We start from the raw sequence: 60,948 nt of genomic DNA on the forward strand, positions 1-60,948 counted from the left end.
ACCGGGCCCTAGCACAGCCCCCCCTCCCCCGCTGGCTCCTACAAGCTCTGTGTACAGCAGCGCCTCTCTGATGTCCATACCTCGGAGTATCAATCCACGCTCGGCCATCTCTGCCCACGCCGCGCCACAGAGGAAAGGAACCGCGAGGAGTCGGACGAGATGAACCCGAAAGAAAATCAGCTGTAGAGGGTGTCTCTCACATTCCTACTCCCTTCAGAGTGCGTGTCTCTCGCCCTCCCTTGCGCTTCTGAGTCACTGTCAGTCAGCTTCTCAAGAATTCCAGAGAGAGAGAGAGAGAGAGAGAGAGAGAGAGAGAGAGAGAGAGAGAGAGAGAGAGAGAGAGAGAGAGAGAGAGAGAGAGAGAGAGACTCTTCCAGTAGACGTCAAGGAGAGAAGGAAAGTGAGGGGAGAGGTGGGGGGGGGGGGGGGGTCAGGACAGGACAGGACAGAGGTGGGAAGTCGGAATGCATTGTGGGCCAGGAGGCGGAGGAGGTGGTCCACAGGCACACAAACACACTTTGTTCAGCACCATCCCAGCATGCATAGAAGGAAGAAGGGCCTCCCACGATGGAAAGAGAAAACAGACGAGACAAAAAAAAAGACAGAGAAATAATATAATATAGAGGACCTTTCCTCCCTCTTACTGACACACACACACACACACAGATGATCAGATACAAGATGGAGCCAAGGGGTGAGGCAGCATCACAAAACAAACCTGGAAAATGTTCACGCACATAAGCCTGCCCAGAAACAACGCTCCACACTCAGCGTTTAGAAGAGTTCAAGTGGAGGGGAAGGCGCATACCCCAGCTTTAACCTGCAGAAATAAACCCCCACACACACACTTCCTGAGTCCGAGATTGTGTTGACATTCTGTCGTCAAAACTTTTTTCACATGCTGCTCTCGTGGCCACAATGCCGAACCGCAATGGCGTTTAAAGAAAGCGACAACATATGAAAAAGCAGTGGCCAATCATGAGCCCATCACTGACAAGTGATGATTAAGGCAAGGTAGATTTGGATTTCGAGTCGAAAGAAAACAAAATAAGCTAAAATAAATTTTAAAATACAGTGAACCGGCAGTGATGCCTGTGAAGTATGAACCGAGGAGCAGAGTGGCATTGAGGATTTTCAAGTACAAAGGAAACATGAATAGAAAAATGAAACGCCAAGTCCACTCTCAGCTAAAGTGCTCCCCTTGTCAGTGCACTTTTATCTTCCAATTATGAACGTGACTCAGAAGGAGTGCTGCACTCGATAGCCTTATAATAACCAGAATTACATCATCAAGCTTCAATTTGACACAAGGAAACAGACGACTTTAGGTTCAAGAAAGAGATGACTTGCACCATGAGTGGAGACTAGTGTTTTTGGAGTACTCAAAAAGTACTTAAAAAGAGAGAAAGAGAAACTGAATATTATGAATCACTTGGTTGGAAATGGCAATCCTAGTATTAGCGGCAAGCAGGCTTTCAAGAAGTAAAGTAAAAAGGGAAGAAGCTGAAGGTGAAAATGAGAAATAATAAGAGCACAGGGATGGAAAACCAAGACAAATCCAAGAGAATGCAGGACGGTTACTTACATCTGTTCAACTCAAATGTGAGCAGCAGAGGTAGAGGTACTGGAACATTAACACTAGTTCTAGACCAGTGTGTTGGCTCTCTCAACTCACCCTAGCCTAAAAAGAAACCACAGACGTACTCCTGGATAAGCAGATGTTGGCTTTTGCCTGCCATTGCACAAAACAACACCTCCGCCAAACACTATGCGTTGAAATTAAAACACTCACCCAGTGGACCACAAGCCTGCCTTACTTTCCTCTTGAAAAGGGCACGCTTCTTCCAGGGCAGCCATTTACTGGCATTCATGACACCGCTACAACGCTGCTATTTTTGCTATATAACATGAAAAATAAAGAAGTATCAAGAAAGAAAGCAACTAATCCGGAAGCGGAAGAGAAGAGAGTGGTGAAGGTGACGGTAAGAGAGAGAGAGAGAGCGGGGGGGGGGGGGGGAGGTAAAGAGAAGAGGAAGTGGAGGTTAGAGAACGTTTGTAGAGCACGCTGGGTTTGTTTACTTGGGCTGCTGTGGGCTGGCATGACTCCAGTGACATAACACACACACACTTCTGACAGACACACACATTTGGTCTGAGGCACACACACACACACACACACACATGGAAAATCTCTGCCCCAGGACACTCTAGCAGGGGGGCGAGAAAGGGGACCAGGGAAACACCAATTGGCTCACTCAAGTAACAGGTGGCATGTAGAGTGTGTGTGTGTGTGTGTGTGTGTGTGTGTGTGTGTGTGTGTGTGTGTGTGTGTGTGTGTGTGTGTGTGTGTGTGTAAAAGAGCCTGAAACGACCAACTGATGAAACCTTCAAAATAAAGTGAAATTAAAAAGGGAGTGGGGGGAAGTGATGTCACGGGGAGAGGAAAAATGCAGGAGCGAGAAGAGAAGAGAGAGGGAGCAAGGAACATCAAAGGATCAACAGGAAAAAGAGGGAGAGAAAGGAAAAAGAAAGAGAGGGAAAAGAGGGAAGCAGCCCATGGAGATGGAGAGAGAAAGAGGTTGTGTTGCGCTCTCCCTACGCGTTTTGTTTTCATTCTTCTCCTTGTCGTGGTCGAGGTCGCAGGAAGTCCGGCCCGGCTCCGGTCGGACCCTTAACCCAGATTAACCAGCGATTCCCAGGGAATGAAATGCACTTGCACCCTACTGTACTGTAGCGTGAGGCTGGAGCAGGCAGCGGTCAGCCTGCACACACCACTCTCTCTCTCTCTCTCCTGAACATGCATGTCTTCCACACACACACACACACACACACACACACACACACACACACACACACACACACACACAAGTACTTGCAGGCCAACAAAAATACATGCACCAGCCAGAAATGTAATTATAAAGTAATTAATGGCACATATAAGTATTCCAAAGCCCTATAATGGAAGGATGAGTCGTGAAAAATAGGCCCCAAAAAACATTGCTGCTGCTGCAGGTCCCTTAATATACACCGTCAAAGTTTCCATTTAACCATCGTGCCACATAGTAGCAAAACACATCCGCTTTGGTAGCAGGCAAAAGCTTCTGAAAAACGTGTAACCCAAAATATAGGGGACCTGATTATGGGGCCAATTGGCGGAAAACCATGCAGTGGACCAAAGGAATGCCACGGGAGATTTCAAGGGTTAATCTGCGCTTGGGGAATGGAGCTGTTTTTGTTTTAGCAAAGCCGCTTGTGTCGTGCAAAGAGTCAGAAGGTGGATTGAAGCTCTCCTCAGTGAGGCACGGCTGGGGTAGGTGGAGGCTTACTAACGGCAGAAAAGGGGGGAGAGAGAGAGAGCGAGAGCCCATTTTCAGTCACTTTCACTGCATTAAATAGGTCACAGGCGACGGGTTGTAACAACTTTCCCTGGACACATACATATACTCACTTCAAATGGAATAACACAGGAGGCTTGTAAAGTAGTCTGATCATTTTCTACTGATGCCCTCCAAGTTAAAATGTCATGTGTGTTGGGCTGTGTGCTGACACACACGTGCATACACGCACGCACACCCACAGCTAACTATAAGCCTAGGAATCCAAGTCACACACACAAACACTGACCACAGGGAAATGGTTTCTCCCCTACAATTCCAGCCTGCAGTAGAACTCCCTTTCCACCCCCCACCTCCCAGGACTCCATCAGCTCCGAGCAGAGGAGCCACTCCACCCATGCAAAAGTCAGTGAGGCGCGCGCACGCGCACACACACACACACACACACACACACACACACACACACACACACACACACACACACACACACACACACACACACACACACACACACACACACACTTTTGGGCAGTGACAATCAGTGCACATTCCTGTTTTCAAACGCATACAACTCAGTTTGAAAACCTCAATGACAGTTGTAAATGACCCCATATGGTACAAGTTTTATCAGCAAACCAGCAACACCCCACCCCCCCAAAAAAAGGAACAAAATATGAGCACTCTCTGAACAGGCTGACATTCTACGAGAGTTGCGACATACAAGCAACTCCCGCCTGGCCCTCTCTCCCTGCCTAGATGTAACGTGGCCTGCAGTGGAGCAAAGCTAAGGGTGGCGACAAGGCATCCCACGCACCCTGGGGAGACATTTAGATGGGATGGGCACCGCACCCTTCTGGCGGTGGCAATCGGTCGCCTCCCCGTAAACACCCCAGGGTGATGACACGTTCTCCGGGCATCACAAGGTTCAATGTGGGCCTTTTCACTTCTTGTTTTCTGGGTCATGCCCATGTTTTGGAAAGGGTGTGGATGGGTGGGTCTGTGGCTCTGCCAACGCTCATTGAAAAGGAAATGATGCAAATGGTAAAGTAGCTTTTTTTTCATTTTTCACAGAAAAATCTATACACAGAACTTATAAATCCAGGAACAAATAATCAGTATATCAAATAAGGGCCATATACCAAGTTTGTTTAGAAAATTATTTTGTCAATGGGACAGGGGGCTGATTATACATATTTGACAATAAGTTATAGCGCCTCTTGTGGTCAAAGGGGTATCAAACCTTATTTTTGGTGCAAACCTGCTTATGTGCAGTTTCTATGTTACCAACTTTGGGTTGTTGTCCCAGTTGTTCACCTTTGGAGTGATTGATGTCAGAGTTTTTTTACCCATTCCCTTTTCATAATAAATAATAATATTCCAAAAAAGTATGTTAAAAAAAATATACAATATTTTAAGCATAAAAGTAATTGTGCACTGCACTAATATATACCAAATTGTTTGCCATTGGTTTGGTCTGGAAGTATAGGAGGAGATAGCTACGGAAAATAAGGTGGAATAAAAATAACAATAGCCGTTGACACCCAACCCAACCAATGATAAAATAATTAAACAAACTAAATGGTAAACAATGGAGCATTAAGACAAGCACTGACGGAGACAGAGAGACGGCGAGACAGAGAGACAACACAGCCAGGGCAGGTCAGGTAACCAGAGATGCAGACAGACTGTGTGCTTTACATTTTTTCCCATGCCGCCTGTTCTCAAATGACACACACACACACACACACAAGGGGTCAGGTTTATTGTGTGTGTGTGTGGGAAAAAGAGCTAGTGTGTTTAATAATGGTTAAACAACAACCCTGACTGCTCCCCCAGCACTGCCAACTACCTTTGACTCTATTGGGGGTGGGGAGGGGGTCCAAGGGCTGGACAGGTGAATAAACTACCCTAACCACCTGGGAGTAAAACATTGTTGGGAAACACCCCCCAAAACCGGGATTTACCACAATGAATATAATTATCACTTCAAAGACAAGAACTGGTTATCCCAAATAAATTACATGACAATCAAGCTTCTGATCACTTGGAAAAACATGGATATAATGTATGCAATGTATTGTAGTAGCACAGTACAGCAAGTGTAAACCCTCAAAGGTGACTTCCATCAACGTGGGCAAATAATGTGCTGAACATGCTCACCAAATGTACACCTAAGTTGGCTGTAAAGTGAAACTTATACTGTACTAGCACGTTTGTAATAGGCATGGGCAAAATGATTATTTTCCAGGAATCAGTTCTTTCAGTTCCCTTCACTATCACAAAGCCTTCGTTTGATTAGTTTGTTCAGTTCGTTAAGTCAGATGGTCTGTTACATCATTTGTCAGGGAATCTCAGGTGTCTGGCCCCAACACTTTGCTTATAGATATGGGGTACGCCCGCAAATGGAGCCTTTTTTACACCCCTACCATAAGGGTACTGTCAGCAGTGGAAACGCCAGCCGTAATTGAGCTGCGCCAAACCACACCTTTTTGTTTTCTGTTAAAAAAAAAAAGAATCAGTTCTCTTGTTTTGGGAATCCGTTCATGTCGATCACCTACGGGAACGTTTCGTTCTGACCGAATCGTTCGTGAATCGCCCATACCTAGTTTGTATGCGTGCGATCAGGAGCTGATGAAGCCACACACCGACCCCTCTCCACCCCGCCCCCCACGACAGCTTTCAGCTGTAAAAACATCCTTCCACCTGCTCCCACCTCCCTGTCACCACCACACCATCGCCCCCCCTCCCCCTCCCCAGTCCCAGCAACCGCCACCAAAGATAAACACTTTCTCACAAGCCTTCTTTGCAGCACTGACCAATCACCAAGAGCCTGTTCCACACACACACACACACACACACACACACACACACACACACACACACACACACACACACACACACACACACACACACACACACACACACACACACCTATGAGGATAAGCTCGCTACCATGACGAATAAGTCGTCTTTCTGGAGATTTCCTTGTGGGTTCCAGTCTGGTGTCACGTCCACCGCAGCTTCCAGAGTTAATGATTGTTGAGGTTAACTGATTCATGACCAGAGTTCTCTCACACACACACCAAATAAGTGAAAAAGTAAAAGCACAATAATTAAAATAATAAGTAATTTCAACCACATTCACACATCCAGTATGGCTGGAGCGCACGCACGCACACTCTCTTTGAGCCGGTGAACTACTTGATCAGCAGAATAACTTGTCTTAGCCCTTCATTTAGCCATTCCAGCCTTGTCTGCTGTTTTTCCTAGGTAATTTTTTTGTTCTAGTTACTGCACCGAACTAAGCGATGTGGTAAATTTTCCCTCCTTGTGCAATAAAAGTAAACACTGCTTTTTTTTTTTTTTTTTTTAAAGGGGTTGCTAGGCAACGAGAATCCTTGTAAGAAAAAGCAATGTGGTTTGCTGACAAGTGTTGTAAATTACGAACAAAAACGGTTAAATTCACTGCCCCCAGAATCTCTCCGGGCGACCCGTGGCTGGGTTGATGTAAAAAGCTGAGGTTTTTGGAAAACCAAAGGCTTTGAGGAGTGCATGTAGCCAAGAGAAGAGGCTGGGTTGGGGTTGAGGTGGGGGCAGCATGGTCGGCCATATGGGCAGCCTAGTCCTGCCTAACCCAACCAATGCATTGGTGACCTACGACACACACACCAGCTGATTAGCCGCACGCACCATGCTCCTAGTTGGCCTTGGTGGTTTGAGCCTCAAGGCAGACAAGCGCTTGGGAATGAAATCGCTCAGCTGCTTCTGAGGCGTCCATAATACATTAGGCAACCAAATTTAATGTTCTGCTTCTTAAAAAAAACCACAAGGAACAGGGATTTTTTTTCTTTCTCTGATGGGATCGGCAGCCAGACTCCAGACTCCCCTCTTTTTTTACTCCTGGGAAAGTTGTCATGCTCAGGGCCCACTAAAGAGCTTGGGTCTCTCTCTCTCTCTCTCTCTCTCTCTCTCTCTCTCTCTCTCTCTCTCTCTCTCTCTCTCTCTCTCTCTCTCTCTCTCTCTCTCTCTCTCTCTCTCTCTCTCTCTCCCTCTCTCTCTCCCTCTCTCTCCCTCTCTCTCCCTCTCTCTCCCTCTCTCTCTCTCTCTCCCTCTCTCCCTCTCAGCAACGAGGAGAATGCAGCTTTGATACAACTCATTTCGTCAGAATCGATCTAGCCTCAAAGCTCACAAATATCGGCATCCATCCAAACCTAATTTGTGGTCGGCAACAACGCAAAGATGAATATTAACAGAACGTCTCTAAACACAACATCAGCCACAGACAGAAGACCAATCATGGACACAAGGGGAGTAATCCAACCCGCACCTGATCTCCACTTGATGATGTCACTGAACTCCTCGTTAGTGCCACCTTCTGTGATGACACCAGGTGATGCCATGGTAGCGAAATAATCCACCAATGTGATACGATCCACAGGTTTTTGTTACAATCCACTGGTCTCCAGATATCTAAAAGAAACAATAGCAAACGAGTTAGTTATGATTGTATTCCCTCCGTGCGTATACGCGATATGGAATTATGTTCTATCACTGTATGTATGTAGGTAGGTAGGTAGGCCCCGCACTGAGCAATACAAATCTGGCAGAGGAGGTGACGTTATGGATATTGCTGGCCTAAGGACCAAGTGTTATTTGTGGGGCAAACATACATACATATATACATACATACAATATTGTGTTATGGTTGTAAGGTGAATATATAGTCATATGCTCATCTGAAGAATCTTGCTTGCCATGGTCTTCTTGATAATAATCAACTTGTAGTGTAATCGACCGATACCGCATCAGTGTAAGCGATGATGACAACATTTAAAGTAGGTTTGATATGTCTAACGTTAGGCCTTCTCGCGTCTCAGTTCCCCACCAGAAAGTTTACTGAAACCCAGCCGGTTAAAGCAGGCTGTTTTGTTTAGTAGCATTTCGTTTAAACGACATAGGCCTACTTCTCTTTTTAACATTTTCGGGATTATTAGTAACATGTTTAATACAGATCAATGACAATTTGCAGCCAGTTGATCCTGTCATTCGGAATTGGATTCATTTATCGTCCAAGTGTACAATTACCCACGTATCGCTTAGTGACTTTCTGTTCATTATTTCTTAAGGGAGGACCTTTCCTAGATTTAAAACTTAGTTTATCTACAGTTTAATTGTATAGAAACACAGCAACCTATACACTATGAGCCTTCATTTGTAACTTATAGATAATCTATCCAGGGAACTCAGTAGGTCTGATCGATCCTTGCCTGGAGTCTCACTCACCTTCACTTCCTCCACGGAACGGGACGAGTTGGGTCAAAATAAACTCCAAAAAAAAAGTTGTAGTGATGTAGCCCTTATAACAACAGTGCCTCCTAAAAAACAACAGTGGCTTAATCCAAGGACGTTAAGGCATTCTTTGGCGTGTGTGTGGAGCTATTATCTATGCCCAGAAAGCGCCATGCACCATTCGCAATAACAATTTAACAAAAGCTGCAGTATGGGCTTTTGAAACGAAGTCCTATGCCCCGAGAGCACACGGGAGGCTTTAGTTTGCAGACCCAACAGCCAGTTGTTTCCGTTCAAGGGCGAACGCGGCAACGCAAAGGAGGAGTTGCTTCCAAAAGTTAGTCCGTGTTGCCCTGTTTTACTCGCTTTCCTTCGCTTTCCTTCCTTCTGTGACTGCAAACTTCTGACGTGCGGATGGAAACATGGCGCGGCGGGCGTCACGTGACCGCGGACCCGAGTGCCGGAGTTAGGATTCCCGATACTGGAAAACAGTAGGAATAGGGGACTTCTACCGAGGAATCGCTTTTTCTGGCTGCAGAGTAATCACTTATTCTTTTAAATAGCTACTTAGCTTTGGATTTTCATTAAAATGTATATAACGCGTCTATTATAATTCATATAATATCAAATTTACAATTTATAATATTGAATTTACTCATGAGGCTATAGTTTACATATTTAACTAGGCCTACCTGTATTTTGATAACAGTATATAGGAATATGGGTTGAAAACCATTAACATACGTACTTACCTTTTGTATTTCACAATTATTCTTCATTATGTTTTGTTCTGACCCTGTTTAATATCCTACTGTAAAGTTATTGTTTATTTTTTCCAAAAGCATTGATTCTAACAGAGTTACGACTCCAATAAAAGTGTCTGCTAAATGACAACATGTAAAATGAAACAAAACATAAATAGTAAACACAAAACCAATTAAAAAAAACACACAGGCATTTTTAATTGACAAATAGGTATCTATATGTTACAAGTGCACAATGCAGAAAACTACTAATAAGTAGAGTGGCGGTGGTGTTAGGTCAATTGGTGGTATTACAATGTGGTTATGTTATGTAGTATGCTGCCTATTAAAATTGATTTAATCCAGGGATGCATTGAAAACCCCAATGGTGATAGGCAGGTAGGTGTTGCTTAACATGCTCCTCTGCCTGATCAGAAGGTCATGCAGTTGTTAGAATACACTGTCTCCACTCCAGGCTGAAGCCCATGTCTGACCCGAAGCAGACCACAGCTGCTGTTTGTGTCTGGAGGCTTGCGTGACCGCTGCTGCCCAAAGAAGAGGCCACTCAGCACCACCTGCTGGTAGAACACGCTCAGCAATACATGCATGCTTGTTGAGGCCACATTGGGTTAGTTAGCTGGTTTTTCATTGGTTTTGCTTATATAAATGCATGTACTAATCAATGTGGCCTTCATACAATTTCTATATGAAAACTACAAATATTAGATTACGATTTGAAAAAGTATCTCTACGGATCAGAATGACTGATAGAGTAGCGTGACAAAGCTGGACAAAATAAATACAGTGTAGTTATTAATATGGGCTTTGTGCATCGTTGGGGATCATTATTGCTTTAACGTCAGGTGATATCAGCCCAGCTATGCATCAGATGATTTTTCACAGGTCATCATCAGTGGGGCTGTAACAGCAGCACAATGACTTCAGCAGCTCTTCACCTTTCTACCTCTGAAGATCATGAAAAACCTGAATGGACGACTGCCACACCTCTGACTAAACAAGCATAGGGTTAGCATAATGACACTGACTGTGGCCCGATCTGTGTGGACGTCTGCTGCCAGTGTCAAAGCTTCTGAATGATTCAAGATAAACTCTGGTGTTGTCATGTCAGAGGAAGAACTTCAAAGTCACAAACACACACACACACACACACACACACACACACACACACACAGTTCAATCACCCTAACCCTGTGGCTGTTTGGATGAATGTTGTGTTATTTCACAAGAAAACCTAACCTAATAATAAAAGTTGAAAATTTGAAATGTGAGCCAGAGTGGATCTACTCCAATGTCTGTGCTCTTTCACTCCCAGTATTAATGAGTGTTAATCCCACAGCTATTGCGCAAAGACAATCTTTAGCTAAGAGCAATTCAGGGCACTCAGTCAGTAAGTAGCATGTAGCACATACAACGCCCTTCAGAGGAGGCAGTTAAAGGAAAACACTCATTCCACATCATTTGCCTTAACTCCCACGGTCTAAGGTTGGCAGAGCCTGTTCACCTTAGGCTAGCCTCATTACTTATTTAGGTGGATTACTACTCTGGATGAGTTGGCAGACTCCCAAGCATCTAACATCATCAATCGTTGCAGACACCAGTTCAGCCGACATGGTGTAACTTACCCCCACCGTTATCACAGACAATGCCCCCCCCCCACCCATCTCTTGGCTTGACTTTTGTACCTACTCGAATGAATGGGACTTCAAACACCTAAGGTTGTCGCCATAACATTTCATACAATTGGAATATATTTTATAGAAAGAGTAACAACATTCTTTCGTGCAAATATCTTCCTCTTCTTTGGGAAGTCTGGGAAGAGATGCCAGAGAGTTCTGTTGTCCCTCCACCGCCCCTGCGTCTCTTATGCATCTCTCCACTCCACAAAAGCTCTTTGTCATCTAATATATGCATCTGACCCATTCTAGTCGGCTACCAAAGCAATGGCAAGGCTGAGTCGGCCTTCAAATCTGATGGAGAGAGGACCAATGGAGAGCGGTACGTTGATGGACGAGGGACTTGACAGCCCCCCCGCTCAGGGACTCATGTCCTGATGCCCACACACACACCTGCCCTCCAAAGACCTCCTTTCAGCCTTTCATAGTGTAGGTTGTGATCAACAACAATCAAATTAAATGGGTTGAAAACAAACCCCATTATGTTGCAAATGCCCACGACATGCCAGTGATCTTCCGGGACAGACTCAGTCCTTATACACAGTGGGTGGGCACTTGGCATTTACACAGACCAACAGAGTGGCAGGTCGTACGACGCACTGGTGAGTGATAAAACATACAGAGGAAACAGGATCACATCGGTCCAGTGGGAGAAACCCTCAGCCTGCCAACAATGCAGAATCCAGGACTTGGGAGACTGGGATGGAGAGAGAATGAGGAAAGACTGTGATTTGAAGTATAAATCAAATATAAATTCAGAATTATGATGCAATTTATATTTTCTTACTTAATGTGTTGTTATTGAATGGGCAGTGTAATATAAGGCCTGGAATGGAAGTGTGGAAGTTCAGTATTCTGATAAAACTCCTTTTGATTGGTTACGATGTTACAAGAGTTAGCCTGTAGGTGGCACTAACTATCTATGAATGTAGACCTAACTTCAGCTCAGTTGTTGTCCAGTGCTGACGGACCAGACTGCTGTTCCGTGGACGCCTGTGTGCTTTACTACGTTCCCAACAAAGTTCCCTGACAGGCCATTCAATAACACGCAAGTTTAAAGGTCCCATGGCATGAAAATGTCACTTTATGAGGTTTTCTAACATTAAGTTGAGTTCCCCTAGCCTCCCTATGGTCCCCCAGTAGCTAAAAATTGCGTTAGGTGTAACGCATTAGCTATCTTGCTCCATCTTTGAAATAAGGATCGCCGAAACGCTTCGATTTGGCTTCCGGCCCCATATGATGTCATATGGGGCCATGTTACCTCCCCTTTCTCTGCTTGGCCCGCCCAGAGAATTTGGCCCGCCAATGAGACAATGAGCTAGGGCCGTGCGAGCGCCACATATGTGTGTGTGAATACAACAAAGGGGGCGGCCAGCGTTCAGCGGGGCTCCGACACAGTCGCAGACAACCCCGGGCAACAATCGTGGGCAACAATCCCTTTCTCCTCCATTTTGCGGTTCAGTCTGTACTTAATAGTGATGTGGAAGTGGAAGAACCAGAGGCGTCTGAGAACCCGACAGTCGTTTGAGATTCATAATATCATCCGGAGGCGCAAACAGCTTTTGACCATGATAATATATATTATATTTAGGGTTGGGTACCGAGAACCGAGAACCGAGTGGTACCGGGGGCAACATGGTCGGTTCTACCCGGACCGAATGACTACATTTCTTTCGGTGCCTTGTTTCGGTGCCGCAATCCTCTCGCCCTCTTGTGTTCGGAAAAAATGCAGAGCACTTTCCTCTCCTGCTGCCCAGCTGCAGCCATCATGTCCAAAGTAAAACGCTCTAAAATATGGCTTTACTTTACTAAAACAAAAAATGAGCAGCACATGCAAGTGCAATACAACTATTTGGTATACGGGGGAAATACCTCCAATTTGATGAAACAATGAAAAGTTGGCATTTTCAAGGTGGAGATATAAGCACTCAGTGTTTCACACACATGCCAATGTGTGGCACTGCGCCACAGATTGAACAACGAGCGCCACAAATTGATTCCGCTTTTCTTATTTATTTTTACTTGAATGCGATTTTTAAATGTAACTCCGCCAGCCCGTAATCGCCCCCCCCCCCCCCCCAACTTTTGTATAGAAGTCTTTTCGCATTTTAATCTTTATTGTACAGACTAATCTTAAAGACAGATTGAAGATAATGGTCCATAGATGATATGGGCTAAAGGATTTTTGTCAAAGTCCAAAAACCTGGGATCCTTAGGGAATTTAATGTTTTTAACTAAATTCAAGATGGCGGCAAATCTGTTCGCCGGAAGTCATAGGTTCTTGAGGCACATTTGTTCACCATGAGGATATGCATGTGTGAACAAAGTTTCATGACTGTAGGTCAAAGCAGTTACGAGATATGCTTGTTCAAAGTTTGCATTTTTGGACAGTTGGTATAGCGCCACCTTTGGGCCAATCAGTGTAATATTTGCTGTCTGTTAATGTTGAGTCAGCCTCTACAGCTGCAGTAAGTTTCATAAAAGGCGTGCGAGCGGTTTAGGCTGTGTAAGTCAAACGTGGCGGAATAATAATAAAAACACTAACGATTACAATAGGTTGCCTCGCACTTTTTGGCACCTAATAAAAAAAAACCCAGATCTATTCTTCTATCATTCTTCTGTCATTGCGTTTAAGCCCATGAAATAGTATGATATTGTTGATGATTGTTGATTCTTGGTCAAAAACACATGTAGGTTTGGGGTCCTCTGTGTGTCATTTAAGCAACAGATCTACTTCACATTACTTGACACATGCAGATTTGAGTGTGAGTGTGATTAATACATTGAACAGTTTTTCTCTTCTGGTATTGTAGCACATCCATAAATGTTTAATGATAGCAGTTGTGAAGCATTCTGCTTCTACTGATTACTAATCCTCATTATTAAAAACTGCTAATATTTGTAACATCACAATTCATAATTAGTCTGGAAAGTGATCAACCTTTTAGGTACATATTTACATATTTTGATGATTGAGACATGGACTTTGAAGGTAAATAAGGTGCCAGGGTTATGAAAAAGCATGAAAATAGAGCTTGTTTATCAAACACCTTTAGGGGGCAGACCCCAGGGGACCTCCGTACAGAGATCCGGGCTGAGAATATTATTATTGAAAATATGTATCACTGTTCTGTACGTCTGCCGCCACATTTTCCAATGTCCCTGATCTTATTGAATTGACTTAACCTTATCTGCTGCAGGTGGAGCCCAGGAAAGGATCCATGCTCTCTGGGGCCGATATTTAGTGTCATATAAATACACTTTGTTAACACAGGACAGGCCAGGGTGCTGGTGTTTCATGAATTCCGGTTGTCTGATCATTATATTTGAATGAAGAGAAGATGGATGCAGATGATTATGATATATGAGAGAGAGAGAGAGAGAGAGAGAGAGAGAGAGAGAGAGAGAGAGAGAGAGAGAGAGAGAGAGAGAGACTAAGAAGATGGAGAAAGAGCTTTCCTTCAAGGTAGACATTTTAAACATTATAAGTTATCACACAATAATGTTGTTGCAACAGTGGACAGAGACCGTGGACCTCTGCAGGAAACCGGGACAGCTGGATCCACACCACCTGATGCTGCTGACGTAGAGACAACCCCCACATCATCACCTGCCCCGATCCCCACCTCCACTCAGACTCCTTCCATCCTGTCTATTATTTCTGATTGATTCATATATTGTTTTATACTTTGGCACTGAAACTGCAGAGTTTCTACATTCTACATTGCAGGAACATTGCACATTATTGATTAACAGGACAACAGAGGGACCTCGAAACATTAAACGTTCACCATAGCTCTTCATCCCGGTGTGACATAAACTTCACATTCCCTATTGTGTCTGGGACCGATGAGACTTCTAAATGCAAAGAATTTGTTGTATTTGTCAAATAGAACGGCTCAAGTCAAACATGGTCCTGGTCAGGGGCTTGTAGGCCCGATGTCTATGTATTGTTCGGTTCATTCGGTTCAAGAAACGGTTGGCGCCATAATTAAGGTAGGCCTACCCATTAAAACTTGTCAGGCTCGAAGGACATTTGATGGCAACAAATCTGGTTCCACCCATTTTTAACCTTTGTCACGTAGGCTACCAACCAATTATTTAAGATTGAAGAGATTCACTATATCGTAAATTGTAGGTGGTCCTTTTCTTTCCCTTCCACTGCCAGCGTTCGCGACAGCCGTAGTTAAAGAGGTTAGGCGCAGCGCCACTATTTCAATGTTTGGGGGGAACTCTATTAAATATTGTGCCAAACCCCAGAGTTAGCCTGAGCCTTGCGGGTGTGGTCCGGGACCACACCCACACAGCCCAGGTTAAAGCATTTTGCAACTCTTGTGCCCCATACACCGCACGACCCAGAGAGTTGCCTTTATTTCAACACACAAATGACAAGGAAACAAACACACAAACTACCACCATGACTGCCTCACCGATGATGTCGCTCCAGCCGTCTCCACCAGTCACCGAGGAGCAATCCCCCATGCATTGGCCATTGAATAACACACAATGTCCAACTATAGTCCGAACCCTCCCAAGATCCTTTGCCGGAACAGAGCAACTATAACCACGGTCGCCACAATATATACACATTTTGTATAGGCACTTGTGTCATCTTGTCCCTGCTTTACCAAAAACGTACCGTACCGAACCGAAAGCTGTGATCCCAAAACCGTGATTTGAACCGAACCGTGAATTTTGTGAACCTTTCACCTCCTAGTTGTAATGTATGCATACACCAGTCTCCTCTCTAGTAGAGTGAGCCCCAAACACAATATGGAATGATATGTCCTGAGGTCCCTGCGTTCTCGCCATCAGATGAAGGCCTTCACATAGATGAGGAGAAAGATGAAGAAAGACAGAGACACACAGTCTGTTTTCCACTGCCACTGCCCACTTTACCAACGGTACATTAAGTATGCTGACTTATAGTGTTTAAAATATGTACCATGTGGAGAGCTCTTTCTATCTTCAGCGTTTTGCCTTTTTACGACAAATTATAGAGCCTGGCTGCCGCATGGGGGGGCTATATGATCCCCCTTTGATGAGGAAGCCATGCTGCTTGCATCGAATTTCTAGAGACTTGCTCCTCAGTTGTATGTAAGAGACATTTAAAAAATGGTTACCTTTATGAAGGAAGAAAAGAATGGTCGCCACCTGGACCCGTTTTAACCTTGACCATTGGGCAGAGGCCAATAGGATACAATTACCACACATACCATCGATCATACCACCATGTATCTGATCTCTGAGAGTTTTACGAGCATAGGTGCCTATGCTGGTTGTGTGTCCACCAGAAGGAGGCACTATGGCACATAGTTTGCTTGTCTAGGCAGCGTAACCATTATATGGCCTGACTCCTGTAAGCTCCCCGTTCGGTTGTGTGAGCTTCCTCTTCGGTAAAAAAAAAAAATTGACAAGTGAGAGCTAATAAAATCAAAAGAAAAATGGATGTAGGCCTACACACAATACAAAAAAATACAAAATTATTTTTGACACGCTGCTATTGTTATAGACCAGGGGTGTCAAACGTACGGCCCGCGGGCCTAATCCGGCCCACAGTGTAATTTAATCCGGCCCGCCAGATAATATCTAATGTCTATCAGAACTGGCCCGCCGGCATATCGCATTTCAGCGTTAACGCGTTGACACGTGTCTTGGCGCAGTAACCCTGGTGCGTATTAGATACTGCATTAGATAGCGTAACCTGTCAATCAGGGTTGGGGGGTGTTGGCTATATGGTGCGCCTAGGAGGAGGTAAGGTAGCAGCAGGTAAAACGCCTGCTATCATCCAGTAGGGGCTTTCCATCTGGGAGTAGACACCGTACTGATCAATACATGTGTGACAGGCAGACAGTCAGTGCGTTTACATGACACTCAAGAAAGTCGACTTAGTGGCTTACAGGGCCGGTTCTACACTGAATTGCGCCCCAGGCAAGACCCCCTCCAAGCACCCCCCTCTTGGTACGGAATTGCGGACGTGTTTCATTTCGCTACTTCTTCTAATTCTATGATTTGTGGGAATTAAGACAGCCCCTCCGCCTAGGGCGCCAACACATTTTGGCGCCCTAGGCGATCGCTTAGGTCGCCATATACGCCGTATACGGAATGCCATATACGGACGGGCGGCGGAGGGGCTGCTCCAGCGGGAGAAAGATGTTTTCAGTAGACAGCTGTCAACTCACTTCGGATAGGCGATAAGATGTTTTCAGCAGACAGCTGTCAACTCACTTCGGATAGGCGATTTATTTAAAAAGCTGGCGCAGAAGATGGAGGAAGCCGGTGCCAATGTAGTTACCCCCTATAAGGAGTGTATCATCATCAACATGCATTCAGTACACACTACACTTCGATTTCACCCAAGGCTGAATTTAAAGTACATGTACTTTAAATCATCAACGAGGTTGTAAAGTAGCCTAGTAACTAAGATCTTTATTCATTCATTGCGCTGCGGCCGAACTGACAGGGGTTGTAATGGGCATGAGGTTGGACCCAAGAACAGCACAGACTGAGACCAGTGTTGGAACAGTTCAACAGCTTATTGTCCAAACAGGGTTGTAAAATCCACAGCAGGTACACAAGAATAGTAATCCAAGCAACCTGGAGAGAATCAGAATCAGAATCAGAATAGAATCAGAATAGTTTTATTGACCAATTATGCAGAACATAGTAGGAATTTGTCTTGACGTTCGAGTGCGTCGTGGCAGCCATGGACGGCGCCAACTTGAGGGAAAAAAGAAAAAACAGCATAACAACATGAGGAGAGGGGAGGGGGAAAAAAAGGCAACCCCCAGACTATGCTCCTGAGAGAGTCAAGGGGCGAGCAGGCAGTGGGGTCAGGGACAGGCAGGGTCGAAACCAAGGAAGTAATCTGGGAAATAATACTAGAGAGCTTTGCATGCTGCTAAAGACAATCTGGTAGAAACTGAGTGGAAAGAGTGGGTTTAAATCAGGTGAGGGAACACAGGTGAAGGTGGTTGCACTGATGAGGTGGGCGTGGCAGGCAGGTGATCAGGAAAAGTACTGGCAGAGCTGAAAGTAGGACGGAAAGCCAGGATCATGACAGGGGTATTCTCCGATATTATGAATCTTACAGACTGAGTCGGGTTCTCCGACTCTCTGGTAGCCTACTTCCACAACAAGTAAAGACTCCTAATCGGGTTTATCTCGCCCATGAGGGAAGGAATTGTGGGAAATTAACTTTGGCTTTGACTCTCTGAAGTCCAGATTGAAACGAACATGGAGGAGAAAGCGATGTTTCAGCAGACAGCTGTCAGTTCACTTCGGGTCCATATCATTTCTCCGACGCTCCATTGTTTCAACCTCTCGGTCGGATGAGGACTCCTCCACCGGCAGAGCAGCCGGAGGAATCCACATACGATGGAGACAAAATGATATGGACCCGAAGTGAACTGACAGCTGTCTACTGAAAACATCTTTCTCGAATGCCGCCTGAGTTTGTTGTTGCTGGTAACGTAAAGAGGTAAACCGGTGGCTCTATTACCACTAGTTGATGACACGTTTAGGCCAATGGATCGATTTACTCACCGCCATGTATACGCAGACAATTGCAGTTGTCCAATTGAGGAGCATAGTCGAGATATGGCTTTAATCAAATTAAGCTATGCATGTAAACGTACTGAGTGTAATCTATGTATATTGGACTTTGTGACCCAAACAAGCTCAAGATGTAAATGTCCAGGCCTCAGCTGAATGTTTGGGCCACCTGGTGGAAAATACTTGTTATCCGTGTTATGTGCCATCTATGTAAGAGACACCATTTCTAGACACAATACACTTTCAATACAAAAACTAAAACACCCTGAATGAAGGGGAAATCAGAAATCACAAATACTGTAGTTGTAGTGAAATTTAAAAATTATTGAGATTGATCTCTTTACTGAGATTACATATTGACCTCACCAGACCACTATAGCAGGCCGGTCCAGATAAGCAATAGGAGCAGGTGCTCAAAGTGGAACAGGATAATATGGATCAGGTGGAAGGCTCTAGCCATGCAATACTGTGTTGTTTCCCAAGAACCATGACGTCCGAAACGCCGTCATCAGTTTTTCCTTGAGGTGGTTCTTTACGCGTTACATCCACTCACCTCTTCCCCGCCAGCCACCTTCCTGAAAAATGATCAGCAGAATGAAATCAATTTCACAGTGTGTGTATGTGTGTGTGTGTGTGTGTGTGTGTGTGTGTGTGTGTTAGTTTGGGCCCTCTTGCCCCCTCGCTTTTCCCACTCAGTGCTCCCTGATAAGATGTTTGCTCTTTAAGATTTTGACCAGCACGTCAGACTATTTCACCCCTGATCCCCTGACCCCGACGGAATCTGACTTCACTCTTGATGCAGAAGTCCGTAAGGAGCACTACCTAAACAAGAGCTGGTGTGTTGTCAAAGCCACTGGTCAGATAACCTAATGAGATGTACTTTTAGAAAAAGATGTAGCCTGCCTTCTAATATTTCAACGTGTGTGTGTGTGTGTGTGTGTGTGTGTGTGTGTGTGTGTGTGTGTGTGTGTGCCTGGGAAGTACCAATGGGTGCATACAATGTGAAACCGTGTCGGATGAAATTCATACGCACACAGAAAACGCACTTAGGTCCACACACACACACACACACACACACACAAACAAACGCCTACCAATGTGCACACATATTCAGAAGCATCCCCCTCCCCCTGAGAGTCAGCGATGAAACAGGAGGTTCCCTCACCTCGATCACACCCCGAGGCCTTGAGACTCCCAGCATCTATATAAAGAGCTTGCACACCACACAGAACGCTAACAGTAGACCTAACAACTCACCACAAAGCACAGCGAGAGAGAGACAACGAGACACAGAGAGAGAGAGGAGGTATACAAATAATTATTGCCAAGCTTCAAGAGAAGACCAAAGAAGAAGAAAACACTGAAAGATAAACAGGTATGACTAGAACTATTTTTAAATCTCTTTTTGTCTATTTGTCGGTGGATTTAATAATTTACAGATTTAAATCCATAAAAAAATATGACATGCCAACCTTTTACTTGTTGTATGTTTGTCATGCCAGTGTATGGATGCTTCTCTATTTTCAATATCAGATTAATATTTTTTTCTTCTCATCATTCAACCCTTCATATCAGTATGTGAGTCCAGCAGACATCTGTCTCAGGTGAAGGTTTAAAAGTTATTCTTTAACTGATATGGTTTCATCCAAATAATTTAAAATTCCCCAAACTCTCTCTGTATTATGAGGACACCGGCTTATCATGGCATATCTTCTGCATAGAGCTCAGTTCAATGAGTCACCTTATGTATAATACGGCTTCTGACAGAGCAAGAGGAAAGACGGCCCGACGGAGGATTCATTCATGTAATTACAATGGAATTTAACACCTCCACTAAAACGTGTCTCTACGAGGTCGGAAAGTGATCAATAAACTAGGTTACTTGAGAGTCATATATATATATATATATATATAATTTTTTTTAAATAAATAATATATATATAGGCTACATATATAATTTATTTTAATATCTATCTAATATTTAAATGACAAAAAATAATCAGTTTGTAAAATGTACAAGGGGGGGTTAAAGATTTAAGAAACCAACTTCACTACCTAGCAGTAACACGGATGTAAACGAGGAGCCATGGGGGACTTCCCTTTCCCTTGATTGGCGGAGATGCGTCACTCAACGGGGGAGAAGTCAATGATTGTTACGGTCCATTCAGACTCGGAGGCTTCCTTTGTGCAAGTCCTTCCGCCGACAGCGGCGCGTGGGATGTGTAAATGTATTTTCATAATGAACCCCAAAGCACAAGGCCGCCGCGTGCACACTGCACAGGCAAGTATATAAACGCAGCTATCTTATATGATGACATGACGTGGCCGCACCTCCATTCATAACTGAGTGGCGTAGTGTTGTTGAACTTGTCATGTCTTGCAATGACAAAAAAAAAACGTCAATTTAAACGATGAGTGTTTATTACATGCCCACACAGTAGCTTGAATCCAGCTACAGGCGCCTGACGTGTCGTGATTCCCACATAGCTAATATAACTCGATGGAAATATTGACCCTTTGCTTTATCTCACCTATTGCAGCTTGTCCTTTTAAAACGGCTTCCTGAGTATATATGTAATGCAGCACGATTGATTCCTCTATAAAAGTTATCCATCAGCTTCGACCACTCACAGCAGAGCAATTGTACCTCATATTTGTTAAAAATACAGGTACATTTCAGTTCAACAAGTACTGCAACATAAGGTAATTGAACGAGCAGATGAAACATATTGAATTCGCATGAGGTACCTAAACAAGCGACTTCCTCTTTCTTTAGATTTGAGGTCAGGAAATGAGGCAGACAATGATGGGACATGTTAACTACATGTTTGGTATCGTCAGAAAGATTATCAGTCAGCTATGACAGAATTTTCCCCAGTGTGTTCCCACAGTTTTTTCGCCATAAGAGTACATATGGTACAATAATATACTCGCTGAAATGAAAGAAGAATTGAGAAACAGAAGTGGTGTGACAACACGGTGTGTAATGGACTCCTGTTGGTCTCTGTGCCCGTTTCCCAGCCCCAGACCCGGGCAGACCATGCAGGCGTCCTGGCTGATGGTGGTGTTTACGGCGTGCACGTGCTTCCCAGCGGCCGGGGCCCTCTGTTGGCAGAGCTCCGTCTGCAGTGACCTCCGTACCAAGGACCAGCTCCTGGTAGGTTCTACTGGTCCTGGTCCCTCCTCCTGATCCGTGGTCCTCTGTACCCAGGTTTACATTTCTTCACCACCACCACCACATAAAACCCCAAAAATCGAGGACTTGATGTCCATATATTTTTTTTATTTTAGTGTAAGTGTAGTGTTTAAGTGTGTTCCCCCCCCCCCCCCGCGTAGGACTGCATCAGCCTGTGTGCGTCCGGGAAGCCCTCCGTCTTCACCTCCCCCCCCGAGAAGGAGAACGCCCTGCTGCTGGACCGGCTGCTGTCCTCCCTGGGTGGCCCCCGGGACCACCCGCCGCTGGGGCCCAGCGCCAGGGGCCGCAGCGAGGGCCGCCGTTCCTACGCCATGGAGCACTTCCGCTGGGGGAAGCCGGCCAGGAGGAAACGCCGGCCCGTCAAGGTGCAGTCGTGGGAGGAGGGGGGAGACGTCTCGGCCGAGGCCGGCTACGCCCGACGGGAGCGGCAGCCGCCAGCGGGGGGTGTGGTGGTGGTGGTGGGGGGCGGGGGGGGCAAGGAGGAGGGAGGGGAGGAGGTGGTGCGGGACCTGGAGGGGCAGCCGATGCAGGGGGTGACGTTCGGCCCCGAGTCTCTCTCGCAGGAAGTGAAGGACCCCGGGACGTACCGGATGAGCCACTTCCGCTGGGGGAGCCCGCCCAAGCGCGGCGACGGACAGCTGACTCCGTTGGAGGTGAAGAAGCCCCTGTCCCGGTTCTTCGGGAGCACCTTCAAACTCGTGCATTAGATATGGAGCGTGGGGGGCGTGTGTGTGTGTGTGTGCTTGTGTGTCGGGGGGGGGGGGGGGGGGGGGTGATGGGAGGGAAGGAAATGGTCGTAACCCCTGCACGTCTTGGAATCTCATCTTATACTGGTTTTAAAATGTCATGGATCCATCCATTCGCATGCTGTTCAGCTTATTTTTGGAAGAAAAAAAACACACAAAAAAAAACTGAACCAATGGAAGTTATAAAAAAAAAAAAGAAAAGCTGCATGGGTAATAGAAAAAAATCCTCCTACTGCTCTGACCCTGGTGGCCTTGGCTCCCGGGCTCTCTGGAGAACATTATGGCAGGTGGGCGGCAGAGAACGTCAACAGTGATTCAAACCACGTAACTAAGAAACCATCCACTGAATCCCATTGTTCTTTGGAAAGAGGCGGTTGACGGTTTGTTATAAGCATCACCTACACACAATGTTCATACTCTAATTGGGGCAAAAAGGGACACGGATTGGCTCGATGATTGTAGAGGACAAATGTATTGAGATGTTTACATAATTTAAAAGACAGAGCTCAAACTACCCATGACAATAAACAATGAGACATTAATGTATGTCAATGTAAATAAGTTAATATTATTCCTATTTAGAGCATAGATTTATGTTGGAAAGCATGAATTGAAAAAAATAGTGAATAGTTTCTAATGCATTATTTATCTAACTGTATTCTCTTGGCAACGGCAAATAGTTTGCCAATTACCTTACGATGTTAACAAGCAACAGCCTAATAAATACGCTTTCAAATAATTATTTAAGAGCACCACATTGTCGTGGCTTTGAACTGCAGGTGGTTTTACTTGAATACAATTGCGAGAAAGTGGGATTTGAACTGCATTGCCATGCAAGTCGATGACGTCAATGTATTTTCATGCAAAGTTTGATTATTTCAAGTTTTCAGTTTGGTGCGAAGAAACCTTAAAATCCCCTAAAAACAGAGCTGGAGACACACACACACACTCTACATAATGATCACTTAAGAGTTTATTTCCACAATGCTCATTGAACTGTACAACACAGCTACAGCGACAGCATGCAATTTAGGGACTGACACTTGGGTAAGGCATTTCCTCCATATAAAAGCTGCCTGTGTCACTAGATAATCCAGTTGTAAAGTGCAAAGTTCACAGTCCACTTGACCTACAGCACTACATTGTAAACATATACATATTACCAGACATGTAAATGTTGACAGAAACTAATGTTGAATGAGTCGGTAGACAGTTGTGACCACGACAATCATGTTGACGGAATCACACGCGTTCACTTTAAAAATCACAAGATGGTGTAAAAACAAGAGTACAAATGTGGCAAAATATTGGTGTGGCTAAAAAAACTTTTAGACGGGCACACACTGCTCGAGACACAGGGTCAACAACTGGGATAATTTTTTACTGTAAACTGTATTTGAATAGTTCGGTCTTGGGTAGTAATCGTTTGAAAAGACACATGAAATATTATTTGCTTGAATACCACACACACATACAAACATGATAAACACTTGACAGACACAGCACGATTAACAATAATAATAATAGTAATAATAATACAAACACACACACACACAGGAAAATGTACACAGGTCAATGTCGGCTTATGTGGACAAACATATGTATACGGTCACAAGACAATACGTGACGGACGGCTGCAGCATAGGGGAGCCGCTGGACAATCCAAACAATCAATAGAACAGGATGATGGGATTGTATTGGCAGCTACATTCGGCAAGCCCAACGCGGTCATGTGACAGAAACACAGGAGAGCGGTTGGTGGTGGTAGGAGAAGCATTGTATTGTGTCGTACAGAGGAGAGATGGGGTCCTTATGTAGCCCGCCATCTCACTCTGCAGTGTCCCCACTGGCATTGTTTGTGGAGAATGGCGTTGCGCTCAAAACAAATTATTGCCGTTATACACCTGTGTGTGTGTGTGTGTGTGTGTGTGTGTGTGTGTGTGTGTGTGTGTGTGTGTGTGTGTGTGTGTGTGTGTGTGTGTGTGTGTGTGTGTGTGTGTGAGAAATGGCTTTAAATTTGTAATAAATAAAACTAGCCATATAAACCAGTATTGTAGCAAGTTATGGGCCAAGTTCTCATTCTCCCTCGACCGTCGAGACGAATTATGATTAGATACATATATATTTTGTTTTACAGACGAATCAAAGTCCTGTTTCCTGGCATCACCTGGACACATGACTCACTACCATATTTAGTCTATTGTTTTACTGTTGCGTCGGTTGGTTCCAGGAGTACTAAAAAACATAACTTATTTATGGCCCGAATCAGTGCAATGAAAGAAAATTAGGCATATTATTTAGTATAATATATATATATACACATGTAAAGGTATATACACACTCAACCCTCCTACAAATCTGCTTTCTGGGCATATTTACAACTCTGGGCTTATATACAAATGTGTGTGGCGCAGCGAGTACAGCCAGTGTGGTTTAATGAAACCACGGCTGTTTGATTGACCTGGTCCTGCTTGTTTTTCTGAATCTGCTCAACATTTGGGGGTTCAACACTCAGGCTGCTGGGGCCACAAGCCGTGGGTTTGTTTCTGTATAGTGCGGCTCAGTGGAGTGGCTGGCACCGGACAAAGTGCCACAGTGTTCAGGCAGCCGGCATTCGTCAACAGACAGCAACACTCGCTTTGAGAGGGACACACAAGGACTATTAATTACCTGTTGAAAGCAAAACAAATTAATTACCACAGTTATGATGATAAAAACAAGGTAGGCGTAATGGCCCCACATTAAAATGAAAAATGAAGAGGAATAAAAACAGACCAATAAATAAAAATGTAAAAAATAATTAAAACCTTCAATACATTTGTTTAAAAAAAAAAGAAATCATGGGGATGATGATGATTGGAATCAGGGTCAAAGATACAGTCAGTGTAGACTTAAACTACGGAAACCAATGTGGTTTCCCATGCATTCCTCCAATGACCCTAAATTTTAACAACCTAGCTTTAAGTCTCAGGATCATTATGATTTACTGTTGCCAGGTAAGACGGCACCCAAGGGTCGAACGGCCAGGCGTCGTGTGGATAACCATGTGAAAAAGGAAAACAGCCTTGTGTGAACGGGGTCATTGACAACATTAAGACGCACATGGCATGCAGCAGGTCCACTTGAACAAGGACTTAAGAATCTACGGTCGCAGATTTGTCAACGGTTCTTGGCAATGTCGAAGAAAAAAAAATTGAAAAATTAACTTAAATAATAAAAATTATCCTAGAAGCGACGATTGGGCAGCTAAATCATAAAAGGTTAGCTTGCTCTATTAAGTTTGGCTTCGAACAACTCGAGGGTACCCCCTGCCCTTCAACCAGGCTTTGTTTGATTGCAGGCTACTACTGACCGAGGAAGCTTTCACGTTTTCTTCTACCCCGACTTCAGCAAGTGGGTACCCACGCTTCACCCACGATGACCGTATCAGAGCTGTGACACCCCACGCCCCCTCCCCCTCCCCCAACCCCACCTCCCCCACCCCCATCCCCCTGCTAGTACACGCAGAGGTCTGGGAACTTCATCTCATAGACGGGCACGGAGCGGCTCTGGGTCTGGCCGTAGCCTGACGAGATGGTTCCCGACGGGCTGGGCGGCGGTCTGGGATGGGGGAGGAAGGAAAAAAAACCATTAAGCGTTTCCAAATAAGTGACTTAACAGTGGAATGTAACCACTACAGGAGGTATGTCATTTTGAATTTCCGAGCGCTGTATCTGTACCTGATGGTGATCTCAAATATCTGGTTCAGCTTGCTCTGCAGTAATGTGGCCTGGGTGGGGAAAACCACAAGATGTTTTGTGAGAATAAAATAAACATTTACAAAAACAAAGCACTTTCTTCACGATGCAACCCTTTTTCTGCTGTAGCCATCACTTTTGTGATGAGTGACTTGTAAATTATGACTGTAGCAAGTGTCTAGTGAATTCAATGCATGCACCCAGGTTATTTGGGTTTGATCGAATTAAATCGTTGTGGTGTGTAGACTTGGACCACATTAACAAAACATTTTCAGAAAAAGGGATGGCTGCATTCCTGCAAGATACTTTGTTAGGTATTCACAGTGAAACACCCCATTGTTATTGTAGAGATTCTTGTTACAGGGGTGATAGTAGAAAAAAATCATGAGCCTGAACTTTTTGCCTTGGGAGGTAAGTGGGCCTCTAAGCCAAGATATATGCCCTGATCAACATAATTGTCAAGCGGGATCCAGGGGTATGCTCCCCTGGAAGAAAATTTGGATAAATAGTCCCTTAAATTATAGATTCTGGTGAATTTTGTGGAAATAAATTGACAACATTCAGACATGAGATGAACAAACCAAATATAAGCCTATATTACAGTAGCATCTTTGCGTAGAGCACCAGAGCTCTTGGGACCCTGGGCCTGGTAGGCCTGTTCAGTAATCCATCCCTCCTTTTAACTAGTCACTTACCTGCATACTTATTGCTTGTATAGCATACTGAGACTACAGATACTACAGCCATACCAAGAAAGGTCAGTAGGTGGCAATTATAATACTCCAAAGTAAACTAGAAATTGATTAGTAGCCTAACCATTGACTAAAGGGCATGAACAATGTGACATTCATTTTTCTGCAAAATATGCACCATTTGTTTTAAATAAATTTTGAAACAGTACAGTGCAACAAAAAGTATATCATACTACAACCCTAAAGTTGTTTATTCAAAACAATTTGCTATTAAGAGAATACTATTTAATAGAAAACTAAAAAATATAGCTTACTAAAGATAAGATATTATAAGATAGCTTGCATGCTGCCTCGAGACAGACAGATGCGTAAGGGCGGGTTTATCCTCCGCTAACTGAATTTTGACTTTTCATCGGATTGCTCCGGACTCGACATCTCTGCTGCTTCTTCGAATCTGGCTCCGATTGGCTACCATGAAACATGACTCTGCCTTAGCCAATCATAATCGCTTATCTCGTTGTTAACCCACCCGGTCTCCTCACTAGCAGTTTGTGTGTGGAGCCAGGGGTGCGTTCGGATTACGCAGTTTCAATCAATTCATAGTAACGCACCGCATTTAATGTTCAGTAACAATAACGGCGTTGTAACGACGGAAACAGTTATTAGTTAGATTACCCCGTAACTGAAAAAATAACAGCGTTACCTAACACTGATGGTAAACACAAAACACATTTGCACGTGGAGTGACTGCTGAATCTGGATCGATATGACTGGTCAAAAAACAAGACTAGCCCCTACCCTATTTCTGATTAAGTAGGCCTACTGGTGTGGTTAGAGTGAAAGCGCCTCTCCGATCTTGGGAAGTGTCAGACCACGCGAACTCGAACCTGTTTTTTTTGTTTTTTCGCAGACACGGTACACCGGAATTCCGGCGTGGCGCCGGAACGCTATCAGCCCTGTTGTTATTATAGTTTTTATTTTATTCTTTAAAACGCATACCTCATTCCAAGATTCAAAATGAGACCGACATATATGTACCCCTGTAAAGCAGGTCTTCAAACGGGGCCCTGAACTCTACTGTCAAAAGTCAGACAAAATGCCCCGCTGCCCTTATAAAGGAAAACGCATGAAGCTTGGTATATAGGTCTTATAAAACACATGCAAATAGACAAAACACAAGCAAGTGAAGAAAATGTATTCATCAATTTGATGGCAACACACTGCACCTTAAAAAACAACATGCATATACACCTAACACAACCAAATTAAGAAAATATCTATTTGACAACATTTGAGCAGGATTTAGAAAAGGTGCCGTAAAATTCAGACAACAAAAAAGAAAAGGGCAGCTATTAAACCACACAATAATGGAAGAATTTCCAATGGATGCTTAAAATTGATGAACCGGTCTGGGTACGCTTGTTATTGGCCACGGTTTGTGAGTCAATCACGATGTTATTAATTTTTACATTGTGATTGTATAATTCAGATATTATGTCCGGACGTGTGCATCACTTTTAAGTCTGGAAACACTTTCATTGTCCTTTGCTGCGCATTTGGCAATGTTTTATTCATTTTCTTGTGCTTTGTCTATTTGCATGTGTTTTATTAAGTTGCAGTGGCTGAAATCCAAATGTGTAAATTAGCAAATATTTTCCACTTCATATCTAGTTTCAAAAGTCTGGAATATTCTGGAGAGAGGACATCCCATTTAAGAAGTCGGCCGAATTTGGTTCTCATAGCTCAATCAATGATGTCACGGTGGTGCTTAGCTAAATGCTAGGCACCACTTCACCCACAGGGGCCACAAAATCACATATAAACGGCATGACGTCAACCACTCAGATTCACTCCCAGTCACGTTTATCGCCCCTGAGTGACGTGCCCCCGCAAATCGCTGGAAAGGGGATAGTTACTGGGGAGGGAGGTGCATGCAGGCTGTGATAATACCATTCAAGACTGCCGTTTTAATGATATGTTTAATGTACCCTGGCGCCACAGTGGGCAGCTATCTCCTCGAACGGGGCCTTCTGGAACTTCTCGACCACCTGTCGCCTACGCTCCCGTTCCTGCTCCTCCATACCCACGCTGTCCACTGGGAGGGCGGGCACACACACACACACACACACACACACACACACACACACACACACACACACACACACACACACACACACACACACACACACACACACACACACACACACACACACACACACACACACACACACACATTAGACTCCATTTAATACTCACAAAAAAGCATTTATAACTTCATTAACTTCAATCATGAAACACTTGAAAAAACAGCCAACACAATTTGAGTAAACATACCAATGGCGTTTTTGAGCGTTTCAAACGTGATCTCCTCAGCTGGTGTCCGCTGTGTTTGGGGGAGAGAGAGAGATTTTACGAGGGTATGTCGTATAGCATTCAAAATCATAACAGGCAAACAATTTCAAAAAAACATATGTCTCCAAAACATGGATGTGTCATAGAATGCACACCCACTTATCATAACCCCGCCTCATCCGCAAACTGCCATTTTGCTGTCTCAAGTCTCACAAACCAGTTTGTGAATATTCTACTCCGCCCAGAACTCAAGTCGCTGTCTTTCACACTTCGAGGTTTCGATGCAGGGGCACGAATGGCGAGAGGATACGGTACTAGCTTCAGAAAATGTTTCCAAAGGTAGGTGTGGGTGCTCACAATGGGGAACACACTTCCCCCTCCTTCCTCGAACTCTCAGCCTATAACCGTTTTCTTGTTATTAATTGCATTGTGTTTGAATCGAGCTGCACGATTATGAGCTAGCAAAGGCAACACCGTATTGGCAGTATTGGTAGGCCACGTACAAAAAAACTCCTGAAAGAATTACCCTCAAATTAAATATGAAAATAGCGCACACACACATGAAAATGGCTCAGCTGTAACTCCCCTAAGGGTGTATGGGACGCCCCTGCTGAAAAGCTATACATCACATACTGCCATGCATCCCATACTGCCATGCATCCCATACTGCCATGCATCCCATACTGCCATGCATCCCATACATCCATGCATCCCATACTGCCATGCATCACATACTGCCATGCATCCCATACTGCCATGCATCCCATACAGCCATGCATCCCATACTGCCATGCATCCCATACTGCCATGCATCCCATACTGCCATGCATCCCATACTGCCATGCATCCCATACTGCCATGCCAGAGATGCATGGCGAGCTGGAAGTCATTGACGACGAGCGTCCTCATGAATGAGCCTCTCGCTTTCTGCTGCAGCGATGCACCAAGATGGAATCACTTCAACAGTGACATGCCCAGTGAATTATATGCTCAGTCAGATGTTTTGGGTTGGAAAAACAAACTGAGGGCGCGGTCAACCTCAACAATTGTCTGTGATGTGTACATTGAGCTTCCCCCCGGACTATGTGTGAGCGAATGGCTCTTTGCTGGGGATATACCCGAGCCTGGAGGCGCCCAGAGATGCTAACGGTGTTATAACATAGCATATAACATAGCATAACTTAGCCTTCGCTAGTGGGGCTTTAACACTCTTCAAGCACTCGAGTGCCACAATTAAATTTTGTTTAATTATTTAAGAATTTAAGTTCCCTGTTTAAATAGTAAAGTTTTAAGCCCCATCAAGTGAGTGAGGGCAAAATGCGTCCTTGGATGAAAGTCAAAAAATATTTACACCATACATTTGCACATAAAGCTTGTCTATGGGAAAGTGATGTGTTATATATTACCGAATAATGTGGAGGCATAGAGTGTGGCGGAAAGGTTCTCTGTGTGTGTGTGTGTGTGTGTGTGTGTGTGTGTGTGTGTGTGTGTGTGTGTGTGTGTGTGTGTGTGTGTGTGTGTGTGTGTGTGTGTGTGTGTGTGTGTGTATACACACACACACACACACACACACACACACACAGAACCTTTCCGCCACACTCTATGCCTCCACACTCTATGCCTCCACATGTGTGTGTGTGTGTGTGTGTGTGTGTGTGTGTGTGTGTGTGTGTGTGTGTGTATACACACACACACACACACACACACACACACACACACACACACGAAGAAGTGAAGTGCTCTGGCCTATACACAAGATTATTTACATTGGGGTTTCAACCCAGAACCTTTCCGCCACACTCTATGCCTCCACATTATTCGGTAATATATACCATTGCCCTTCTCACTGCTTGGCACACTGGCAGCCAAATGGAACCTAAAGACAACAAAGAAATCCTCAGAGCAGACTTCTAAATTAAGTAAGTGGGAGTTATTTCTGTGTGTGTGTGTGTGTGTGCTTGAATGGGTGAATGAGTGAGTGTGAGTGAGTTCACCTCCTCTTTCTCAGGGCTGTTCCGGGACTCGTCTTCTGGTGGGAGGGAGATGTTGTCTCCGATGCTCTTCCTCTTGGAGAGGCGATCCTCATCTGGGAACAAACAGAACATGATCCGTCTTTATAGATGCACTATGGAAGGGCCATATGGCCATATGTCAGGCAAATGGCAGTTCTTTGCACCGAAAGACGGCCCCCCAATCCACATTCTGTCTCCAACCACTGGACCATGTGAGTGTGGTTTATAATGGGTGGACGGTGCCCAGGTCTGCTTACCGGTGTACTGGGGGATGTATGGCGTGGCCAGCCGGTCTATGTTGTAGCCGCTGCCTCCCAGGACCTCCGTGATCTTGGACTGGAGGAAGAGCACCTCCCCTTCCACCTTCTCCAGAGAGGGAGGAAGCCTGAAGGCGAGGGGGATTAAAAAGGACATCAGAATCAACGTCAGACCAAAAAGCGAGTTAAAGAGTATGGATTTGTCTATCGCTTGTTTTGTACCCAAAGAAAGAATGGAAATGTGAAAGAAATGTAAAATTGCAGTAGACAGATTGGACAAATTCACAAACCAAACGTTTGCTAAACCTCAACAGATTTGACTCCATCATGATGATGAGGCCAGGATATCCAGACCAGAACTGAGCGTTCCCCTTGGAACCCAGATGTTAACACAATGAATATAACAGGTGATAAAGCAGTGGAAGGCACATACTTGGGCCCTTCTATGAAGATGTCCTCCGGCAAAAGGAAGGGGGCTTCTTTCTGTCTCACCTCAATTACCTGGGGGGGTAAGTGAACACAGCTGTTTAGGAAGTTGCATGTGGTTGCCTGCAGTCAAACACAGAAACGCTTATACAGGGGGGGGGAGTTCTGACCTCATGTATGTGCTGGCAGAAGGCCGGTACTGTGGTCAGCTGACAGATGAGGTTGAGGTACGCGCCAGCGAGCGCGTGGATAGCACAGCGGTTGAACACAGGCATTGACTCCTCCGTGGACAGTGCCAGGTCCTACACACACACACACACACACACACACACACACACACACACACACACACACACACACACACACACACACACACACACACACACACACACACACAGTATAAAATACTGTTGCAGCTTAAAAGATTGTACATGACTCTGGTTGCATGTTTTCCTTCTTGCTTTTTTGTTAATTTGCTAAAAGACATTTGGGCACACTTTTGCCTTTTATCACAGCTTATTATTAGCGGAACGTCATCAACTACAAATAGTGTCCACATAAAAGAGTAAAAATAAAAAAAGAACAATAATATTTACATTAATACGGAGAAACAGTTCAGCCAACTCCCGTAAAATCGATGAACCGTTCGCATTTGAAACAATATTAACTCATTTGAATTGATTGAATACTAATAGATACATAAACGGCCCTAAATCACAGGCCTCAAACGAACACACGGATTTCCCTTATCAGAGGCTTTAAGAGGCACGCTATACTCACACCGGATCCCAGGCTGTGCTCTACCCCGGTGTACTCTTATCTATCCACACGGGAGCCCGCTTACCTGCAGGGCGAGCGCCAGCCGGATGAGGTCCACCACCACCTCCTCATTGGCCAGCTCCATGCTGAGCAGAGCCAGCAGGTTGTAGAGGTTCTCGTAGTGCTGCCGCCCGCTGCTCTGCTCCTTGCAGCCCAGGTAGATGTGGCGGTAGAGCTGCTGGCCGTGCTGCAGGGGGGGGGGGGGAAGGAGAACGGAGATTTTCAGAGACGAAGAAACCGGACCAAGTGGACATGTGGCGGTGAATATCAGCGGGCAGGTTGGTGGACCATTGTCATGTGTTCAGTCCTTGTACTCCTGGGCCTTGGTGCAGCTGTTGATAAGATTGATAACATCTTATTAAAGCATCTTTCAATGGAAAATGGACTGCATTTATATAGTGTTTTTTTAACCAGTGGCAACTCAAAGCACTTTACAATATTGCCTAACATTCATCCATTCATGCACACTTTCATACACCGACGGCGGTGTCCACCGTGCAAAGCGAAGTCGGCTCGTCGGGAGCAGTTAGGGTGAGGTGTCTTCCTCAGGGATCAGGGACACCTGGACACTCGAAGCCGGAGGAGCCGGGGATCAAACTAGCAACCTTCTGATAACCTTCTGCCAACCCACTCTACCTCCTGAGCCACATGCCACTCATTTAAAAAGGGTGTGCCTCAAGGGTCGTTTTTGGGTCCATTTTCTTTTCTTTACACATGCATACCCTTTGGCCCCATGCATAAAGAAAACAAAATACACATGCCGCTTTGCATTTTATGCTGATGATACGACGATGTATCTGCCTGTTGGCCGCACAGACCCTGGAATGCATAGTTCATTAAATGCCTTTTTGATGTCAAAGTAGAAGTCAAAAACATTTCTTCAGCTGAACTCAAATGAAACAGAGATCCTTGTCATTGGCTCCCAGCACATCATATCAAGTCCAATACAAGGGATCTTGGCGTCTGGTTTGACCCTAAATTAGTTTTGAACATCACAACACAAAGCTTCCACAATCATGCTTTTATCCTCATAGAAATATAAAAATAATACAACCTATTGTAAGTTCCTTTTACACGCCTTCATCTCTTCACACCTGGATTGGATGACTGCAACAGCCTACTAACTAGCCCAAAATGACTGATTGACTCAAGATTGTAAAGAACTCAGCGGCCAGCCTTATAACCAGAACAAAGCGCTGTGGTCACTTCCCTCCTGTTGTAACCTCTTTAAAATGATTTACAGATTTGACTGATTACTTTTGAGGCCCTTCATGGCCTGTCTCCCTGCTACGTCCCTGGCCTCTGAGTACCATAAACACACTGAGCATATGCCCATATCCACAGGCAGAGGTATTTTGTCTGTTCCAGTGTCCTAGCCAAAAAAATAAAGACAGAGGGTTTGCAGTCAGACCCGCGGCTCTGGAATGTGATCAGTGATCCTTTAAGCCCCTTCTTAAAACATACTTTAAATCGAAGAGCCTTTTCTAAGTTGTACATTTCGATTTTTCCTGTCCTTGGTTTTACTTTGAAATGTATTTTCTCTTATCTTTTCTCTATCTCACATTGTTATGTGGATTTTCAGACACATTTCTTTCTGGTATCGCAATATTTACCGAATCTAAATTCTTACTGATTTGCAAAAATCTGCACTCAAACAATTTTTGTTAATTGGTGAGGTCCCTTCTGATTCCCATCACTAAAATCCATAAAGGATTCCCTCTATTGTTCACAGAGTTTATTTGACAGTATTAGAGAATTGCAGTGGGATTACCTTCTTCATGAACAAGTTGTCTTGTCTGGAGCACTTGTCCACCTTCAGCTTGAGCACGGAGATATCAGAGATAATACTGGACAGAAGGGCAGACACACACACACAAACTTTAAAATGACATAACAAATTCACAATACGTAAAAAAAGAAAATTTTAATCTTAAACACGCAGTGTTTCCGGACATGGGTCCAATTAGACGCACGCCCTACATGAAGTGAGCGGAAGTTCACCACCATGAATGTAGCCCTGCTTCATTCATGCTGTGTGTGTTTAGCTTCATAAAAATGATATGCTTCTAGTTCATCAGCGACCCAATCGAGAAACCAAATCATCAAAACAATGTGCTTTGTGCCTACAACACCTTTGTCGTCAATTAACAACACAACACACAAGTCATTCCACCCAACATCGTGCTCATCCCTCACCTGATGGCAGAGAACTTGGGGCGGTTGTCGTGGCGATCAATGAGGCTGAGCAGGATGTGGATCACCAGCAGGCGGACCTCGGGGTCTTCGGTGAGGGAGAAGGAGAGAAGCGGCTCCAGGAACGAGCTGGGCAGGGCTGTCAGCATGTTGGTGGTCTGGAAGCCCGCCGTCACCTGGATCCCAATGGGGGAGGGGAGAGAGAGGGCGAGAGAGAGAGGAGTGGTTCAGGCGGTAGGTGGTGGATGAATAGAGTGCTTGTATCTCGGTGCTTGTTTTTGCATATAATGTCGTCAACGTACTGGAATTTATGCCGCGGGTCATTATCTGTAGTTCAGTGGGACGCCGTACTCGGATGATGGATATGCTGAGGCAATATTACTCAAACTATAATTTGAGGAGTCTGTTTGTCTGTATGTCATTCAGTTTTCTTGACAACCGTTCATTCAATCGACTTCACACTTGGCAATTGTGTGTGATAAAAAGGAAATGCAGTGTCAAGTAGGAAGCTGTTTGGATGAGCAGATCCTGAGAAAGTGGCAATAATCACCCCGTTCCGACAGGCACGTTTTCGATCAAGCCCTGTAATAGAGTCACTAATTATGGGACTGTTCCTTATATAAAAAGAGCATAACTCATAAATGAGTGTTATAACTGATGGCTGTGGCTATCCCACGATGATGGCTCTGTGAAAGATGATGGCTCTATCTATTGTCAATTAATGTATTGCAATGCATTGTCATTGTTTTGTCAACTAATTGTCATTACACTGAGTTTTCTCTAAGGCCTCTCAAAGAAACCCTTTGATGTGGGCTTCATCGTCATAAGAACCTCAAGACTCACCTGGACCAGGGACTTGAGAAGCATGATCTGGATCATCCTGGTTCCTTCAGGCCTGCAGACACAGAGCACAGTTGGCTTTATATTACATACACATATATTATGTAGTATGTGTTACATTTTCTTTTCATCAGTTTTTCATCAATAATGAGGCAGGCCTTCTAAGTGTTGTAAATACAAATGTGGCAGAAGTATGAACAGCACAACAAGAATTTTCAAATGATCATAATATGTTAATATATATTTCACTGCAGAATATCTCATAGTGTGTGTGTGTGTGCAGGTGTGCGTGTTTCTCACCCAGAGCATGAGGAGGACAGTGCTGGGTGGACACCAGGCACAGGGATCTTGCCCATGATGAAGAGCATGACCTCTGACCGCTGGTAGGTCGGCAGCGTGTTGGCAAACGACCCTGCAGAGAGAGAGACAGAAACAATGAATGATTACAGTAGCCCCAAGGTCACATACAACATCTCCCTTTCTACCGTGTTCTTCTAAAGGACAGGGACTCCTTCACAGGCCAGTGGCTGGCTCTCTCTCTCTCTCTCTCTCTCTCTCTCTCTCTCTCTCTCTCTCTCTCTCTCTCTCTCTCTCTCTCTCTCTCTCTCTCTCTCTCTCTCTCTCTCTCTCTCTCTCTCTCTCTCTCTCTCTCTCTCTCTCTCTCTCTCTCTCTCTAAGTTTGTGTGGCGGTGGTCATGACAACCACGGCTGTTTTCTGCTGGCTCTCTTCTGCGGTCTTCTGGTTGACCACAAGCTCCAGCATGCAAACACACTCCCTACACAGCTGTCGCCAAGGGATACGGCCCCAGTCGCTGGTCTGGAACATTTCATCTATGGAAATGCTTATCCAACTATTTTTACAGGTTTGAATAAAGTTGTACTTGGCAGGCATAGGATACATCCTTATGCAAAGAACATTGTAATTATTGACGTCAGAAAGGTGCTCTCAGACAGGCTGCTAGAATTTTTGGAACCCTGAATTGGGCAAGAACATTGATTGGATGTGGCATTATAAGTCTATATGTAATATAAAGAATGTAAAGTATATAAAGAAGTAAACTCCATATTTCGGGTGGCAACGGGGCCGGGCTGAGCCATTCCCCCCCCCCATTAGAACTGCCGGTGTACGTTCTGCAGCCCTCCGACGGAGCATTGGAGCGTGACGAGGCTGGCCTCATAAGACTCCTCCGCACGGTGGCCCACATGGGGGGGGGGGGTCCTGGTCACGTGCCCCAGCCTCTGCTGGGTGGTCACGGCCTCAATACTTCTGCAGCTGTCCTCGGCATGTGGTTCAGTGTGAGCCACACGCTGGATGATTCCCGGGATGTGCTGGAGGAAGCTTATGTGGAAAGGCCTAAAGGACTTATTTGTGACAGCTATAGGTGCCAAGCCCCCACAGCTATTAAGGAGGGCGCTCAGAGATTGCTTTGCAGATATGGGGACCTTAGTGCGGCAGTGGCTCAGGAGGTAGAGCGGGTTGACTTGTAACCAGAAGGTTGCTAGTTAAATCCCTGAGGTGTTCCTGAGCAAAACACTTGACCCTTACTAATCCCCACGAGCTGGCTGTCACCTTGCATGGTTGACATCGCCGTCTGTGTGTGAATGTGTGTATGAATGGGTGAATGTCAGGCAATTTTTGTAAAGCGCTTTGAGTGGCCACTGCTTAGAAAAGCCAGTTTACCATTTTCTTTGTGGCAGGATGAAGGTTGTTCTTCTGAAAGCCAAAGTCTCCCAAAGGCAGTGGATGCCTGATTAATGCGGCTCTCATGTTGTTCTCAATGCCACTATCCTCAGAGACAATGCTCCCGGGTACTGGAAAGAGGGCTGACAGAAAGACTACTGACAGGTGTTCATCACCAACACTGAGCAGTAGGTAAAGTGGGTGGGAGGCTGGTACTCCATTGGCAGAACACTTCTGTCTTGGTAGGGTTGACAGTCAGCCGAGTCTGCTAAACGTTCCCACCGCCACAGCGAGGATGGTCTGAAGGTATCCTGGAACATGGGCTGGAAGAGTGGTCTTCCGAACCATGCTGCATACTGTGGCTCCAGGACGTGGTGTTTGGGGCTGGCAGGCATCCTTGCCTTATCCCTCAGTGTACAAGGAATGACTCATCCATCGTGGAGCTGGCGGAGGATGTCAACACATTTGTTGGGACAGCAAAACCTGAGGACATCTCATAAGAGCTCTCTTTGAGCTCTCACAGGACCCGCCAGCAACCGGAAGGAGTGATATGCCCCTACTATTGCGATTCGATGGGACGTGAAAGATTTACCCAGTCTCTGCCAAAAGAATTTCACTCCTGTTTTCTACATTACAGACTTTTCAGTAACGTTGATGAAATGGCATAGATTACTTTGTTGACAACCAAAGTTGTCAACAAAGAAAAAAAAAAATCAAAAAAACTGTTATGGGTTCACTGGCTCATCAAGGGAACGGACAGCTCACAGAAGCTCCTGGAAGGTTGGTGTTAGACTGAGGTTGAGATGGGAGAGATGTCTATAGATTAACGATGAGTGGAGAGGGAATGGTGTATGTCGAATTAGCAACTAAGGTTATTTGTATTGATATTAACACCTAATATGAATGGCTTTACATCTATCTAAGAACTGCTGCAATGAAAGCCTCTCACACACCCCCCCACACACACACACACTCTAACCGATGGTTCTGATGACGGCCTCCTGCAGCTGTCTCTCTCCGTGGGTCTTGATGATCTTGGTGCCCATGCTGCTGCCCGGGTCGTATGAGCCGGTCAGCTCAAAGTCCACGCTCAGGCGCAGCTGACGCAGCAAGGTGTTGAACACCTCCAGTACTGTGGGGCCTGGGCGCGCACACACACACACACACACACACACACAAACACAAAAAGTTAAAACGGACAAACAGCACAGCACTGTGGCCGAAATGGGGAAATGCATGTGGCCAGTATGCTTTATAGGGTGCTGGTCATAAGGTCTTGGAACAGTAATTTATTTTCCATAAAATGACCCATGCTCGTGTTTACAGAAGGTGATCCCTAAAGCTATGTTCTATAACCGATGTTTGATGCATTGTTGAATTTAGTGCATCTTTGAGAATTTAGGCAAAACCCAAGAACGTGGCGGATACCTTGGCACAAATCAATAAATGTATATAAAAAAGTCCAGTATACAGATAAACAACACGTCACGATGCCAGGGAATCTGTGATGAAACACTGACCATCTGCGAGACGTGTGGGTGTCCGTGCAACATGGATGTGTGATTTTATGTGTGTGATCGAGTGTGCACGTGTGTTTACTTGTGTGTAGATGTGCGTGCGTGTCCACACATGTGTGCATCTGTGTGTACATGTACGTGTGTGTGTGTACATGTACGAGTGAGTGAGTGAGTGAGTGAGTGAGTGAGTGAGTGAGTGAGTGAGTGAGTGAGTGAGTGAGTGAGTGAGTGAGTGAGTGAGTGAGTGTGTGTGTGTGTGTGTGTGTACACACACACACACACACAGGTGTGTGCGTGAGTGTGTACTCACCCACTGAGCCACTGGCTGCGATGGCGGCCGCCTCCAGCAGCACCTCCACGATGCCAGCTCGCACTGTGGCGGAAGACTTGCTGTTGGCGTCCAGGTGGCCCAGGAGCTGCTGGATGACCAGGTGAGAGTGCTGGGACTGGAGGGGGACAGACAGACGGAGAGGCGTGAGTGGCAGTGGATGACGAGCTAGCAGAGAAAAGCAGTGAAGCACTTTGAAGGGAAGTCGCAGATTGTGTCTGGGCTATTTCAAGAGCACTGAAATGAAGCCTAGCAGACGTAGCTTTGATATTCACAACCACTCTGGGTGCAAGGAAACAATAAAACAGAACAAATAACAACTTTTCAAAGGCTTCACGAGGATCGCTTGCATGAGACGACACATTGCATCTTTACAAATAAAGCTCGAAATAAAAAAACAACAACCTGACGAGGAAGTGAGGACGACAAAAGGAACAGGAGGGTGGTGATAATAGACTTGCATATATAAATAGACCGAAAAGACAAGCCGTAGGAGTTGCACAAAGGAAAAGAGGCAACAAGACAAAGAGGGAACCGACGGAAGATGCCTAGACAGAGCACCAACTGTGAGGTGTCAGGGGATGAGAGTCTTACCTGGATGGAGTACATGATGATCTTGAAGCAGCGCACGGCAAATGTCTTGCCCTCCCACAATGAGTGGTTATCCAAGTGCCTGGAGAGATAAAGGAGTATTCAGAAGGGAGTGCGGTGGAGGTAATTACACAGTGGCGGTGGCACTGACGGCGGGCATGGAACCAGCCAGTAACTAGGAAGTCACAGCCCATATAAGGCCACCGTGCTCGATGCACTTCCGCAAGCTAACAGTGAACTTCCGACACAGAATGGTTGCTAGCTTGCCTATAGCCTAACTTAGAATTTTGACTTGTACACTGTAACAGAAAAAACAAAAAACAGCAGCAGTAGTGTAATGGAAATGCATATAGGGGAACATTTCATTTGTTTGGTAAAGCCTGTGATAAACGCTGAGCGTGAAAGAGATGACGAGGCGAAAAAATATCAGCAAGTCCACAGAGAATTAACTCAACGGAGGCGGAGCTATAAGGTTGAAAACACCAATAGGAGCTGACTCAGGCCTTGTTAAGGGAAGCTGCCTGCTCCTCAACTACAGAGCCTGGAACTGTCTTTCTGTGCGCAATGAATAATTTTCCTTCGTAGTTCATTTGGAGGCCTCGTATTCAAAACACAATGTCTCCGGTGAGTCATGACTCAACCTATCAATGTCTGTGATCACAGGATCCACATAATTCATATTTCCTCAAATCATTCAGACACACACACACACACACACATACACACACAGATAGAGAACGATGCAGAAAGACCGGGCCAGTTTAAGATAAAAGGTGTAACAGACAGATGGGAGATTAAAAAAATTAAATAATAGGACCAAAAATAGAACACAAGGGCAAATAGCATGGCACAGATGGACACACACTCCAAACCAGAGTATAACCCAGACATAAGCAGACGTGCCGTGCAGGAGTTATAAAGTCGTTTTGCCAGCGGGTGCACCATTTTGGATATCCCTCAGTGTCATGTTAACAGTGACATGCAGGGCCAGTCGTCATCAATAGGGACCAGGGGACAGGGGAGAGAGTACATGCGGCGCTAAAGGCAGGAGAGAGGCAGAGTCCCAGTGGGGCTGGAAGAAAGTACAAGGTTGAACAAACCTAACAGCGAGGAGACGAGCGAGGGGGAAACGGGAGAGACACAGATGGCACAACAGAAGAAGAAGTGGCACAACAGAAGAAGAAGACACACACACACACACGAGGAAGAAACAAACACATGGCGCCACAAACAAAAAACAGCGAGGAGGACACTGGAGACAGCTAGATCACAGGATGCGATGAACCAGGGAACGCAAGCATGAAGCGGGGCAATTATAGAGCCGCGGTCGTCCTCCCATCAGCTGAAAACCACCACTGATTGCTGGTGAGAGCCCACTGGAAATCAGCAAGCTCCACGCACATGAGGCAGAAAGTACCAGTAGGATAGGTCCCAGGTAAAAACACGACAGAAAAACATTGAAATAAGAAGAAAAATAAAAATAACGATCATGTCTATGTTTCAAAAATCAAAAGGGCTGTCTTACATGAGGACGGGCGTGACGGCGTTCTTGATGTTGCCGTAGGCAGCGCGCCCCAGCAGCTCCCTGAAGCAGCGCTCCGTCAGCTCCACCGGGCTCTCCTTCTCCTTCTCTGATGGCGAGCGGCTGGGAGGAGGAGGGAAGGAGGGGGCAGGAGGAGGAGGAGGAGGAGGAGGAGGAGAGGAGTGAGTGAGGGTAGGAGGCAGAGGTGGGGGGGGTAGTCAATAAGTGCGTGATGGGAGTCAGGAAGAAGGGAGTGGGAAGGGAGGAGTGACGGGTGATCGAGTGGCGAGGAGAAAGAGAATGAAGAGTGAAAAACAGCCGAAAGTGGGGGATTAGAGAAAGGGAAGGGAGAGCGAGGGTGGGGGGGGGGAGCGAGGTTAGATCAATGACTCAATACGACCAGCATTTCCCCTCACTGGGTCTTTTTTGTCCGTGCCACCCACCGGGTCGCTGTGTCACTGCCTGGAGTGACGACTCCATCGCAGGAGCTCGTATTTCTAACTGAAGCGGGGGGACTGCAGCCACTGCAGTGTGTGCTGCTGGGCGTGTTTGCTGCATTCTCTTTTTTTTTTTCTTTGTATAAAATGTAATGTACTTTTTGTTGTAGATGCTGGAACTGTGATTAGCCAAACGACGAATAGCGATCAATGCACGCTTGTGTTTATACACGCACGTCTTTAAATGTGCGCACACACACACACAAACACACACACAGCCAGGCTTTGAACTCATGCATTGTTAACGTCACCGGCCCTGCTCCAGCTCAGCCGGGCCTGGCCTCGGGTGGCCGTTGTATGCCCACATCATTTATTAAACAGCAGAACACCCACTTATTGCTGATGGAAAAGGCCATGTGGCTTCCTGGCTTGGCATTGCTTTTTCCATAAGTCACCTTCAGCAGTGAGGGGCTTTTTCTTTTTCAAAACTATACTCAAAAACAATAGGGAAAATAGTCTCATAAATATCTCACACACTTTCTTGAAAACGATCGTTTAAGGTAATTTGTGTTGCGTAACTTCCCCCAGCAGCTCGTGGGCTTTGCCTCGCAGGTCTTGTTGACTCGAGGCGTTACAGAATTCACTGTGAAAACACCTTGGGCGCTAAGCGACATCATTAGGGCGTCCCACACCCACACTCTCGCACTAAGCTTGGGGATCCTGATGTGCCCCCGGGTGGGTGGCGAGCCATTTGCAGCCCGGGGCTTCTGCCGAGCCAACGTCTGGTAGACGGAGAGCTGCCAGGAAAATAAACGGCCTTTGGAAGTTAATCAAGTGAATAGGATCATTTTAACATTTCAGGGAATGGCGTTCTGAATACACACCAAAAGAGATTAAGTTGTTCGTTTTGACAAAGTCCAAACTCGTTTTTTTCCGAGAGATCTTTAATGTATATAAAAATCTGTAACCTGCCACAGACCGTCCGGGAATTGAATTGGGCAGGGTACTGATCTTTATGCTCTCAGTCGACGGTATTGATTGGGCAGACTTGAACGAAGAGAGATGTTGAAAGATATGGAGGATGCCAAGCCTTGGTTTGTGGAAACTGAAGCCCCAGATGGCAGAATTCTCTCTCTCTCTCTCTCTCTCTCTCTCTCTCTCTCTCTCTCTCTCTCTCTCTCTCTCTCTCTCTCTCTCTCTCTCTCTCTCTCTCTCTCTCTCTCTCTCTCTCTCTCTCTCTCTCTCTCTCTCTCTCTCTCTCTCTCTCTCTCTCTCTCTCTCTCTCTCTCTCTCTCCTGCAGTCTGAGTCTGACTGTGGCTGGATCTGACTGTGGCTGGATCTGGCATCCATCTGTCCATCAAGACATAATTTGAATTAGTCCTCTAAAGAGTCTGTGAGGACTCTGTCCCTCTCAGTTCTTCCCCTGTCTCCTTTCCCCTCTGTTCCTCCATCCTGTGCTGACGTCAATGTGACGGCAGCAGGTGAAATCTTGCCCACCAGTCCATGCCCGTGATACATTCTGCAAACCCATCTCTCTATTTCTCTCTCCGTTTCCATTGCCGTGGCATCCACTTTACTACTTCCATCAATTCTCCCTCCTCTGTTCCCTATCCATTCGTGTGTCTCCTCCCTTTGTTCCTGCTCAGTATCCAACTCACACCACGTCCTTGGAAGCTGTCGAGTGTGTCCGTGTGTGCCAGCGTCCATGCAAATGACCTGGAGGGGCGCAGATCTGTCAGCACGATCACTCAACGCTGACAGTGATGTTGAATGGCATAGGTGTCTGTTGGCTGGCTGACCACATGACATACATGGCCCGACCGAACACACCGGGTACCATGAATGGTGATGTGTTGCTGCCTGACACTGAGGTGCAGGGGGGGGAAAGTGGTCATCATGCTCCATTTATCAGGTGGTAATATTGACCCTTTCTCAGCCCCTCCCACCTCCAGGGAACTAGTGGTCTGGTTTCATCGAGAACACTGGAAACGGAGTGAGCGAGGGTCACTGCACATCATACCACAGCATTTTTAAATACGTGATCCTGTCTGGGCATCAATGTTCCACGGGGTGTACTGTGCATGATCAAAAACAGGACCTCACTGCCAACATGAACAATAATGGTCAAATGCAACTTTCAAGTTTCCTTGACAACGCAAAAACAATATGCTCAAAGCGCCGTGGAAGAATATTTTATTCCTTGTGATTAAGTCTCCCAAAGATGGTTTCATGAATCCTTCCATGGCCTAATCATGCTGTTACAACACAGAAAATATGGGCCAAGCGCTCACCTCTCCATGCCCTCCCCACTCTGCAGGTTGAAGAGCAGCGAGGGGACGATCTTGTCCATGTGCTGGGGGTCCCAGATGTTGGCCTGGAGCTCGTCGTTCACCGTCTTCCGGACCACGCCCTGCAGACCCTTGATACCCGCCATGCGGATCCTAGAGGAGAGACACACACCCGGACCCAGGTGTTAGGACACCGGTCAGACCAGGACACCTCCACCCAGATGTTAGGACACCGGTCAGACCAGGACACCTCCACCCAGATGTTAGGACACCGGTCAGACCAGGACACCTCCACCCAGGTGTTAGGACACCGGTCAGACCAGGACACCTCCACCCAGATGTTAGGACACCGGTCAGACCAGGACACCTCCACCCAGATGTTAGGACACCGGTCAGACCAGGACACCTCCACCCAGATGTTAGGACACCGGTCAGACCAGGACACCTCCACCCAGGTGTTAGGACACCGGTCAGACCAGGACACCTCCACCCAGATGTTAGGACACCGGTCAGACCAGGACACCTCCACCCAGATGTTAGGACACCGGTCAGACCAGGACACCTCCACCCAGATGTTAGGACACCGGCCAGTCAAGGACCCCCGGACCCAGGTGTTGGGACACCGGTCAGGCCAGGATACCCCCACCCAGATGTTAAGACACCGATCAAGCCAGGATACACCAACCCAGATGTTGGGACACCACCACCCAGATGTTAGGACTTCGTCAGGCCATTTTTTTCCATGCAGAGCTCCCATTAAATATAACAGAATGTCCTTTCCAATTAAAAGTCCTGTTTGAACAGAGTGAAAAAATGTGTGCAAAAATAGCTCCAGACATTCAAAAGCCGAATCGTGGAAGAGGGAAATGAACGGAAGGAATGAATTCCCTCCCGAAAACCATTCAAAGCAGTCTGTGACTTATTATCAGATAGTCCCCAAAACTCAGAAAACCAACCAGAACACAGCGAGCCGGGTTGACTCACTTGGTGCGGATGTCGGGGTCCTCGTAGCTGGAGTGGCACATCTCACTGAAGCGCGAGACAAAGAAGTCGTAGCTGCGATGGTACGATGGCGTGTCCTCCTCTATGTTGGCGAACTTCACAAACTTTGAGAAGGAGGTGGGGGGGGTGATGCATAAGAAAAATAAGTGGTAGAGCTCGTTATTGTTGATGTTGTTAACCTTTATCTTACCAGGTTAGTCAATAAACACTAAACATTTACATCATCACCATCTTTTACAAGAGAGACCTGGCCAAGACAGGGGCAGCCGAAGATAAAGTACCCAATCGAATCAAAAAAACGCTGTAAACAACATATAAAAACAACACAGACGAAAGCATTATTTCAATATTGAATCTGGCAGAGGAAAGGCCTACAAGGCCAGACAGGGGACACTGTCCTGGCCTATTACTGCGGAGGGAAGAAAACCAGAACAGGCCATAGAGATCTATATCAGCCATTTAAACAGAAGGGTCGACGAGTTGTACTCAGAAGTCCCCCCTACTCTGCAGTGATAATGAGTGTTCGTGGGGGGCATGAACACATAGGCTGTAGCAAGGGCAGGGAACCCCCCCCACTGGGACATTAAATGTCACCTTTCCAGCTCGACATTTAGCTTCCAAACGCCGACCGATGAATAAATGATTGTGGTGTGTTAATTGGACACAGGACAGAGATAGTCTATAACTAAAAATAAACTGGAACGATGATTTATTAAAAGCCGCGGGTAAATGGTGAATATAGAACCCCCCCCCCCCCCAAAGAGGCAACACCGCAGAGTTACCATGCATTAAAGGAACCGTAAAGCTATCCGTTGGATAGAAACAGACTGTTTGGAAGCGTCTCTTGTATGATGTTTATTTTATTTTATTTAGGTCAATGATACCAAGCGTAGGAGGTGAGGGTCAAGTTAGAGTCCCTGCAGGGATAAATCCTCTAATTCACCACTTCCCACCTCAGTCTGACACACGGCCATCCTCACCCCACTGTGTGTGTGTGTGTGTGTGTGTGTGTGTGTGTGTGTGTGTGTGTGTGTGTGTGTGTGTGTGTGTGTGTGTGTGTGTGTGTGTGTGTGTGTGTTATTTTAATTATTATTACGATCATATTTATAAAGAAACAAGCTTAATACCTGCCATATATAATCCATGTTGCAGCACTGGAAGCAGAGTGTGTATATCAACAAAGATATGTGCCCTTAATACCCAAGTAGTATTAAAGCGAGGCTGATGGTGGAAAGATTAATCTGTGGGCGTGCCAGAAAGTCCCATATCTGCTCCATCGTGTAGGTGACAGGGGAGTGTCACCCGTTTGGTCTGCTCCTAATCTGACTGCTATGTCCCCCAGTCCTTCTTCACCAACCAACCAACTCCCTCACTCACTTCAGAGGAATGGCTACTCTTTCTTTCAGCCCTCTCCAGCCCTCTTTTATCCTCTACCCCATTTCACACAGAAAGTATGTCAGCTCCATCATTTCGTGTTCACGCCCCAACATTGTACCCCGTGAGAAGAGCTAAACAACCCAGCCTCATTATATCAGACTTGATTTATCTTGACAATGTTTGGACCGCCACTGGCCGATGTTGAGCTACGTGTGTGCATACGCATTACACAGGTCTGTCGCTTCGCATTGTACATCTTGTCCACACTCTAAACCCCGACTCTCAACCTCGGTCACATCGCGTATGTGTTCGGTGACCCCTGGGGTGACTCCCACTGGAACCTGGGAACAGCGGTGGACCTCCTCGTCGCTCCTCTTAAAGGAGTGGTCGTGGAGCTGCAGATGGGCAGTCGCAGACGCCCCGGACAGGGTGACTCACCGAGTTGGTGCCGAGGATCTGGAGGTTGGGTTTGTCCGACTCAAGCAGCTTGCGCACCATCTTGAGGAAGCTCTCCACGAAGAGGTTGATGCTCTGGCAGTGGCAGGCCATCAGCAGCTGGTCCAGGGCCTCCATCGCTATGCACACGTAGCTGACCAGGGGAGGGCGGGGCTTATTCACTGAACGTATTCACGGAAGAATGGGTCGACATCACTCGGAGGAGAGATGTCGACCCATTCTGCAGCATTTGAACTGAATCAAATAGAATAGGTTGAGCGTTCGTGCAGCGGTTTTTTTTAAGCACACCGAGTTCGAAGCCCGAATCTCAGAGAGTTTGAATTATGCAAGTGTTCAGATTCCAGACTGACCCGTATCTGTGGCGAGCCACATCCCTGGACAGCCTCTCAGACAGGTAGGCCCCGATACGGTCCAGCTTCTCCGGAGCTGACAGGGCGTAGAACGTCAGCTTCTCCATGTTGGCCTTCACTAGCCCATCCTGGAAGGGAGCAACCAGAAAAAATGAAACGATAAATTGACGTTTGAGAGGGGAGAGAGACACACAAAAAAGATAGGAGTGGTTGACAGGAACAGTTGAGAAGGGACGGAAATGGAAAAGTAAAAGGTGTTGTGTTTGCTTCTGAATACAACATACAATATCAATATTTAGTATTTTTATCAAGCACAATATAAATCCCTAGTCTGTTGCCTTGAACACCTCAACTTAACATTGACGGTTATCATAACTGGACCTTGACTGAGCTCATGCGTGCTGTGTGTGTTCAAATGGCTCTATTCCTCCACCGCCGGTGGGATTATGTTAGTTAGACTCTGCTTGTCGGGAGCTTAGTGCTCAAATTAGAATTTTGTTTTTTGGAGTGTGAACATCTGCATCAGAGTGTTCATGGGCCAAACTGCAATGTCAACAGAGCCGACAGATAAAGTGGGGCCTTTCTCTTACACAGAAGGTTTAACTATGGGTACAGGAGGAACACATATCTCAACTAATCACCACCTACTCTTCCACAAACAGGCGTCCTCCCTCTAGGACTGGTAAACACTGGCAAAACTAGAATCGTCACAATGCTGCCTTTTTCATGTCAACAGCGCAGAAATGTACCTGGTTGGTAACATTTATTTAGACTCAAAAATTTAGAATCTAAGTAATTTTAGCCAATTAAAGACTGTGACTAACTAATGACAATTTAACTTCATTTCCTAGAAAACTGGTTGTGATATCTACTATACTTTACATGATTCCAGTGTAATATTTGTAACTAAAGAATAAAGGTGGAAAACAAGACCATAGTATTTTGAGAATTCCTTTTGGATTGAATGATTTATATCATCACTTAATAATGTGGCATACAATCATTTAGCCTGGACCAACTAATTGCAAAATAGTTTGTTGAGGATGGCCTTGCAGTTATGGTTTTTGTAGTGAATTAGTGGTTATTCTCTACTTGATGGAAAATATAGCAAAGCATTATTTCCATGTTTACTGCTAAACTATTTAGGATTAACTGATTAGAAGACTCGTTAGATTAATATTAAAAACAACATTTTTAAACAAACAAGTAAATAACAAAAAGCATCCAAAATAGGTTTGAATAATAATACTTTTCAGACAAAGCAAGGCCATTTTAGACATGCTTTGGGGTCTGCTCTTACGTGATGGGTTTTTGCTGTGACATTTGATAAACCATCTAAACCAGAAAACAAAGAATAAATGGTGGCAGGTTAACCATTAAACACAGCCATGATGTGGAGCAGCTTCGGTATCTTTTACCTCGGGGTCCTCTGGAAAGATGTTGTCCACCAGCCTCTTGTAGCGAGGCCTCAGGGCACCACAACAACCGCACACCCCTGTAGGAGACAAAGGACAGGATACCATGGCGTCACTGAGATGTGCTTTGATATAAGACACCCCAACACATTCTTGGCCTGCCCGGTTAAAAAAACGCCCATTCGATGGATAACAAATTGGGCTTGACAGATGCATTATTGTAGTAAGCAAAAGCTCAAGCACATGCTGAGTGTTGTGTTGGCACGGTCTTGCACAACTTTATCATCAACTTTACTTAACCGTGCTAAGAGTTTAGCACGCGCACACGCACACGCACACGCACACACACACACACACACGTGTGTGAACCCCCCCTGCAGACATTCCCCAAACAGATACACTAACACATATTTGTGGGAACCACAGAAGTGTTTGAAGAATAGAGACACACACTGTGAATTTTCTGACTTTGCAGCAAGGAGACAGCTAACTAGGCTGCCAATGGCAGCTGGAATGTGATTGGTCCGGGGATTTCAGCAGTGGTGAGTCATAAGGAGCCTCTGGGACAAAAAGGAAGCTAGTGAACGGAATAACCTACTAAAATATTACACCATTGTGAACCCTTTTAGAAACACACACTCACCAGCAGCCCCAGTCCGCATATACGTTTTTATAAGAGCCGACCACAATACATACTGATTTTTCCTGGACTGCATTTGGGTTACAAAAATATTCGACATAGACACAGTTTTGAATTTGAGCAACAACCCTGAAAAAACACCAAAAGGCTTCCGTCTTTCCGATGTTTATTTAGTGAATCCTTTGGGAAGGCTGTCTCCTTCTTCCTGCAGTCTTATCAGTAACCTTCACCTTGGTAGTGGAGGAGGCAGACAGACAATGCAGGCAGAGCCTCCTACTGGAGACACATCATCCAGCAATCAGATACGAAAGAGGCCCAGAAGACACTGTGTGTGTGTGTGTGGGGGGGGGGGGGGGGGGGGGGGGGAGTGAGGGAAAGAGTGATGGCATTTTAAAAGGCGTCTGTCCGACTTTAAGTCATGCCCAGACTTTACTCCCGACAGCAGGAGTCTGACCAGTGCTGTGGGTTTTTTCTTCACTTTGGATCTATTCATAGCCTTACCTCGGCCCCCTTATCTATCACTTCAAACAGGAATATGGGCTGTGTCTGCCCAACACCTCCTCCACACTCCTCTCTCACTCTCTCTTCCTGGCATTGTTGGCCCACAGCCTGGCTATAGGTGACAGAGATAAATGACTGACCACACTGATGGATACCCGGTGGGAAAGAAGAAGAAGAAGAAAAAGAAGGGACGAGGCCTTAAGAAAGGAGTGACAGAAGGATGGATAAAGAGCTAAAAGGAAGGAGTAAGAAGTGATAGTGTTGGGGGTTGATGGTGGGGATGGGGATGGGGGTGGGTAGGCAGGTGGTGGTGCTCACCAAGTGAGTCACGGATTAACGTTGGATACTGCGTCCTTTCTCCACCGGCACACAGCAAATCTACTTGGCCCTCGGCCAATACGTCAACACACACACACACACGGTGAAGCCAGTACATCTTTATACGTGCACAGTCATATACAAAACATACACACAAACTAAAGCAAATGTTGCTTCTTACCACCTTATTATTGCTTGCTAAAAACCAACAGTTCTGTGACAGCACATTAGCAGCAGAGTTAAACCCACATGCAAGCAATAAAGTATTGAAATTAATGAACAGTGCGCAACAACAGGCACTTTTGTAAATTAATCCATGCCATTATTAGCCTTTGTGTAGGCAGCCCAGGGCCGACAGTGTGCTGGGTTAGTGCCTGAGTGATGCTAGTTCAGTAGGGCAAAGGAAAATTCCAACGCAACACCATGTACACCCATTGGAACGGCTCGAGGAGCCACCAAATGCAGACTTTTAATCCTTCAGGTCTAGATCCGATCTAGATATATCCTCCAATATTTCAGCCCGGAAATGTACAGGAATATCAGATCAACTTAGTTAGTTCACAAGGTGGACTTGTAGTGCTAGCACTAGTAGTGAGTACTCAACCTAGATCGTAAACCAAATATAATGACAAGAATGAAATTGGTTATACTTCTTCCACAGAGATGTCCAAGTTGAGGATTACAAATATTCAATGTTGAGTTGACTTATGCGACAGTAGAGTGAATGATGTGTTGATTGCATCAATGATGGAGATTGTTGGACAGAGTTATTGAGTATTCTGTTGAGTATTTATCAACACATTTTTACTTTTCAATAGACCACACATGCCTCCCCTGAATGGTATGGGTGGTTGGTTTTTTATGGGTAACCATTTATCCAAATACCATTGACAATGCGACTGATTGTCAATGGTATTTTGGTTTGTTTTTTCTTACACATGGCTATAAATGGCAACTCCACCGAATTCCTTTCTGCCAATGTAAGAAGGTCAAAGGCGTTTATCTGGGATCTTGAAGAAATTGTGCAAAGCAAGTGTCAGTTGCCATCTTTTTAAGGGACATCTGGCTCTGACCTTAGCCAATAGGAAAACTGTAATCAACACAATACAGAGAGAGAGACGATGCTGGCTCTGTGTTGTTGGTTCAAGTATGTTGTGGTTGCTGCGTTGCAAGATTATTTAAGAACATCATACAACATTGTAAACAGCACCACCATTACTCCTGTCGACTAACATTAATCCCTCCCGACTCCTTGGAAGGCAATAGGGTATATAAACACTTTATTTCTGTACAAACATGGCTGTTTGGTGATTGAATGAATCAGACCTGCACGGCAGCTGCACACACACACACACACACACACACACACACACACACACACACACACACACACACACACACACACACACACACACACACACACACACACACACACACACACACACACACACACACAAATCAGTTCAGATGTTCAGACCTTACAATCACCATTTTTAGCATGGCTGACAATGACGACATACACACCTATCAACCAATCAGTAAGATGCTCAGACCTTACAATTGCTGTTTTCAGCATGGCTGACAATGACAACATGCAGCTAAAAGGTTAATTATTTGACCTATCTGCAAATAACGACTTTTGAAAAGATTATTTTTAGCAAACTGCGCTCTGGAATGGAAGGGAAACCATATTTCCATTTTTAGCAAACACTGTAGCACTGACCTTTAATTAAGGGGCTTCAGCCCTTCCATTCCTCACCTGAGCCCAAGTACTCCATGCTAGAGATGGTCGACCCGACTGAATAACAGGAAAGAGGAAGAGCGGCGAGCGGCACAGAGAAGTGGAATGTCAAAGGACAACAGGGAAGCTACCGATAATCAAAGCAGTATTGACAAGCCAATGCAGGGAACCTGGAAAACACACACGACCCATTCACAAACAAGCATAGTGTTTGTGTGAGTATGCGTTCCTTTGCTTTCCCACATATCAGCTTAGGATGATGGCCCACTTAAAATGTATATATAAATAGATATATATATTTATCAGACCACAGGACAGCAGAAGATCAACATCTCATGAGAATCCTTTCAGGAAATAGGGGATTAAACCCGCACACAAATACCCTAGTCTACTTTGGCTATGGATTTATGTTGCATATTGCATCAGCTATACAGTATATTTACTGTAAATAACCATTGTGATTAAAAGTTATATTCAATGTCATTCAAATTCGATGTCATTCCGATAGTTCATTTAACAGTTTGGGAAGTAATTCCTTGGGTCTCATTCGACAACATCTAACACAAGCCTGCCTGGCAGCATCTAAAAGAAAGGAAAACAAAAAGAGACTATGTCACCAATTCCTTGGGGGAGTCCTTGTTCATTCTCACAAACATTTAGCATGTTCACAGTTTGGAGGTCAGCGGTACATGATAACAAACACCTCAGCAAAATAACGTTCAATGTTGTCTTAGAGACGCTTTAATTACATAACGGAGCGGGGACTGATTAGACGCACTCAAGCACAGCTGGAGTCGCAAACCAGGGAGAGAGAGAGAGAGCGAGAGTTAGAGCAAGGGTGTCGGAGCGTCAACCAACTATGCTATTTTGAAAAAGGCATACGTGAGGGCATATCCTAAATCACGGCCAGCTAACCAACCAACCAACCACACACACACACACACACACACACACACAGGCCTGTGTGTGTGGAAGTGACGCAAGAGCATAGTTCAGCACCAGGATTGCACACAATAGCTTAAACTATAATTAACAGGGGCAGGTTAAGGTAAGTGTTTGCTTGGACGTCCAAGCAGAGCAGGCAAGCTTGCATGCTGAAGGGAGGAGCAGGGGGGGAGCTGATGTCCCAAAGTGTCAGAAATAGCGTGATGGATAGAAAACCACATCAGTGAGACAGAAAGACAGACCCCAGTCAAAACGCTTTGCATGGGAAGACACTAAGAATTCAAACAAAGTATTCACATACACACACCATTAATTAAAAAACAAATATTAAATGGTGCTACAAATGGCCACAAAAGTGTTGCGTTAACTCAAGTGCATTGCTTATGCATCTAATGCATCTCTGTATTACCTAGATAAAACACAAATATTGCATGAATAAGATACAAAAGATAAAATAGATATACAATAATTATATTACTTGTGTCTTTAAGGCATCAGCAGAGTGTCATTTGTCATTAGTAATGAACAGGTAACAGAAAGGTTAATTGGCATTTAAACAACAGTTTAGTCCAAAAGAATAGAGCGCTAAAAGCCCACTATCATCAACAGACAAGCCAAGCCAGTTAGTGAGAACACTTGGTTCAAATAGCTCAATTGAAACACAGCTTCTACACCATCTGAACAGCAAGGTCGCTTCTCCCCAGTCACGACGCCCATTGTTGTGGCTCTGGGAACGTCGTGAATCCAGTCAGCACCCACGCACGGCACAGCCCTCAATCTATCTATACGCCAGGTTCAGAGAGTGCATTTGATCCCTGGTGGGCGGCCGGGAAGCTGGTCTAACACTACCCCCGCCACCACTGATCTACAGACACATCCCATCTGACCAAAAGTCCTCTGGGATTGTGTGGGGACAGAGCGGACAGAGTGTCTATGAATCTCACACACACACACACACACACACACACACACACACACACATACACACACGCACACACACAGGCACGCACACACACACACACACCGCCTGGTGCCCAAACTGAGGTGTGGAGCATGCAAAGGGCTTAGACATGGCTGTCTGAAGAACTTTGTTGTGCCCCCTGCACCCCCCCCCCCCCCCCCCAATCACCAAGCTTACTTCTGGGGCAAATAAACTCAAATGTCTTGAGCTCAAAGCAGATTAGGTTACTGCAAAGCACACAATTATAGAGATCATCAATGTCTTAACAATAGGGTTAGGGTTATATGTATGCACTGAAATTTCTGCAACATTACATTTTGAAAAGCCATTCATTCTTAGGAGAACCGACCAAAACACAAGTAAATATGACAATATATTAGAGTTCTGATTGCGTTCCTGAAAATCAAAATGAATTGTAAAGCTCTGGATGTCATCACAATGCCAGAGTAAACAAATACCCCATGGTCAACAGCAACATTCCAGTTTTCCATCACATTGTACTGCTTTCACACGCACAAGCGTCAGCCCGCTCCAACACATGAGCTACTCCATACAAGTTAACAAACGCAGGCATTTACAGCGCAATAAATCCACCCTGGATGAGGTCCTCATGTTATTACCGAAAATAAACATGTCCAAAAGTGGCGTTGCACGCTATCCGTCCGGCACGGTGCCCTGGCAAGAGTCTAGTTTGTCAAAATAAGCCGACGTTGAAACACCGTAGGATCAGAGAACACAGTCTACTAGGCATGAGATAAGAGTACTATAATTTAAAGAATGTGGCAAAACAAGATAAACAGTGACGACTTTGCTGGTTTACTTACACCACCCCCCAGGCATACACACACACACACATTCCTATTTACAAAGACCTACACAATAGAAGAGCAGAGAAAAAGAAGTGTGGGATTGTCTTCCTTCTTACCGTACATCGATCGTGATGATCAAGTGACTCTACAGTGAACAGTCTGCAGCCTTTGCAAACGCAGCTTCAGCCACTCTCTCACAGACAGCACACACACAGAAAATGCTCACACACGCATACGTCTCTCTCACTGAGAGGAATTGCCTGCACGTGCACCAAGAAACCTAGCAAGAATGCCACCGTGGAGCGCGATTGGTGCAGAGCCTAGCTTGAAGCAATGAGCTATACACGCTCCCCCCCCCAACCCCCCCCCCCCGACGCATTCACATGTGCACACACACACACTCACTCACACAGTCACACGCACAAGGGACATGAGGAAGAAACGTCATAGCGCAGCGGGCTGTGATGGTGACCTTGGATTTTCCTATTTGCCTTCTGGAACAGCGCTTCTCAAGAGGGTACTGCAGATTACACATCGGCTGATGGAGGGAGACAGAGAGAAAAAGGGAGAGCGAGAGAGCAGAATTACCTCTCTCTCGCTCTCTACCGATTGAAATGTATGGAAATTTATTTTTGTAAAATCATATAAATAATGGACGACGTAGGTGAATCTAAGCAGAAAATCTCTTATCACTCTCTCATTATAGCTCTTGAAATCATTGCAAAGGCAAAACAGCAAAGAACTTTCAAAATGCCAAAAACAACCAGCTGTAATATTCTGTGCATCACGTGTTTCGACTGCTTATGCTTAACCCTAACCCTATACAGCATCATCCTTAAAAACACTGACATCTTCAATTCTCAAAAAAAACATAACAAAGATGTCACGATACACTTTACAAAATATTCTGCCTCCCCATCACTGCCTGATAGCGTTTATGTTTTTCTCAATATTAATTAAATGTATACAGTATGTCAATACTGTACATCAGTATGTCTTCAATGTCCAAAATAATCTAAAAATAACCAAAATTGTCCCTTCATTTAATTTCTACACACACAAGCATCCAGCTACCCTTTTTAATGACCAAAATCACTTTCGTCAGCAGTTGCAATTCATCAACATGAAAAAGCACTGGCCCTCTCTGGGCAATCACACTCATTTAAATGGGCCAAAACCATGAGAGCTGATGCAGTGTTAATTATGATTCCCTTGACTGCAGCATTGTACCGGCCATCCCTGCACTCATCCACTAAAGGCCAGTTGTGGCCCGGCACCTTTGTCTTGGTTTGCTAAAATTCTCCTAATTGTTTTGGTTATCAATGGCACTCACAAAGTACAGAAAATTGTCTTTTTTTTTTTTTTGCACCGTACACCGTAGTAGATTGTTATGAATATTGCACTTTGCCAATTTAAAGACAACCACAAATTTGGCCAAACTTAGCTCTCCCAAGTACTGGCAACATTACCAATGCGCATTATGGAGCAGGGTAGATTATCAAGTCAGCACATATCATGATAAATAATCCATTAAGCCCTTTCAGGTCCACTGTAGTGTACAACCATAACAATCAAGTCTGATATCACTTTTCACATCCTTGAGAAGCTTCACATCAGGCCAAATAAATGACATACCACAAATACATTTACATAATATGAAAACTCAATAGACATCCGCGGTATTCCTGATCCTAGGGCTTAACAAAGAGCACAGCCAGTCCTTGGCCGGAATGCAGCGAGGGGGTTAACACACCAGCCATCACACCCACCTTTGCCAACGCGATGGTCCAGAATGGTACGACAGTCCAGTGCCAGCCTCCGAGAGGCCGGGACTTCAGGCACAGGCAGTGGCATGACAAACACACGCGCGCACACACACACACACAGTCACACCACACCCCCAACACAGCCAGAGACCCGAAAGCCTAGCACACAGAAAAGCTCCTGCACAACACTAGAAACAGGACCCTCACTGACACCGATGATGAAGTAAGCAAATCTACAACAAGTGAAAACCTGCGAGACCTGGCTGAATAGCATACAAATCAATACGGCTTGACTCAAGAGAAAAAAAAGCGCATTTTATATGAGGAAGAACAGCCAACAACAAAAAAAACTGCTGAGCTGCAAACATTGACCGACTGACTAAACTGTTTCCTCCCAAACTGTCCTCGCTGTTGTATTCTACCGTCTCTTAGGCTACAAGGCAACACTTTAAATACACGCACACAGAAAAAAAATGCCCAAGACAATAAACTCCCAATGATGAAAAGTTTTTGCCACGCGAAAAACACACGCAAAAAGTTACTAAACAAATTTTGCTTGGCAACAGGTCGCAACCCTTCTTCGATGCCCCTCTGTTGACCAATGATGACTGGATCAACCACTGAGATTAGTCCCTTTAAGTAGCTCTGTTCTTTCTGCCGCTCCCTCTCATTAATAAACATCTCACCAACACAATAGATCTCCCTACCCAAGTTCCAGTCCCTCGCCCCCTCTATCTCAGAGAGAGAGAGACGAGAGAGAGAGAGAGAGAGAGAGAGAGAGAGAGAGAGAGAGAGAGAGAGAGAGAGAGAGAGAGAGAGAGAGAATGAGTGGGATTGTTAACTATTCAGCCACATAGCTGATTGACAAGTCAAGGACATGATGTAATGTAAAACGTTGAGAAACAAGAGAAAACATTTGTTCATCGATGCTAAACTCCAAGGAGCATGTTCAAAATAATAGATGTTTACACACACATGACAATCTGCAGTGCATTCTGATGGCAATAATACTTTTTTATTTTTTTATTTAGAAATTTCTTGCTGACCTGTCATGTTCGATGTTGGGCACAAGGCGGCGTTGCTCTTCCAGAGTCAGCGAGGCTGGGAACCGATGGAGCAACAATGCCCCGAACTGAGCCTTCACGTCGGGCGCTCGAAACAAGGAAACCTGCAGGATATCCTTTGGCCTGTGCAATATCCGACATTGGTTATGTTCAACACCATGTACCAAGATAACGTTCAACGGGGCACTGAATCACTCTCACGCAACAGCGAGAATAGTAGCAGGTGTATTAAGATAGCGGAAAAACATAAAAGTTTAAAGGCTGCTGAAGCTACTATCGTTCCCTAAAGGCGGTCAACACACCCAGGGACACTTCTCGTTGACTAACCTTAAAATCATTGCTGTAGATGTGCTAGTTTCATATTCTAAACACAGGTGAGCGGTATATTTCTATTGACATTCAGTTCAAAGTATTCGTTACATAAAACCTTTTAAACAGCCTAACCTAATCCTGGCAAACCAGACTACCCCATCCATAGTAGCTAGAATGCTAACCATGCTAAAGTTAACGGGCTTAAATGTTCACTGGCAGACAAGTGACACATACTATACTCACCATGAAATGAGAGCAATTAAAACAATTAAACAGTATGCGACACCCGGAAAGTCTATGTTGGGTTAAAGTATCCGGGATATGAAGTCGGTTAGCTACAGCACTACTTTAACCTTTCTGTTTTGCTGTTAGCGGAATATTATAATGATGGTCTGGGGGGGGGGGGGGCTGCCTTCATTGCTAAACAAATGTGGTCCTACTCGTACAGTAGGCGTGATGCACATCACGACCGTCACACACGCACTGATTCACAAAAATGAATGCGCAGAAGCTGTATCTATTGCGGGAACTCAAATCCAGTGTGTTTGTAAAAAGTGAAGTGAAGGAGATGGATGGATGGACAATATAATAGTAAGAAGTAAATAGATTATATACATTTATTTTAATTTTTTATATGTAGGCTACATATGATATATACCTTTCTTTTCAGCATATGGATGTAGGCCAACTCAATTATATACAGTGACTTCCATAGGCCTACATAGCAAAGAGCGATGTACCTGAAGCAGGTTGAAGCATGGATGTAGCCTCTATTTGAAGCGGTACCCTCAGCTTCATCCTAATTCCCCAATGTAGGTATTACAATACTGCCACACAAAAGCCTGAGAAAAGCTCCGATCAGCTGAATTAGCTGTTTTGTCAACAGTACCCCGATTTACATGAACAGTACTATTACTGTATTATTTTATTTTCATTTTTATTTCTTTGTTATATAAGGGTGTTTAGAGTAAACGTGTTAGATTAAAGTGAATCTGTGTTTTGTTTGATCTGAGTACACAAACACAAGTTATTTATATTAATCGTTATAATAAAGGCCTAAGCAATAGCAGTACTAGCCCTCAACTAGGCTATTACTAGGGCCACTATTGCTCCTCCTAATACTGGGAACATTATGATTAATCTGAGTAATAATAGCAATCATAATAGCTATAATAATTGCAATAATTATTATTCTTTTTGTTGGAACAAACTTGTTGTTTGTTTGGCTTCTCTAAAATAAGAGTCATACTTTGTGACATGGTATTCTCAGCTAGTTGCATCTCTGTTAACACTTTTAAGTCATCATGATGTAACTGATTATGAATTAGGTTTTGCCTTGCTCAAACCTAGTGGTTGATAGTGGACCTCTTATAATCATTTATTAGGAGCTAGAACATGAATAAATTAATAAATGAAAACTTTGATTTGGTATGTACATTAATGAAAGTAGCATATATTAAATAATATAGAAAATTCATCTGGGCCAAAAAAGTTCTCCCATTTTTATAGAACGGTTTGTGGTGTAGGCTACAATGATGCGGACGATGATTATCTGCTCATTATCTGATCAAGGTTTTGTATTTGTCTCAGGTCTCCATTTGCATGTAAACAAGTTGATTCTCAACACTGGAACGGATCTTCCTGTTAACTGGTCGCCACTTCACCCGACACACGACAGGCGCTGCCAGGTTCAAGGGCCCCTGCCAGTATGACGTGGCATCCGTTCTCTGTTCTGGCAGAAGGTTCTACTACTACGCATACACTGCACCAGGCCAATGCACATTAGGCCAATGCACATTAGGCCAATGCACATTAGGCTTTCACAAAAAGATCTAAACACCGTAAGTAGAGTGTTTGCGCGCACGTAAGCCGTGTGGACGAACCCTCGGCTGGTTTGACATGCATGCTGCTGGAAATCAGCCGCTTACTGATCAGTCTAAATACAATTAGCGTGAACCATAAGAGGACTTGCACATGCCCGTGGCTCATCTTGGTCTAAAGGCTAAGAAATGCTGTAACCTATAGAAGCTTAAATGTGGATTTCCATAGCCTTGTAAAATAAAGGTATTCAATTATTTCCTTGAGACCAAGTTGGGTATGTGCTGTAAGAAAGGGCCCCTGTAAGTGGGATATTTAAAATAATACTACTAGGATATTTAAAATAATATTTTTTTACACAATGAAAAAATTACATTTTGTCATCTGCGAGATGAGTTGTCTCAATGCTTAAAACGGTCAACTATTTCTGGCTGTACATATTTCTGCATGCCCCCTTGGGATAGAGGTGGGATAGACAGATGGGAGCTCATTAGGGTCAGTCTTATAAGGGCTTTGTGCTTTGCCTGTTTGTGCACACAATTAGCAAAAGGAGACTTAGGGGCTTGACTTAGCTGAGGTCCACCGAGACTACAGGTCCATGCTGATGCTGTTCTGTCAAGCCAATCATCTTGTTCACTCACCCTCCCGACCCATGTACAGTGAATACAAAATGGAAAACTGAAAAGCATCTCCATACCATGGTTACTCTTCAAGAGTAGGCCTTTAAGTGGTTTTCAAAGCGAAGGAAAAAAGGCTTGTTTGCCAATTAGAAAGACATAGTATCCAATGAGAGTATATTGCTGTTGTGGACCACTGTAAATATATCTTACAAGTTTCCTTTCCTCTTCCAGTAATTTGCACTACCTAACCAAGTGACTCGTCCTGAACTATATGGATGACATGAAGCATCTTAAAATTAAACAGATTTGTAGATGAGTGGCTTTCAATATATTATCATCATTGCCACTTAATTGTTGTTAATTTATATCTATAGCTATAGATATAGATATAGATATAGATATAGATATAGAGAGACAGACAGACAGACAGAGAGGGGATAGAGAGAGAAAGAGAGGGATAGAGAGAGAGCTAGAGAGAGAAAGAGAGATAAAGAGTTTTGACTATGAACTTTGAAATATATGAAATTGAAATATCAATAATAATAATGATCATAAATGTATTTGTAATTATTCTTTGTTTTGTTATGTCTGTCAAATGCTTTG

At 45.0% G+C, this 60,948-nt stretch overlaps 3 protein-coding genes across 7 annotated transcripts in view; 1 reads left to right on the forward strand and 2 right to left on the reverse strand.

The window, feature by feature from the left end:
• utrn (utrophin) overlaps window positions 1-8,990 on the reverse strand; it is a 169,168-nt gene extending 160,178 nt beyond the window's left edge. For 3 of the 4 annotated variants that reach the window (XM_084483729.1, XM_084483728.1, XM_084483731.1), the window contains exon 1: window positions 1,793-1,886. In XM_084483729.1, coding sequence (XP_084339855.1) covers window positions 1,793-1,871 — 79 coding nt within the window. In that variant the 5' untranslated portion in view covers window positions 1,872-1,886. Of the gene's footprint in view, window positions 1-1,792; window positions 1,887-7,662; window positions 7,806-8,618 lie in introns of those variants that run through there. The other variant, XM_084483730.1, reaches the window with a different exon arrangement.
• Window positions 8,991-21,655: 12,665 nt separating this feature from the next.
• On the forward strand, window positions 21,656-22,518 carry LOC311363662 (pro-opiomelanocortin-like; the record flags this gene model as incomplete). The annotated part of the gene is made up of 2 exons (XM_084483620.1): window positions 21,656-21,772; window positions 21,952-22,518. The coding sequence occupies 2 exons, from the start codon at window positions 21,656-21,658 to the stop codon at window positions 22,516-22,518; spliced, it is 684 nt and encodes a 227-aa protein (XP_084339746.1).
• A 999-nt stretch (window positions 22,519-23,517) lies between these two features.
• Window positions 23,518-58,271, reverse strand: efr3bb (EFR3 homolog Bb). 2 transcript variants are annotated; one of them, XM_084484164.1, is made up of 24 exons: window positions 58,151-58,271; window positions 57,578-57,718; window positions 48,854-48,930; window positions 47,436-47,563; window positions 47,068-47,218; window positions 45,235-45,356; window positions 44,254-44,403; window positions 41,528-41,647; window positions 40,006-40,084; window positions 39,394-39,529; window positions 38,546-38,707; window positions 36,186-36,297; window positions 35,889-35,940; window positions 35,049-35,221; window positions 34,624-34,699; window positions 32,878-33,039; window positions 32,204-32,335; window positions 32,041-32,108; window positions 31,608-31,735; window positions 31,333-31,424; window positions 29,321-29,369; window positions 28,975-29,081; window positions 26,277-26,326; window positions 23,518-26,157 (listed from the first exon to the last, which is right to left on the reverse strand). In XM_084484164.1, exons 2-24 carry the CDS (start codon window positions 57,582-57,584, stop codon window positions 26,052-26,054), a joined length of 2,439 nt encoding a protein of 812 aa, XP_084340290.1. In that variant the 5' UTR covers window positions 57,585-57,718; window positions 58,151-58,271; the 3' UTR covers window positions 23,518-26,051. The 2 variants fall into 2 exon arrangements, with proteins under 2 accessions (XP_084340290.1, XP_084340289.1); XM_084484163.1 differs by lacking the exons at window positions 57,578-57,718; window positions 58,151-58,271 and adding an exon at window positions 56,535-56,651.
• Between the last annotated feature and the right edge of the window lie 2,677 nt (window positions 58,272-60,948).

Source organism: Micromesistius poutassou (assembly GCF_964030765.1).
Source record: "Micromesistius poutassou genome assembly, chromosome: 19".
Taxonomy (NCBI): Eukaryota; Metazoa; Chordata; class Actinopteri; order Gadiformes; family Gadidae; genus Micromesistius; species Micromesistius poutassou.

What these genes read in the sequence shown, in the direction of transcription:
- efr3bb (XM_084484163.1), bottom strand. Translation starts at nt 56,619, where the DNA reads ATGCCACTGCCTGTGCCTGAAGTCCCGGCCTCTCGGAGGCTGGCACTG. An exon ending in GCCGTCACGCCCGTCCTCAT is followed by an intron (nt 40,085 to 41,527) that starts GTAAGACAGCCC and finishes TTATCTCTCCAG; the next exon opens with GCACTTGGATAACCACTCAT. An exon ending in CTGTCCTCCTCATGCTCTGG is followed by an intron (nt 35,941 to 36,185) that starts GTGAGAAACACG and finishes CTGTGTCTGCAG; the next exon opens with GCCTGAAGGAACCAGGATGA.